Source organism: Dermacentor albipictus, unplaced genomic scaffold (assembly GCF_038994185.2).
Source record: "Dermacentor albipictus isolate Rhodes 1998 colony unplaced genomic scaffold, USDA_Dalb.pri_finalv2 scaffold_15, whole genome shotgun sequence".
Classification (NCBI taxonomy): Eukaryota; Metazoa; Arthropoda; class Arachnida; order Ixodida; family Ixodidae; genus Dermacentor; species Dermacentor albipictus.
In genome coordinates, this window is record NW_027225569.1 from 6,071,341 (window position 1) to 6,143,429 (window position 72,089).

The 72,089-nt window shown below is 47.1% G+C and overlaps 1 protein-coding gene across 1 annotated transcript; it reads left to right on the forward strand.

The window, feature by feature from the left end:
- The first annotated feature begins 15,913 nt into the window (after positions 1–15,913).
- LOC135918524 (vacuolar protein sorting-associated protein 4B-like) lies at positions 15,914–20,686 on the forward strand. The gene is made up of 2 exons (XM_065452137.1): positions 15,914–16,104; positions 19,506–20,686. Exons 1-2 carry the CDS (start codon positions 15,914–15,916, stop codon positions 20,596–20,598), a joined length of 1,284 nt encoding a protein of 427 aa, XP_065308209.1. The 3' UTR covers positions 20,599–20,686.
- The last annotated feature ends 51,403 nt before the right edge of the window (positions 20,687–72,089 follow it).

Sequence of the window (72,089 nt, forward strand, 5' to 3'; positions counted from 1 at the left end):
GCCTAACTAGCAGGCTATAAAGAAATACAATATTTCTTTTTAGACGTTTGTGAAAAGTGCGGGTTCGCTTTCGTATATATACATCTTAAGAAAGAAAGAAAAGTTTGGCAGCATGTTACACTCCTGTGTAACATGCTGCAAAAGCATGTTAGGCGAAAGCCTTCTGTAATGTGTTAGTGTATTAAGTTGCGCGATCGGAGTGGACAGACTTCTTGGAAGACATAACGAGCAGTACTGTCAAGTAAAGGTATGGTGCGGTAGGTTGACCTTCTCAATGACACATGCGAGTACTTACTGCACTACCTAACGGTTCTTTCGTTCTTTCTTTCGTTCTCTAATTCTTTCCATCTTTTTTCTTTCATTTTATTCGCTCCTTCTATATTTCTTTCTTTCTTCCATCGTTATTTCTTTCCTTCGTTCTTTTTTTCTTTCGTCTCTTCATTCATATGCAGCCACTGCATCTTTGCTTGCTTACGGGTGTATGAACCATTCTTGATGGCGATTTTTTTTTCGCTATAGACTATACACGTAGACTACGTTACGCTATGGGTACCGGCAGGAAGCGACGGACACATCGAGACAACGCTGCAAGAAGGGGTCAACGCCATCGAAGAGCAGCTGGGCGAGTCTGGACTTGTTTGCTCTCCGGCCAAGTCAGAACTGCTGATGATTCCACCGACAGGAGCGGGCAGGAAAAGAAAGAATATGGAAGTCAAGAACGAGCGTCCCAAGATCACGGTCAAGACGGTGGGAGGACGAGTAATACCGGAGGTCGAGAAGATTCGAGTGCTTGGGCTGCTCCTCCAGCGAAATCGATTCAACGGAGAAACGGTCATCAAGCTCGCGGGCAAAGCGGCCGCGGCAATGAGACTCATAAAGAGGGTGTCCAACAGAAGAGCGAGAATGAAGAAGGAGAGCCTGAGTAGGCTCGTTCAATCCTTCGCAGTTAACCCCATACCGTACGTGGCCGCCTTCCCCAACTGGAGGCCGAGCGAAGGTAACAAGATAGATGCCACCATACGCAAGGCGTATAAGGCGGCACTCGGTCTCCTCGGGAGCACGAGCACCGAAAAATTCATGGCGCTGGGAGTCCACAACACGCTGCACGAAATAGCCGAAGCAGAGAGAACGGCGCAACTCGAGCGTCTCTCTGAAACGAGAACCGGAACACAGATACTGCGGGACATTGGCCTCTAGCCGAGGGAAGGCAAGCAGCAGAAAGACGTACCTATACCGGATAGCATCAACAGAAAGCTCCGGGTTTGCCCGATCCGAGTAACGTGAACCCCGAGCACAACAAGGAGCGGAGGTTGGGGAGGGCCAGGGCTCTCGTGGACCTCCACGCCAGAGAAGAAGGCGCCGTCTACGTGGATGCGGCGGAGTATCGAGGGAGCAGCGACGCATACGCCGTGGTGGCTGTCGGGGCGTCGACGGGTGCAACGAAGACCGCGGCGAGCGTCTGGACTCGAGAGGCCCACCGGGCGGAGGAGGTGGCCATCGCCTTGGCCGTCTCCGACCCCGGATGCACTACAGTGTTGTGTGGCTCTAGAACAGCAGGGAAGAAATACGCCAAGGGTAGGGTATGTAGTGAGGCCGCGCGCATACTTCGCAGGGCCGAAGACATCGGACGCAAGAGTGCTGTGGTGATCAAGCGGTTTCCGGCCCACATGGGTAGTGACGTGTCAAAACGCGGGAACGTGAACCACAACGAGACGGCCAACTCGGCCGCGCAAGGACTAACCAACAGCGCAGCTGCAAGCACGGCCGACTCGGGGTGTTTGTCGTGGTGCAGTGCCAAGGACAAGATGACCACCTTCAACGAAATAGTGAAGTGGTACAGACTGAACAGACAGACTATGCCGCCAGCGCACCCGGGGCTCACCCGGAAGGAGGCAATGTTATACAGACAGTTATACCGGGGTGACAGTATACCACAGACAGCGTACAGACAGTATACAGACAGTATACAGTATAGAGTCTATACAGGTATACAGTCTGCACAAAGGCAGTATATAGACAGTATACCAAGGTGAGCAGGGTCCCTGCTCACCCCGGTGCTAGCTAAGCACGTGTGTCCGAGCATGTACGCGAGTGACGTGCGTAGACTGTGCGCGAAGGAGAGAGCCACCCCGGCTCACATCCTTTGGGACTGTAGCGTAGATCCGCGAGAAGCCAGCGAGAAGACGACGATTCCGCCGCAGCTAGAGGCTGCAACGAGAAGCTATGATCAAGAGACACAACTCAAGGCCGTCCAGCAGGTCTCGGCAGCTCTAGAGAGGCAACGACCACGCAAAACCGAAGAGAAGGGGGGCAGCACACCCAGGATGAGGGCGGCGGCCCTCTCGGACCCGCGGAAGTAGCGAGGAACCGAGACTACGAGGAGCACAACGCACGAGACTGACGTAGCGACGGCGTCGCGGTAAAAGCTTGTCCTCCCTGCGTGAAGGGAGCCTAACCGATTCTGCAGGCATTTTCAATAAAGTTGTTCTCTCTATTTCTCTCTATAGAGTATACGCCGCTTTTTTCGGGTATGAGTCATTCCAATGAGCCACATAAGGCTCTCCCTTTAAAAATCACTTAGCAAGTACTAATAAATAAGGTTGTCCGTTTGCAGGACCGTATACACAATTTATGGGTCCTCTAACTTCTTTAAACAATGCTTCTCTCGGCACGTTATCTTTTCCACTGCTATACGCGTGGGAAGGTGGAACTGTGAAGGAACAAGTAGACTGAACGTGATGACCAAAATTTCACCCTACAGGCTACTAGGTGCACATACATTACTCGAAGCTGCGTACGACAACGAATGTTTCTGGCTTCAAGTTCAAACCAGATAAAAACGTCAGAAGGACAGAGGGCATTGTTCTCATTTGCTGCTGACGTTGGTCCTCCTCTTATATTGTTTTACTGGCGTAGTATTGCACCTTACTCCGTGAACTTCCGCATAAATGAGGTTGACAAGCGTGTTTATTGTAATCTGACAGAACAAATACTTTTAATATTGACACGCGTACTTTTTTATCGAATGACTGCGTTTCATCGTCTAAGAAATGTTATCGCTCAACGCAGGACGCGGCAGGTTGCAACGGAAGTTTCTGCAATGTTATCGATGATTTTATCCGCTGTCTTTTATCGCCCAGCCTTGTGTCATTTGATTGCATGTAATGCTATATGTCATAATAATAATATAATATCGTTATATATATATATACCTATAAATGATCTGATTGCATGTATTGCTATAGCACTTCTGCTTTCTTCACCGTCTCTACTACGTGATAGTATTATCAGAGAATTATGAATCTGTACGGCCGAGCTCAGATATATGTCGTACTCGGATTGTGGTTTAACGTTAACTCAATCTGTCATTATTTCATGGTAAGTACTGCGAAAGTTATAGCCCGCAAAGAAACTTCACGTCTCCTCATCGAATTCTTAAGAGAGACTGTTCTGATGGACATATGGTGAAACCCTTCAGCGGTATTGTGCGAGACGCTCGGGCGAAGCAATTGCCGGCCTTGTTCGCCAGGCTAAACCCGCCTGTTCCTACAATTCACCACCACCACCACCACCACCACCACCACTGCGAAAGTTAAAAACATGCTTTTGTGCGTATCTGAGTGCTGTAATGAGAATGGTTGTTTTTATATATATCTGAAAAAACTTTCGAAATGTGCTTCTAATGTTAATACTCACCTGAACCCGTTGGAAGAAGAAGCTTTCATTTAGCTATATTCTCTCGATACTCATTTGCGAGCGTCACGCTGATGCAACCAGTGAGATGAAAGCAAGAAATTGATATTTCCGGTAAAAAGTACAATATCGCGCAGAATTCAAAGAAAACAATCGTCAGAGGGGCACTGGTAGAACAAGCGAAGCAAGAAAGATCATCCTACGCCATTCAATTATGCTCAATATGATTAGAGCAAATAATAACTTGAAATTTTAAATTAAAATACCCTGAAAATTGATATTAGGGATTAGTATTCATCTAATATAAATTTGAAATCACAAAAGTATTTTTCAGTACTATTCATTTTTTTACCAACTGCTGCGCCATTTATGGCTGATCTCCCGTGGTGGGTTGAATCATTTCCGTGGGCACAAAACCAAGCCAAATCAATATTCCACAAATTACGGAGTTCCACCCCGACGATTTCCATGACGTCCTAACCACAGCTCCTCGGAGCGGTGGTCTAGGACTCGCGTTTGACGCCAGCGCACAGGCCATGGCCGCAATGGCCTCCTGCTGCTGGGCGCCGACAGGGATGGGCGGCACCGCGCTGGGACCTTCGGGGCCCGACAACCCCTGCGGCGTCAATTTCTCGTCCGGCTCCACCTCTTTGACGCCGAAGCCGCAGCAGTGCGTAGGTCCCAATCCGGAAACCCTGACCAGGTGCGCGAACCATTGGTCGAGCTACCCACGCCAGTCCATGCGCCAACATGGGCTGAGCAGGCACATGGCGGGCTCCGTGCTCGTGAAGCCCTCCGTGGCCTCCGCGATGTCATCTAGGGAGAGCGAGGCCGCGTACCGGACGGAGTCCGAGAGGAAGTATTGCGCGATGTTGGCCCTGCACGACTTATCGGGAAGCGGGACGTAGACCCGCCGTTGGATCGACGCCTGTACGCTGGAGGTCTGGAGCCAGGGGCAGTTAGCGACGCGCGCCGCGTAGACGCCGGATCACTGTCAGAGCCGTCGAGAACATCTCGTACGTATTCGGAGAAAACCTGCAATGCAAGATTCGCTTTGTTGGCAAGGCCATAGTACCTATCGTAAACTGGCGCCGTCTAAGAGACTCTGAACCAGGTAGGGACTTTCTAAACCTTCCTAAATATGCGCAAGCACGATAATTACATGGAAACTGTAGGAGTATTGGTAAACTGCGGTCTCGGATTTACCTTAATGCGTCAGCACTAGGAGAGCGCAAGTGTAAGAATGTTTACAACTGAGAAGCCAGTCACGTCGTATAGCAGAGACGCGAGGAGAGAGCTCAAAAGAGAATGCACGTGTGTATTTCGTGGTCTCAGGATAGACACCCGCAAGCCCCAGTCCTGGCTAGCCGCGCCAAAGAGCTCGCAGCAGCGCCTCACATCACCGCTCGCGCGTCCATCTTCCTCTCCTTCCACCACATACTCGAGTCTCGATTGCCGAGTGCGTGGCCACACAGAAACTCTAGCGCGTGGCCACGCTTCCTCTCCCTCTCGTGCTACGCGACCTGCAGCACGAGCAAATCGTCTCCAAGAGCTAGTTCGCGTTCCCACGAGAAATGAGGAGGAGGAGGAAAACTTTTATTCAAGGCCTGCACTAAAACCAAGTAAAAAAGAGCACTTGCTCCGCTAAGGCCCGTGGTTGATCCGCCGAATCCGAATCAAGAAAAACACTCAAGGAAGGAGGGAGAAGATAAGGGAACAAGGAGAGTTAATGGGAGTGTTGCATGAAGACAGAATGTGTTCTGCATTTGCCCTTATCTCCAGACACTTGGCACAGTGAGCTGTACTACGCCAACCTAAGTTGTAGAGAATTAGTGGGAAATGCAGAAATTTCGCCTATTTAAGTTTTCCGAGCAGAAAAGAAAGTGTGGGACAGCTGTAAATTACCTGGTTGACTTTGCCCTTGCATGCAGCCGCATTACTCTTCCCTCGAAGAAGTTTCATCTGAAGAATCTACTGGACGGAAACTAAACGTATAAGTAAGCTGCAGCCCATGGATGAAGGAAAGCGTAAGAGAGGCGCCGACCAGCACGGACCTGTTGGAGGAAGTGTGGCGGAAGTCACGTGCTGTTTTTTGGAAAACAGCACTTGGAATGGTACCCCAAACGTAAACTTTGCCACAGCAACCGCAGTCCTGAAGTTCTCGCCGCTGCTCTAGGCCTATGAAAAGGGGGTTAAGTTCTTTCAGCCCATGTATTTCTCGCAGCACATTCTGTTCTCTAGACAAGCTGACTTCGGAGCGTTGTGTGTAAGCTTTAAAAAGTTTTGGGTTTGTGAGTTCGAGTGTAAGTCAGCAAGAGGCACATTCAAGTAACCACGGTGTGGGCCTGCGTCATCTTCTTCGACGTGCGGTGGAAAAGCATAGGAGGGCGACGAGGCGTTCCCAATCCGGCGCCGTCTGCAGGCGTCGCCTTCAATTTCGCGTCACGACAACCCGATGGCACCTACAGAGGTGCCCACTGATTCCAGTGGTGTGGGCCTCGGCAAAATCCTTGCGCAGCGCAAACACGGGTGTTCTGAATGCGTTGTGGCTTAGAAAAACCGCACGTTTGCGAAAGCCGACAGTAAGTACACGTTGACGGAAAAAGAGCGTTTGGCGATCATCTGGGCCCTTAATAAGTTCCGGCCATATTTGTATGGCCGCCTACTTGACGTCGTCACGGACCATCATGCACTTTCTTGGTTGTCGTCACTCATGGACCCTTCAGGCAGCCTTTCCCGTTCGGCACTTCACTGGCAGGGGCGCTATAACGTAAAACTATTCCAAACTTTTCTATTCCAATTTTGCAATCAGCCTTCCGTGGTTTTGACCTCCCCCACTTCGCCTGTCTGTCACGCAACACCAGGAAAACCTCGATAGCTCCCCATCCGATCTGAGGTGTACACATTGATTATGTATGATTGTACTGAACAAAAGAAAATAGTCATTTCTGATTCAACGCCTTTTCGCCATTAGCCCACTGCTATTGGTCAAATGTTTAACGCTGCACCCACTTCACCTGCCTGTCACTCGACGTCACAAAACCGCAAAAAGTTATCGTGTCAAGGTGACGTGTACGCGTTAAAGATGCATTAATATGCCGAACAAAACAGAATTTTCTTCTGACTAGCTGCAAGCTACCCCGTTCCGAAAGGAATAAAAGATGGCTGCTGCCGATCGCTCAGGCACTGGCTGGTCGCACCAGATGGAGAGCATGGGTTTATTTGCGCTCAATAAAACTTTTTGCGTGACCATGTAACATTTTCGAGCCCTTTCGGCACGTTTACGACCTCGTTCTGCCAACTCTGCTGAGAATCCGTTTTAGCGCATTCTAAACCTTGCGTTGCATGCCGCCGCGATTTTCGACCAGCCACCGCAAGCTAATTGAGGGAAAGCGGATCAACTGCAGATGCCAATCCCACTCTCTTCATCCAATTATCCATTTTCAGTTCGCTGGCTCGGCCCTATCGAAACCCTCTCCACCTGAGCGTGCTCCTCACCTCCTGGCAGCCAATTACAAACGAAAAACTTCTCAGTGTAGGTAATCTTATTCATTATGAAAGCAAAGAAGAGTGAACTCCTGTAAACTAGGAGAGCGTTTGATTGGGCTGTTCAAGCAACGCTGCGGGTCACCGCCCGACGCTTGCATCGGCGGTTACGCAAGTTTGACGTCAGGAGATTGAAATAAAAAGATGTTGGAATAGTTTCATGTTATAGGGCCCCAGGACTATATTCGCGCGCTCTACTGCAGTGACCGCCGGCACTGACTCCGACACCCTCTCGCGCTCTCCCTTGCCCGACGACAATGCCCGCTGCTCCGTTTCCTAGCTTACCGGAACTTCCATCGATGTTCGCACCATCCCTTCCGAACAGCGCAAAGACCACTGGATCGCCTCGCTGATAGACTTGCTCTCTGATCCATCGGCACAACCAACCACTCGCCCATTACATCGTCAAGCCCCCCATTTCGCCATTCGCAACTGCCTACTCCACCGACGCAATTTCACCACCAATGGCCGCCAGTGGTTGCTAGTAGAACTCCGCAGTTTACATTCTGAAAGATACGCGTCATTTCACTCTGATCTACAGTGTGCACACTCGGAAGTATTCGAAACTTACCAGCGCATCCGATAGCGGTACTACTGGCGCGGGATGTACAGCTACATTCTGAAGTTCGTTCGCTCGAGCCCTGAATGTCAGCGCCTGAAATCTTCACCGCGCCTCTCGTCAGCCGGTCCACAAACGTCACCTTGCCCTACCCGGCCGTTGAGGTGCGTCGACGTCGGTTTGCATGTGCCACTCCCCCTGAGATCTGCTGGTAACCTCTGGGCCACCGTGGCTGTTGACCACCTCACGCGATATGCCGAAAATGCCACTCTCCCAGCAGCTAGAGCTAGAGTGCCTCCTTCCTGCTTCGGCAATTCATACTGTGTCATGGCCCACCACAGGATTTGCTTGGTGATCGCGGACGTGTCTTCTTGTCGGAAGTCGTCGAAGCCATCCTCAAAGAGTGCCGCGTTGTGCACCGCACTACTACTGCTTACCATCCGTAGACAAATGGCCTCACAGAACGCATTAACCCTACGCTTCGCGACATGCTCGCAATGTACGTAACCTCCATCCACAAAAATTGGGATGCTATTCTGCCCTTCGCAACCTGCGCCTACAATACCGCCACTCAAAGCATCACTGTCTTTTCACCTTTTTTTTATGCGAAGCATATTACGAGAGCTCAACCCAGCTCCTCAAGCGCGGCGGTGTCGCCTTCAATACCACGTGACACCGTGACGTCACGACAGAGGAGAAACGGGGCTCCAACTCACGCCGTCGCTCGCGGCGTCGCGGCGGTATATAAGCAGCTGCGCTTGCCTCTGCTAGACACTCACGAGGTGAGATGCCTCCTGGAGACAGAGCTGCTCGTTGGAATGAGAAGCGAAGGTTGCGGCGTGCTACAGAGACTGATTTTCTAGGTGGCTTTGGCTCAACTCTTGCAAGATGGGCTGGGTGGGAATTGAACCAGGGTCTCCGGATTGTGAGACGGAGACGCTACCACTGAGCCACGAGTACGATGCTTCAAAGCGGTAGAAAAGCGCCTCTAGTGAATGCGGTGTTGCCTTAGAAACGAGCGGTTTCTAAGGCTCAGGCGTGCGTCGCTTGCTCAGGCGCACATTTCGTTGCCGCGCCGAACGCTGCGTTGCTCGACGCTCAGCGCGTCCAATGCGGGGCGCGTAGTCGCTGCGCCGTAGCCCATTGTCTTACACCCCTTGGCGGGTCGACGGGAACGCTGTCGCATTCCACTGTTGACGGCGAAGCAGAGTAACGCATGAGTTGTTTCTTCGTCTAGCCGAACCAAATATAGCCAAGCAACAGTAGTTCACCAGGCTAAACAGTGGTTCAACAACTAAAATAAAGGCTAGTATGCTTCGCATCCTGGGCTTAACCTTAGCTAAGCCACAGCCATTTTTTTTTCTTGATGTACGGCCGGCATCCGTCGCACACAATCGACGCAATCCTTTCGGACAAGCCGAATGCATCTGAGCGTGCTCCTATTTCTGCCACAGCCGGACATGCCGAAGAGCGCAGTGATCTTGCGCGGGTCTTTATTTCAAATGACCAAGAACGCCAGAACAGCGTTCGCTGCGACAGCACTTCTGCGTTCACGTTCCTCCCCAGAGCGCCTGTCTGGCTCTCGGTCACTTCCACTACACCTGAGCTCTCATCGAAACTTCGCATCAAGGAGGAGCTTTTAGGCGATCCTCACTCTCTTGCATGCGTAATCATGCGAACAACTAAAATTTGCAGTCGGGTACCTCGGAGCACGCACACGCTAGAAGAATTCTTCCAACAGATACTGCGTAGAAACACGATGCAATGCTTGCGGGAGTTCACGTTGCGTTTCCACAATGACACCGAGAAAGTCGCTGAAGGAGACGGGGTGTGTTGCGCTGTCTTTGTCGCTTAAGTTAACAGGATCTGGGTGTGAAACGATGGACGTGCATAGCTGGCCCTCGAAGCGTGTTCTCTCCGCCTGCTAACCATTGATCTTCGTCGTAGTAGGTGCCGATATTCAGTGTGTGGAGAAGCATCTGGAGCTGCGACTCTTGTTCCGGATGGTCGCGCGTTCAATGTCGACGGCGTCATGTTAGCAACCTATTCAATACTTATTTCAAAAACCTACGTTAACCTACGTTAGCAAAAAGAGCTAGAAGCTTTAGATTAAAGAAACTTGTTAATTTCGCACGTTTTGCTTGCGAGTCGTCCATCTTGATGATGCCGTGAGCAAGTCCCCAACCGACGCTGACAACCTGATCTCACAATGAAAGACGAAACCTGCCTCCCGGCTACGGAAATAATGATGGGTATAGCCTAAGTAAATTTATATTTACATTTCTAGACTATAGGAACTTCAACGTCATGCACCGTATTTATTCAAACATAGCCCAGCCTCGATTTTAGGCCTCAATTTCATGTCGCCTGATATTAAGAAAAAATACAGTCATTCCTAGAATTTAGGTCGAACAAAAAACCGACCCTCGACTGCGCAATGAACAAGAAATATGATGCAATCTCGGAATGGCCCCAATAGCGGATCAGGCGCAATGTGACCCCGTGCCCCCGGTACGCACTTCACTACCTAGCTAGGCTAAGTAGATATGCCTCTCAATTTGTTTCACTTGCCGCCTCGAACGCTTGTGACCGCGTTCACCTTCGTTTGTATAACGTCCATTGTTACGGATCTTCTAGAATATTACTGTCGTGAAAAAAATGCGCGACATCATTTTCCAGGTCGTGGTATCGACCTTTCTGCGTGGGCACTTTTTAGAAACTGCGGTCTAACCGCATCATGAAGTCGTAGCTGACCCTCTACATTAACACATTATTTTTTAGTCAAAATGACGTCGACCTAAATACGAGAAAATAGAGTATGCCTACACTGGTGCATGGCCTATCTGCATGCTTCTAAAAATGTGGCACCAAAAATAAGCGCTGACAATCCATGACAATCCATTAGTTGCTTGGCTGTAGTCACAGTTAGAGGAAAGTCAGCCAACGAACATTATGCACGTGGAGGGTGGAGGAATTTTCAGTTGACCGAATACCACAGCAATTCTATAGCATTAACGAGAGGGTGGCAGGTCTTGTTGTGACACTTAATAAGAGGCACAAAATGAAGATTGTACAGGTCTACGCCCCTACATCCAGTCATGATGACCAGGAAGTCGAAAGCTTCTATGAAGACGTGGAATCGGCGATGGGTAGAGTGAAAACTAAATACACTATACTAATGGGCTACTTTAATGCCAAGGTAGGCAAGAAGCAGGCTGGAGACAAGGCAGTGGGGGAATATGGCATAGGCACTAGGAATAGCATGGGAGAGTTATTAGTAGAGTTTGCGGAACAGAATAATATGAGGATAATGGATACCTTCTTCCGCAAGCGGGATAGCCGAAAGTGGACGTGGAGGATCCCGAACGGCGAGACTAGAAATGAAATAGACTTCATACTCTGCGCTAACCCTGGCATCATACAAGATGTGGACGTGCTCGGCAAGGTGCGCTGCAGTGACCACAGGATGGTAAGAACTCGAATTAGCCTAGACCTGAGGAGGGAATGGAAGAAACTGGTACATAAGAAGCCGATTAATGAGTTAGCGGTAAGAGGGAAAATAGAGGAATTCCAGATCAAGCTACAGAACAGGTATTCGGCTTTAACTCAGGAAGAGGACCTTAGTGTTGAAGCAATGAAGGACAATCTTGTGGGCATCATTAAGGAGTGTGCAATGGAAATCAGTGGTAACTCCGTTAGGCAGGATACCAGCAAACTATCGCAGGAGACGAACGATCTGATCAAGAAACGCCAATGTATGAAAGCCTCTAACCCTACAGCTAGAATAGAACTGGCAAAACTTTCGAAGTTAATCAACAAGCGTAACACAGCTGACATGAGGAAGTATAATATGGATAGAATTGAACATGCTCTCAGGAACGAAGGAAGCCTAAAAACAGTCAAGAAGAAACTAGGAATTCGCAAGAATCAGATGTATGCGTTAAGAGACAAAGCCGGCAATATCATAACTAATATGGATGAGATAGTTCAAGTGGCTGAGGAGTTCTATAGAGATTTATACAGTACCAGTGACACCCACGACGATAATGGAAGAGAAAATAGTCTAGACGAATTCGAAATCCCCAAGGTAACGCCGGAAGAAGTAAAGAAAGCCTTGGGACATATGCAAAGGGGGAAGGCAGCTGGCGAGGATCAGGTAACAGCAGATTTGTTGAAGGATGGTGGACAAATTGTTCTAGAGAAACTGGCCACCCTATATACGCAATGCCTTATGACCTCGAGCGTACCGGAATCTTGGAAGAACGCTAACATAATCCTAATCCATAAGAAAGGGGACGCCAAAGACTTGAACAATTATAGACCGATCAGCTTACTGTCCGTTGCGTACAAACTATTTACTAAGGTAATCGCAAATAGAATCAGGAGCACCTTAGACTTCTGTCAAGCAAAGGACCAGGCAGGATTCCGTAAAGGCTACTCAACAATAGATCATATTCACACTATCAATCAGGTGATAGAGAAGTGTGCGGAATATAACCAACCCTTATATATAGCTGTCATTGATTACGAGAAAGCGTTTGATTCTGTCGAAACCTCAGCAGTCATGGAGGCATTACGGAATTGGGGTGTAGACGAGCCGTATGTAAAAATACTGAAAGATATCTATAGCAGCTCCAGAGCCACCGTAGTCCTCCATAAAGCAAGCAACAAAATCCCAATAAAGAAAGGCGTCAGGCAGGGAGATACGGTATCTCCAATGCTATTCACAGCGTGTTTACAGGAGGTATTCAGAGACCTGGATTGGGAAGAATTGGGGATAAATGTTAATGAAGAATACCTTAGTAGCTTGCGATTCGCTGATGATATTGCCTTGCTTAGTAACTCAGGGGACCAATTACAATGCATGCTCACTGACCTGGAGAGGCAAAGCAGAAGAGTGGGTCTAAAAATTAATCTGCAGAAAACTAAAGTAATGTTTAACAGTCTCGGAAGAGAGCAGCAATTTACAATAGGCAGCGAGGCACTGGAAGTGGTAAGGGAATACATCTACTTAGGGCAGGTAGTGACGGCAGATCCAGAACAAGAGTCGGAAATAATCAGAAGAATAGGAATGGGCTGGGGTGCATTTGGCAGGCATTCTCAGATCATGAACAGCAGGTTGCCACTATCCCTCAAGAGAAAAGTATATAATAGTTGTGTCTTACCAGTACTCACCTACGGGGCAGAAACCTGGAGGCTTACGAAAAGGGTTCTACTCAAATTGAGGACGACGCAACGAGCTATGGAAAGAAGAATGATAGGTGTTACGTTAAGGAATAAGAAAAGAGCAGATTGGGTGAGGGAACAAACGCGAGTTAATGACATCTTAGTTGAAATCAAGAAAAAGAAATGGGCATGGGCAGGACCTGTAATGAGGAGGGAAGATAACCGATGGTCATTAAGGGTTACGGACTGGATCCCAAGGGAAGGGAAGCGTAGCAGGGGGCGGCAGAAAGTTTGGTGGGCGGATGAGATTAAGAAGTTTGCAGGCACGGCATGGCCACAATTAGTACGTGACCGGGGTTGTTGGAGAAGTATGGGAGAGGTCTTTGCCCTGCAGTGGGCGTAACCAGGCTGATGATGATGATAATGAATACCACTTATCCGCTAATTCTTGCAGCATAAGTTACATTTTTGTGTCTGTGTGTTACTGTGCAAAACATTTATTTAGGTGTTTTTTTCTGGAGATGACTCATTATTCAATCTAATTTTGCACCATCCTTGATCCATTTCCGATAGGGGGTGTAAGCCATATTTTGAGGCAACCAAACCCATATTCCAACTCATCGGATTTTAACGCCGTTAGCTCTTTCTGATGCAGCTGGCCGTTTGCTATCTGTGGGAGTATTTGTGTTCCTCGCCACGACGACTCGTTACCGTTACTTACCCGGCGACGAAGCTTCAAACGTTGTTGTCCCGTTATATTCACCTCTTTAACTTCACAAATTTTTAAATAATCACACTGCATGTAAAGGGTGGTCGAGCCGCTCTACTTCCAACTGCCATAGACACTTGCGCGACATTTCCCTCTGGTAATTTTTGTACGAAACTCTATGGAGTGTATAGTACGTACGGCTTCAAAGTATAAAAGCACGACTTGTTGAACGAGGATAAAGCCGAACATACCAGAGCATTACAAGGACAAAAACAAACTAGTACAACGACAGACCACGGCGACCATTTTTCACCCAAAGCCTTACGTAAAGGCCGCAACTATATTTTGATTTAAGCTTGGTAATGTAATGCCACTGCGGCTTCTCTGTCTTCCGACTTTCTGCTATGTACAATGGTACAACCCGTGCCCCCGACTTCACCCTGGAAAACCACCTGCATTTCTTGGTAATCCCCGCTTTCGCTGTTTCATTCGATAGGCTCTCCCCTCTCTCTGTGCAATCCTTTTCCTCTCTTATTTATGAAGCGCCAATGCCTTCAGTTCGGGAGTGCCTGGTGCAAAAGATGGCAAGTAAGTGCTATCGTTTTACATTCTTCCCAATCATGTGCGTGCCTGTTATCACAAGGCCCGATCGCAAGTCTCCAGCTTTGAGAGAATGCATGAGAAGTGCTCTCGCTATCTGCGCTCGCGCACCGGTTGCCGATGGCACGTGCTATCTAGGGAGTTCTTGACGTCTTTCTTACTCAAAAGAGGAAGATGGCTGGGGGGCTTGCAATCCTATTCTGTCCGTACACAGGAAAAAAGACAGTTGCCATGGCGTGAAATTTGTTTTCTTCGGCGGAATATACAGCTTCTGTTCGGATGTGAATTGGAGTACGCTTGGCGGATCAAAATACGGATGCCTCGGTTCTGCAGGTAATCTCTTCTTATGCTACCTCCTATATGGCCAGGTGAACATATCTTTCGGCGATCTCTTTGAAGACCTGCATGCGCACGGTACCCCGGAATCTAGAAATTCAACGCACACATTTCGCTTTGCGCAGTCGTAGCGCTTACGTGACATTCAAAGTCGTCCTTCAATGAGAGCTCGCTCTTTACGTCAAGCGGGCTCGTAAATACTACAACCGATAAGCAGAAGAAAATTTACGACGCGGCGTAGCTAACTCAAGCAACCAGGCTTGCTTTCTTGCGTCTGCGTATGAGATACTGGTGTCCATATGCGTGTATCCTTGACCATTTCTGATTCTAAGCCATGCACGAAATTCAAGGAAAAAGCAGGCAAAGTTCTCTCAGTTTTTAAATGTAAGGTATATACGACACTGATGTCGTTAATGAACTACTGAAACCCGTGTCAGAGAAGTTCATGTTGATACGGCCCTATAATAATAACAGTCTTAAAGAGGCATAATTCATCATGAGAGGAAGTGTCCGGCTTCTCTTCATAATTAAGTTTTCGTCCCGTCAGGTCTGAGAACAACAATGATGAAGTATAATTTACAGGAGGAATTTCTGCGTGACTGGCGGCACCAGGAATTATGTTATAACGCTTTCTTGGAAGAACCGCCCACACTCACGACGACGCTCTTGAAGTGAAACAGAAGCCAGAATATCTATTCAAATGACAAGTAGAATCTAATTGGGGGAACCGGCTAATACGCGGGCAACGAATAGAGGAACCCAACATATAGTCACGAATTGGCGCGTGTGTTTTTTGTACGGGAAACCCTTACGAAGGCAGAGGGCCGAGAGACTGTGAGAAAAGTGTCGTGGTATTGTAACGCTCTTCACTTCTATGTGAGAAATGAGTATTTCGGTGCCCTCGCTCTTCTGTAAGATCAGGTCACATGTGGTGAGGGCTTGAAGGAATCCGTCGTCTTCGTCCATATTATTATTGCAAGGTTGGATGGGAGTGCGCGACATCGTGTCGGCATCTTCGTGTTTGCGGGTCCATTTGTAAACGAGGGTGACATAGAACTCCTGCAGACAGAGACTGCATCGTGCCAGTCGCCCGGACGTGTCTCGTAATTTGGCCAATCAACAAGAGCAATGGTATTCTGTTACCACCTTGAAATGGCGGCCGTACAGATAAGGACGAAATTATATCATGGCCCACAATATATAAGATGTTGTAGGGTTGATTCGGCGCTTCAATGACTCTGTGCGTGTTTTAAGCCCTACAAGTTTTTCTTTGTGCTTCACTGCATTTCAAGTAGCCATTCTGAATGCTGTACTTCGTGGCTGCGCGGGAAATTCGAGTCGAGAGCAGCGGCTACCTCCAGCGCACGCACGAGTTCATCCGCTTCTTGGGGGCGCGGGCGGATGGCGATTACTCGACGGCTAGCTCGAGCCCATCGCCCACGGAACAGCAGCACCGGCGACTCAGCAGCGGAAGCAGCCTCAGCGTCTTTCCGGCGTAAGTCGCAATCGATTGTCACTGCTCTGATTGAGACGTATTCATGTTTTCCCTATTCTCGAGAGTATAGCATAATTTGTTGTCAACTGCACAATGTTAAGGATTTCGGGGACCCAGCCCAGCTGCCTCGAGCTGCCCGCGAGATTATCCGCATATTGCTGAAAATTTTCCGTGTCAACCTTAACTTTAGCTAAAGCTAACTTCCTTGGTATCATTCTGGAAAGCAAAATATTGTCTTCTTTAAAAGCTTTGGGCGAGTTAGCGTAAATTGAGCGTGAGGTCACTGGCTCAATTACCTGCCGTGGGGGCCCCATTCTGACGGGGGTGAAATGCAAATACGGCTGTGCACGTTTCTTTTGGTTCAGGTTAAATAAACCCAGGTAGCCAGAATTTAGCTGTGGAGCTATGTACTGCGGCCTCGTATGGAACTGGCGATTTCCCGGAAGTTAAACCCAGCAATTTATTTCGTTTAACTAAAGCTTTTCCTGGTGTTTGCTTAAAATCCTGCAGACATGGGCAACCTCTGCTCATGGTGAGGGGAACAATGGTATTTCTATATTCTGAAATGGAAGGTTGCAATTTGTCACATACACCGGATGAACACTGATCACGAATTACTTAAGTCGAGCCGCAAAACATTACATTGGTAAGCAATGGAGCAAAGCAGTGCGAAGCAGTGCGAAAGCACTTCATTGTTAGAAAAGGAAACTGCACTTGCAGCCCTACGCGACATATACCACCAGATTCTTTAGAGCGCATCTCTAAAGACCGATTTACGCTTGAGCCGCCCATCGCCGCAAGCCGCACCGCACGCGTGCGGTTGCGCGAAATATTGCACGTATCAAACACTTGTGCACAAATTTCGCTTTACAATGTGTAAGGTATACACTGTGCACACAGTTTAAATGGTAATTTGTGCACAAGTGCTATATACGTGCAATTTTTCGCGCGAACGCAAGCGTGCGGTGCGGCTTGCGGCGATGGGCGGCTCGAGCGTAAATCGGCCCTTTGGCTCCCGTTTCTGGGTCGAGCGTCGGTGTTCCTCGTGCAACTGCAGGGAACGCGTTTGTGCCACTGCTCGCGCGTTCATCGTGGTCTTCATCCACAGCTGGCTCCGGCGCCCTTCATCATGCCAGAGTTCTCATATTGCCCCTCCCTCTGCGAAGCCGCTGATGGCGCGGGCCTACTTTCAGTCGGAGCGGTGATTTCGGTATCAAATTTTTTGCCTCAAGATATCGCGAAATGGAAACAGGTGTTCTTCGCCTTGACCACGGAAGCTGAAATAGGAGCGCGGATAGGTCATCAGTACCTAACCCTGTTGGCCAGATAGTGTTTCGAGGGCCTTCAATGTGTGCTATGCAAGCCTTCGCACACAATTGGGGCAGTTCACGAGCAACTCCTGCCCTGTGGCGCATCACAGGGGCATATTTGTGTGGTTGCCGCAATCGTTCCTGTTACCATTGGCCTGATGAATTTGCGACCGCGACAGCACGAGCTTACATGGCGTAGGTAGGCACGTGGCGATGCCATATTGCATAATTTGGTGTCGCATAAATATAGCTGAGGCCCTGATGCTCAGTCGTTCTGGGTGGGATGAATATTATTGTGTATAACAGTTGCGGCACATCTAACACAGCAATCTAACAAAACAATAGAATAAAAATCTGGCCTCCATATAATATTCTACTCGTAGTATAGCCAATTTATGTGATCATCTTTATAACTGCGTTATCTTTTAGTTGGCATACGAATTGAAGCAAGCTGTTTTAGGCCACTTAAAAAAAGAAAAGGGGCATCAACCTTTATGGTATTCATTCTTTGTCTGCTCCTACGGGGTCTTCGAAGAGGCCAAAGGAATTCAAAGAGGCCTACGTCACTTGGGCGTGAAATCGAAATAAATATTCAAATATTTATTGAAAATTCGCTAATTATCGTCATAATTATTTTACGCTACATATATAGCAATTGACTAATTTAGCCGGTGAGTTTGCATGACGTAACCATTTGGCTTGAATCTGCAGGATCACACCAGCTTCAAAATATAATTTCGCAAAATGTGGGACCAAATACTTCGACGTTCCAGTTACTTTTGTGCTTCAATGCATAAAAGAGTATGCTTGTGAAATAGTAAATGAAACACCAGTGCATTTCTACGCCGAGTTTGATGGCGAATATCTCTATATTTGTGCCACTTTAGAAATTAATTACAAGAGCAAACGCCTCGCAAGCACACCGGCTAAAGCTCGCAAATTGCGTTATATGCCGTAAATAAATAAATTAAAAATGAGTTATTGATATTTTATTCCATTCTACATGTGTATCAAGTTTTCGTGCAAGTAATGTCTGCCTCTGACTAATCTAGCTCATGGTCTAGAATTATGCTCTCCGCAACAGGCAATTTTTAGAAATGCCGGAAAACTGAAAATTTTTCCACCGCATATCGATTCATTTGCTCATGTATTGTGTGTCTTGCTTTCTTTTGGGTAGAGATGGCTCTTGAGCCTATAGTAATATGGCGTATAGTAATGCTGTATATATCTGTGTGGGCATGTAAAAACATTCCCGCACAGATGGGAGCAGTATTGACTGCTGTCAGACGCACAATGATATTCTTGAATTAACGAAGGGCTTCGAGTTTCGTGGGCTATGCTCGCCAATGTCCCTGTTTCCGAACGTTCTTCTGCTCTATGGCCTCAAGATTGCTCAAAACATCAATATCGTTTTTTTTTCATTTACTCATCCTGGCAGCATCATTACCACATATTCAGTAAAAACATCGCATTTATTCTATATATGTGTTCTTAGATTAAAGCATCCGTGAGCAATAGGTGTACAACTGTCTCACAACTGTCTCACTTGTTGGCGTTCGTCGACAACAACGCGTACTGAAAGAAAGCGGAACCATGACTGCTGCCAACGTTGTCCAAGCTGTCTTTTAGTTTACATGGATGCTGCACGTACGTTAAACTGTTAAAGAAACATATATGAACATGGCGTACTTAAGTTGCATAATGCAGTCGATGTACTGGGGGGCTTTCGCACGAAACAACGTTTTTTTTTCGTACCCAATGCAGTGGCGCAGTGGCATTGAGCTTCTGAGGACGCGCTCGGTGATTCGATGCCGTAGCTCAACGGCCGCATTTTCTGTTGGAAGTCCAAGCACAAGAAACCCGCATATACTTAGAATCAGGGGCACGTTAAAAACCTCCGATGGCCAAGAATATTCAAGAGCCCTCTACTTCAACGTCCCTCACAGTACCAGTGGTCCTTTGGCATGTCAGAAGCCACGCATCAATTATTTCTTCAGATATGTAAAGCCTTTAAGTTTGTCTGCTTACGCTTATTGAGGACAACATGTGGCATCCAAAAGTGACACTAACGGCGCAATTATCGCTGCCCAGGCCCCACGGTCAAGAGGAGCACAAGGCGTTCCACACGGGTGGCGTGGTTGTGCTAGGCGAGGCGCAAGTGCGCTGGTCCGACGTGTTTGGCCTCGAGGTGCTCAAGCGGGCGCTCATGCTCAACGTGGTGTACCCCGTCAAGCACCCGGCGCTGTTCGAGAACGCCAAGCCACTCTCGAGCCTCATGCTGTACGGTCCCACGGGCTGCGGCAAGTCGCACATCGGTAAGGCCCTGGCCACTGAATTTAACGACTCGACCTTTTTCTACGTCATGTGCCAGCATTTCGCCTCCAAGTGCCTGGTCGGTAACGAGAACCTCACCGTGAGGACGCTGTTCGAGATGGTCCTCAACCACGCCCCGAGTGTGCTCTTCCTCGACGAGCTTGACGCGCTCAGCGGAAGCGGAGTGAGCGGCGAAAACTCGGGTTTTCTGTACAGAGTGAAGGCCGACTTCCTGAGCCTCTTGGAGGGGATACTCTTCAAGCAGAAGGTCACCGTCATCGGAGCCACCAAGTCGCCGTGGGCCGTGGACCCGGCGCTCGCGCGCGTCTTCCGGAAGTGGGTTTACGTTCCGCTACCGACAGACGACACCCGAGAACTGATGCTGCTGAGTGGACTCAAGGATGCTCGCAATCAGATGTTAGACTCAGACGTGTACTACCTCGTGCAGAAGACAGACGGGTACACGTGTGAGGATCTCACATTGCTTCAGAGGGAGGCCAAGCTGCAGGTCCGACAGAAGCTCAAGTCAGCGACTCACTTTGTCAAGGTCGAAGGGTACAGGCGGCCTGGAAGCGCGTCAAAGACCGGCGACTTTCTCACGCCATGCTCGCCGGACACTCCAGGAGCGATCAGATTGTCCTGGAAGGACATACCCAAGGAAGCCCTTTTAGAACCAGAACTGAGCTTGCAAGATTTCGAGGCGGCGTTGCAGAAGTACCATGCCTCGGTGACATCCAGCGAGCTTGAAAAACTGGACGCGTTCAGAACAAACCAGGAGTCAAATGTTCACACGGTTCTGCGGGTCGACATGAGTGCTTTTAATGTAGGCCACATGGCTAACGATGACGCTGAAGCTGTAGTGGAAAACTGACGCTAGGTTTTTGGTTTTCGTTATCGACAGCCTCAATAAAGCTCGCCCAGGAGCAAGCAACAACAAAATGGGGTGCGCCATGCTAGAACATCTGTTTGTCTTCAATTTTTCAATTTCCTATTGATTATTAGCTAGTTAATGAGGTAACGTAACTGACAAATATTTCCATGCGTGGAGTTAACAGGAAGTAGCAGAGCATACAAGTAGCCGCAAGTGGTAATTGGTCCAACGTCCTGCGACAATAATTGATCGGCTTGCTGCAGTTATATGAGAATGCACTCGATAAGCGTGTAGATTGTTACATGTCTCGCTGCGGAAACACAGGCTGAAATCCTGGACATCCTCAGCAAAACCCTCTGTTTATCGCAAGACAATCATAGGCACCAAAACGGCGTCATACGCTTGAACCATGAACTGAAATTGTCAGTCATGAATACTTTGTGCCGAACTAGCAGGCTATAAAGAAATACAATATTTCTTTTCAGACGTTTGTGAAAAGTGCGGGTCGGCTTTCGTATACATACATTTTAAGAAAGAAAAAAGTTTGGCAGCATGTTACGCTCCTGTAACACACGAAGGCGAAAGCCTGCTGCAATGTGTTAGTGCATTAAGTTGCGCGATCGGCGGGGACAGACTTCTTGCAAGACATAACGAGCAGTACTGTCAAGTAAAGGTATGGTGTGGTAGGTCGACCTTCTCAATGACACATGCGAGTACTTAGTGCACCCCCTAACGGTTCCTTCGTTCTTTCTTTTGTTCTCTATTTCTTTCCATTTTTTTCTTTAATTTTATTCGCTCCTTCTATATTTCTTTCTTTCCTTCCTCCAACGTTATTTCTTTCCTTCGTTCTTTCTTTCTTTCGTCTCTTCATTCATATGCAGCCACTGCATCTTTGCTTGCTTACGGGTGTATGAGCCGTTCCTGATGGCGATTTTTTTTTTCGCTATAAATTATATACGTAGACTACGTTACGCTATGGGTACCGGGAGGAAGCGACGGACACATCGAGACAACGCTGTAAGAAGCGGTCAACGCCATCGAGGAGCAGCTGGGCGGGTCTGGGCTCGTTTGCTCTCCGGCCAAGTCAGAACTGCTGATGATTCCACCGACAGGAGCGGGCAGGAAAAGAAAGAATAGGGAAGTCAAGAACGAGCGTCCCAAGATCACGGTCAAGACGGTGGGAGGACGAGTAATACCGGAGGTCGAGAAGATTCGAGTGCTTGGGCTGCTCCTCCAGCGAACCCGATTCAACGGAGAAACGGTCATGATGCTCGCGGGCAAAGCGACCGCGGCAATGATACTCATCAAGAGGGTGTCCAACAGAAGAGCGGGGATGAAGGAGGAGAGCCTGACTAGGCTCGTTCAATCCTTCGCAGTTAGCCACATAACGTACGTGGCCGCCTTCCACAACTGGAGGCCGAGCGAACGTAACAAGATAGACGCCACCATACACAAAGCGTAAAAGGCGGGACTCGGTCTCCTCGGGAGCATGAGCACCGAAAAATTCAAGGCGCTGGGAGTCCACAACACGCTGGACGAAATAGCCGAAGCAGAGAGGACGGCGCAACTCGAGCGTCTCTCTGAAACGAGAACCGGAAGACAGATACTGCGGGACCTTGGCCTCGAGCCGACGGAAGGCAAGCAGCAGAAAGACGTACCTATACCGGATAGCATCAACAGAAAGCTCAGGGTCTGCCCGATCCGAGTAACGTGAACCCCGAGCACAAGAAGCGGAGGTTGGCGAGGGCCAGGGCTCTCGTGGACCTCCGCGCCAGAGAGGAAGGCGCCGTCTACGTGGACGCGGCGGAGTATCGAGGGAGCAGCGACGCATACGCGGCGGTGGCTGTCGGGGCATCGACGGGTGCAACGCAGACCGCGGCGAGCGTCCGGACTCGAGAACCGCACCGCGCGAAGGAGGTGGCCATCGGCTTGGCCGTCTCCGACCCCAGATGCAATACAGTGTTGTCTGACTCTAGCACGGCAGTGAAGAACTACGCAAGGGTAGAGTATGTAGTGAGGCCGCGCGCATACTGCGCCAGGCCGAAGACATCGGACGCAAAAGTGCTGTGGTGATCATGTGGCTTCCGGCCCACATGGGCAGTGACGTGTCCAAACGCGGGAACGTGAACCACAACGAGACGGCCAACTCGGCCGCGCGAGGACTAACCAACAGCGCAGCTGCAAGCATGGCCGACTCGGAGTGTTGGTCGCGGTGCAGTGCCAAGGACAAGATGACCACCTTCAACGAAATAGTGAAGTGGTACAGACTGAACAGGCAGACTATGCCGCCACCTCACCCGGGGCTTACCCGGAAGGAGGCAGTGTTATACAGTTACAGACGGGGTCCCTACTAACCCCGGTGCTAGCTAAGCACGTGTGTCCGAGCATGTACGCGAGTGACGTGCGTAGACTGTGCGTGAAGGAGAGAGCCACCCCGGCTCACATCCTTTGGGACTTTAGCGTAAATCCGCGAGAAGCCAGCGAGAAGACGACCCCGCCGCAGCTAGAGGCTGCAACGAGAAGCTTGATCAAGAGACACAGCTCAAGGCCGTCCAGCAGGCCTCTGCAGCTCTAGAGAGGCAGCGACCGCGCAAAACCGAAGAGAATGGGGGCAGCACACCCAAGAAGGGGGCGGCGGCCTCTCGGACCCGCGGAAGTAGCGAGGAACCAAGACTTCGAGGAGCACAGCGCTCGAAACTGACATAGTGACGGCGTCGCGGTAAAAGCTTGTCCTCCCTGCGTGAAGGGAGCCTAACCGATTCTGCAGGCATATTCAATAAAGCGACCCGCCGTGGTTGCTCAGTGGCTATGGTGTTGGGCTGCTGAGCACGAGGTCACGGGATCGAATCCCGGCCACGGCGGCCGCATTTCGATGGAGGCGAAATGCGAAAACACCAGTGTACCTAGATTTAGGGGCACGTTAAAGAACCCCAGGTGGCCGAAATTTCCGGAGTCCTCCACTACGGCGTGCCTCATAATCAGAAAGTGGTTTTGGCACGTAAAACCCCATAATTTAATTTTTTTTAATTCAATAAAGCTGTTCTCTCTCTTTCTCTCTATAAAGTATACGCCGCTTTTCTCGGGTATGAGTCATTGCAATGAACCACATAAGGCTCTCCCTTTAAAGATATTTTAGCAAGTACTAATAAATAAAGCTGTCCGTTTGCAGGACCGAATACACAGTTTATGGGTCCTCTAACTACTTCAACCAATGATTCTCTCGGCATGTTATCTTTTCCTCTGCTATACGCGTGGGAAGTTGGAACTGTGAAGGAACAAGTAGACTAAATGTGATGACCAAAATTTCACCCTACAGGCAACTAGGTGCACATACATTACTCGAAATTGCGTACAACAACGAATGTTTCTGGCATCAAGTTCAAACCAGATAAAAACGTCAGAATGACAGAGGGCATTGTTCTCATTTGCTGCTGACGTTGGTCCTCCTCTTACATTGTTTTACTGGCGTAGTATTGTACCTTACTGCGTGAACTTCCCCATAAATTAGGTTGACAAACGTGTATAATGTAATCTGACAGCACAAATACTTTGAATATTGACACGTGTACTTTTTTATCGAATGACTGCGTTTCATCGTCTAAGAAATGTTATCGCTCAACGCAGGACGCGGCAGGGTGCACCGGAAGTTTCTGCAATGTTATTGATGGTTCTAACCGCTGTCTTTTATCGCCCAGCCTTGTGTCATTTGATTGCATGTATTGCTATATGTCATAATAATAATATAATATCCTTACATATACATATACCTATAAATAATCTGATTGCATGTATTGCTATAGCACTTCTGCTTTCTTCGCCGTCACTACAACGTGATAGTATTATCAGAGAATTATGAATCTGTACGGCCGAGCTCAGATATCATATGCCGTACTCAGATTCTCGTTTAACGTTAACTCAATCTGTCATTCGGCTATGGTGTTAGGCTGCTGAGTACGAGGTCGCGGGATCGAATCCCGGCCACGGCGGCCGCATTTCGATGGGGGCGAAATGCGAAAACACCCGTGTACTTAGATTTAGGTGCACGTTAATGAACCCCATGTGGTCGAAATTTCCGGAGTCCCCCACTACGGCGCGCCTCATAATCAGAAAGTGGTTTTGGCACGTAAAACCCCATATATTATTATTATTATCAATCTGTCATTCTTTCATGGTAAGTACTGCGAAAGTTAAAAACATGTTTTAATGCGTATCTGAGTGCTGTAGTGAGAATGGTTGTTTATATATATATATCTGATAAACTTTCGAAATCGGCTCTCCTAATGTTAATACTGACCTGAACATGTCAGAAGAAGAAGCTTTCATTTAGCTATATTCACTCGATTCTCATTTGCGAGCGTCACGCTGATGCAACCAGTAAGATGAAAGCAAGAAATTGATATTTACGATAAAAAGCACAATATCGCGCATAAGTCAAAGAAAACAATCGTCAGAGAGGCACTGGTATAATAAGCGAAGCAAGAAAGATAGGCCATCCTACGCCTTTCAATTATGCTCAGTATGATTAGAAAAATATTAACTTGCAATTTTAAGATAAAATACCCTGAAAATTGATATTAAGGATTAGTATTCATCTAACATAATTTTGAAATTACAAAATTCTATTTCAGTATTCTTCATTTTTTTACCAACTGCTGCGCGATTTATGGCTGATCTCCCGTGATGGGTTCAGCCATATCCGTGGGTACAAAACCAAGCCAAATCAATTATCGACAAATTACGGAGTTCCGCCCAGACTATTTCCATGACGTCCTAACCACAGCTCCTCGGAGCGGCGGTCTAGGACTCGCGTTTGACGCCAGCGCACAGGCCATGGCCGCAATTGCCTCCTGCAGATGGGTGCCGACAGGGATGGGCGGCGCCGCGCTGGGACCTTCGGGGCCCGACAACCCCTGCGGCGTCAATTTCTCGTCCGGCTCGACCTCTTTGACGCCGAAGCCGCAGCAGCGCGTAGGTCCCAAGCCGTAAACACTGTCCAGGTGCGCGAACCTTTGGTCGAGCTACCCACGCCAGTCCATGCGCCAACATGGGCTGAGCAGGCACATGGCGGGCTCCATGCTCGTGAAGCCCTCCGTGGCATCCGCGATGTCATCGAGGGAGAGCGAGGCCGCGTACCGGACGGAGTCCGAGAGGAAGTACTGCGCGATGGTGGCCCGGCACGACTTATCAGGAAGCGGGACGTAGACCCGCCGCTGGATCGACGACCGTACGCTGGACGTCTGGAGCCAGGGGCAGTTGGCGACGCGCACCGCGTAGACGCCAGATCACTGTCAGAGCCGCCGAGAACATCTCGTACGTATTCGGAGAAAACCTGCAATGCAAGAAGATTCGTTATGTTGGCAGGGCCATAGTAGCTATCGTAAACTGGCGCCGTCTAGGAGACTCTGAACCAGGCAGGGACTTTCTAAACCTTCCTAAATATGCGCAAGCACGATAATTGCATGGAAACTGTAGGAGTATTGGTAAACTGCTGTCTCTAATTTACCTTAATGCGTCAGCACTAGGAGAGCGCAAGTGTAAGAATGTTTACACGTGAGAAGCCAGTCACGTGGTATAGCAGAGACGGGATGGGAGAGCTCAGAAGAGAATGTACGTGTGTATTTCGTGGTCTTAGGATAGACGCCCGCAAGGCCCAGTCCTGGCTAGCCGCGCCAAAGAGCTCGCAGCAGCGCCTCAGATCACCGCTCGCGCGTCCATCTTCCTCTCCCTCCACCACATACTGGAGTCTAGATTGCCGAGTGCGTGGCCACACAGAAACTCTAGCGCGTGGCCGCGCTTCCTCTCCCTCTCGTGCTACGCGCCCTGCAGCACGAGCAAATCGTCTCCAAGAGCTAGTTCGCGTTCCCACGAGAAATGAGGAGGAGAAGGAAAACATTTATTTAAGGCCTGCACTAAAACCAAGTAAAAAAGAGCACTTGCTCCGCTAAGGCCCGTGGTTGAACCGCCGAATCCGAGTCAAGAAAAACACTCCAGGAAGGAGAGAATGGAATAGGGAACAAGGAGAGTTAATGGGAGTGTTCCATGAAGACAGAATGTGTTCTGCATTTGCCCTTATCTCCGGACACTTGGGACAGTGAGCTGTGCTACGCCAACCTAAGTTGTAAGGCATTACTGGGAAATGCAGAAATTTCGCCTATTTAGGTTTTCCGAGCAGAAAAGAAAGTGTGGGACAGCTGTAAATACCTGGTTGACTTTGCCCTTGCATGCAGCCGCATTAGCCTTCCCTCGAAGAAGTTTCATCTGAAGAATCTACTGGACGGAGACTAAACGTATAAGTAAGCTGCAGCCCATGGATGAAGGAAAGCGTAAGAGAGGCCCCGACCAGCACGGACCTGTCAGAGGAAGTGTGGCGGAAGTCACGTGCTGTTTTTTGGAAAACAGCACTTGGAATGGCACCCCGAACGTAAACGTTGCCACAGCAACCGCGCTCCTGAAGTTCTCGCCGCTGCTCTAGGCCTATGAAAAGGGGGTTAAGTTCTTTCAGCCCATGTCTTTCTCGCAGCACATTCTGTTCTCTAGACAAGCTGACTTCGGAGCGTGGTGTGTTAGCTTTAAGAAGTTTTGGGTTTGTGAGTTCGAGTGTCAGTCAGCAAGAGACACATTCAAGTAACCACGGTGTGGGCCTGCGTCATCTTCTTCGACGTGCGGTGGAAAAGCATAGGAGGGCGACGAGGCGTTCCCAATCTGGCGCCGTCTGCAGGCGTCACCTTCAATTTCGCGTCACTACAACCCGATGGCACCTACAGATGTGCCCACTGATTCCAGTGGTGTGGGCCTCGGCAAAATCCTTGCGCAGCGCAAACACGGGTGTTCTGAATACGTTGTGGCTTAGACAAATCGCACGTTTTCGAAAGCCGACAGTAAGTACACCTTGACGGAAAAAGAACGTTTGGCAATCATCTGGGCCCTTAATAAGTTCCGGCCATATTTGTATAGCCGCCTATTTGACGTCGTCACGGACCATCATGCACTTTCTTGGTTGTCGTCACTCATGTACCCCTCAGGCCGCCTTGCCTGTTCGGCACTTCGCATTTCGAAAATCTACGTTAGCCTACGTTAGTGAAAAGACCTAGAAGCTTTAAAGAAACTTGTTTATTCTGCACATTTTGCTTGCGAGTCGTCCATCTTGATGAGGCCGTGAGCGAGTTCCAACCGACGCTGACATCCTGATCTCACAATGAAAGACGAAACCTGCCTCCCGGCTACAGAAATAGCGGTTGGTGTAGCTTAAGTAACTTTACATTCTACACTTCTAGACTAAAGGAACTTGAACGCCATCTATCGTATTTATTCAAACATAGGCCAGCCTCAATTTTAGGCCTCAATATTATGTCGCATGACATTAAGAAAAAATATTGTCATTCCTCGAATTTAAGCCGAACAAGAACACGATGCTCGACTGCGAAATGAACAAGCAATATGATGCAATCTCGGAATGGCCCCATTACCGGATCAGGCGCAATTTGATCCGGTGCCCCCGGTACCCACTTTACTACCTGGCTAGGCAATGTAGACATGTCGAATACATCTCAAAGTAGACATGCGTCTCAACTTGTTTCAATTGCCGCTTCGAATGCTTGTGACCGCATTCACCTTCGTTTGTATAACGTCCGTTGTTACGGATCTTGTAGAATATTACTGTCGTGAAAAAATCCGCGACATCATTTTCCAGGTCGTGGTATCGACCTTTCTGCGTGGGCACTTTTTAGAAACTGCGGTCTAACCGCATCATGAAATCGTAGCTGACCCTCTACATTAACACATTATTTTTTAGTCAAAATCACGTCGACCTAAATACGAGAAAATAGAGTATGCCAACACTGGTGCGCGGCCTCTCTGCATGCTTCTAAAAATGTGGCACCAAAAATAAGCGCTGACAATCCATGACAATCCATTAGTTGCTTGGCTGTAGTCACAGTTAGAGGAAAGCCAGCCAACGAACATTATGCACGTGGACGGTGGAGCAATTTTCAGTTGACCGAATACCACTTATCCGCTAATTCTTGCAGCATAGGTTGCATTTTTGGGTCTGTTTGTTACTGTGCAAAACATTTATTTAGGTTTTTTTTCTGGAGATGACTCATTATTCATTCTAATTTTGCGCCATCCTTGATCCATTTCCGATAGAGGGCGTAAGCCATATTTTGAGGCAATCAAACACATCTTCCAACTCATCGGATTTTAGCGCCATTAGCTCTTTCTGATGCAGCTGGCCGTTTGCTATCTGTGGGAGTAATTTGTGTTCCTCGCCACGACGACTCGTTACCGTTACTTACTCGGCGACGAAGCTTCAAACGTTTTTGTACCGTTTTATTCACCTCTTTAACTTCACAAATTTTTAAATAATCACACTGCATGTAAAGGGTGGTCGAGCCGCTCTACTTCCAACTGCCATAGACACTTGCGCGACATCTCCCTCTGGTAATTTTTGTATGAAACTCTATGGGGTGTATAGTACGTACGGCTTCAAAGTATAAAAGCACGACTTGTTGAACGAGGATAAAGCCGAACATACAAGAGCATTACAAGGACAAAAACAAACTAGTACAACGACAGACCACGGCGACCATTTTTCACCCAAAGCCTTACGTAAAGGCCGCAACTGTATTTTGATTTAAGCTTGGTAATGTAATGCCACTGCGGCTTCTCTGTCTTCCGACTTTCTGCTATGTACAATGGTACAACCCGTGCCCTCGACTTCACCCTGGAAAACCACCTGCATTTCTTGGTAATCCCAACTTTTGCTCTTTCATTCGATAGGCTCTCCCCTCTCTCTGTGCAGTCCTTTTCCTCTCTTATTTATGAAGCGCCAATGCCTTCAACTCGGGAGTACCTCGTGCAAAAGATGGCAGGTAAGTACCATCGTTTTACATTCTTCCCAATCATGTGCGTGCCTGTTATCACAAGGCCCGATCGCAAGTCTCCAGCTTTGAGAGAATGCATGAGAAGTGCTCTCGCTATCTGCACTCGCGCACCGGTTGTCGAAGGCACGTGCCATCTAGGGGGTTCTCGCCGTCTTTCTTACTCAAAAGAGGAAGATGGCTGGCGGGCTTGCAAACCTATTCTTTCCGTACACAGGAAAAAAAGACAGTTTGCACGGCGTGAAATTTGTGTTTTCTTCGGTGCAATATACAGCTTCTGTTCGGATGTGAATTGGAGTACGCTTGGCGAATCAAAATACGGATGCCTCGGTTCTGCAGGTAATCTCTTCTTATGCTACCTCTTATATGGCCAGGTGAACATATCTTTCAGCGATCTCTGCGAAGACCTGCACGCGAACGGTACCCTCCGGCATCTAGAAATTCAACGCACACATTTCGCTGTGCGCACGGGCAGCACTTACATGACATTCAAAGTCGACCTTCAGAGAGAGCTCGCTCTTTACCTTAAGCGGGCTCGTAAATGCTACAACCGATAAGCAGGAGAAAATTTACGACGCGGCGTAGCTATCTCAAGCAACCAGGCTTGCTTTCTTGCGTCTGTGTATGAGATACTGGTGTCCATATGCGTGCATCCTTGACAATTTCTAATTTCGAAGCTATGCACCAAATTCAAGGGAAAAGCAGGCGAAGTTCTCTCAGTTCTTAAATGTAAGGTATATACGACACTGATGTCATTAATGAACTACTGAAACCTGTGTCAGAGAAGTTCATGTTGATACGGCCCTATAATAATAACAGTCTTAAAGAGGCATAATTCATTATGAGAGGAAGTGTCAGGCTTCTCTTCATAATTAAGTTTTCGTCCCGTCAGGTCTTAGAACAACAATGATGAACTATAATTTACAGAAAGAATTTCTACATGACTGGCGGCACCAGGAATTATGTTATAACGCTTTCTTGGAAGAACCGCCCACACTCACGACGACGCTCTTGAAGTGAAACAGAAGCCAGAATATCTATTGAAATTACAGGTAGAATCTAATTAGGGGAACCGGCTAATACGGGGGCAATGAATAGAGGAACCCCATATATAGTCACCAATTGGCTCTTGTGTTTATTGTACGGGAAACCCTTACGATGACAGAGGGCCGAGAGGCTGTGAGAAAAGTGTCGTGGTATTGTAACAGTCTTCACTTCTATGTGATAAATGAGTATTTCGGTGCCCTCACTCTTCTGTAAGATCAGGTCACATGCGGTGAGGGCTTGAAGGAATCCGTCGTCTTCGTCCATGTCATTATTGCAAGGTTCGATGGGAGCGCGCGACATGGTATCGGCATCTTCGTGTTTGCGGGTCCATTTGTAAACGAGGGTGACATAGAACTCCTGCAGACACAGACTGCATCGTGCCAGTCGCCCGGACGTGTCTCGTAATTTGGCCAATCAATAAGAGCAATGGTGGCCTGTTACCACCTTGACATGGCGAGCCTACAGATAAGGAAGAAATTAAATCATGGCCCACAATATATAAGATGTTGCAGCGGTGATTCGGCGCTTCAATGACTCTGTGCGTGTTTTAAGACCTACAAGTTTTTCTTTGTGCTTCACTGCATTTCAAGTAGCCATTCTGATGCTTTTGTGTACATAGCTATCTGCAGCAGAATATACAAACAGCGCTGGGCACTGCAGTTAGTTGTAAATTGCTATTTCATATGCTATTCTAGGAATTGTAATTTGAGTGGTATAAAAAAGCTACTAGAAAAATAACGTGGATAACTTTTGCAAGTTGAATAATCATGCTGATTCAGACAGGTAAGAGTCGGTTCAATAATAACTCTTACACGGGATAAAACGTGAGACATGAGACGCAAGAGAGGGATGAACTCCCACTGGCTGGCCAAGAGAGATAACTATATTTTCTGCTCCAAAAGGCGTCGGCGCAGCTCAGAGCCCTGCGTCACAAACTCTGCTACGGCCCTTCGTTGGAAACAAAGGTGATGCAGGAGACGCTCGTGTGGTGCGTGTGGGAGTGTTAAAGTGTCCAACACATTAAGCACAGGGCGGCGGATCAGAACCGGAACCTTTCGAATCATAGGAATACCGTCTTTCGGCCCGCAGGTGTAAATTTATAAGACAGACAACTACTACGCCACAGCAAGCATTTGTGGATAGACAAAGACAGTGGCATAAAGATACCCTGGCTAATGAAACTTTCCAGATAAAACGGTGTCTTCACTCCGTGAAGTTTGTAGACAGTGCTGAATTTCCCCAACGCAGCACATGAAGCACACTTTCTTTCTTTATTTATTTCTTTTGCAAGTGTAGGCTGCGTGCGCTCGACCCACCGCAGTTGCTTAGTGCAGTGTTTTTAGACCTAAAAACGTTGGCTTGGCGTTGGACTGCTGAGCACGATGTCGCCGAATTCAATCACAGCCACGGCCACCATACTTTGATGGGAGCGTAAACACCCGTTAACTTTTATTTCACGTTCAAGAACTTCAGCTGGTTAAAATTATTCCGGAGTATCACACAACGGCGTGAACCATAAGCAGATCTTTTTGGCACCTAAAACACCGTAATTTAACGTTTCTTTCTTCGCCTAGTTCTCTAGCAACCGTGATTTTTATGCTTTTCCAATGATTGCGTCTTGAAAACGCGGCTAATGCACACATTTTACGCATTTTAATGCCGGGTGTACAACGTTATTGACGTTTACATTTACAGGACTCAAAGCACGGACTCGTTATCCGACTCCTGCCGAGCTATTCGATATGAATTTCCAAGATTGTTTAATTAGCCAGCACTGAAGCAGCCCTCGAGCAGACAGATTTCCACAAGGAGCTATGTTCTCCATCGAGGCGCTTCTTTAACCGCTCTTCAGAGCGGCAGCGAAAGTCATGAACCGGATACATTGTTAAGCTACTCAGTGCCCTAAATACGTGTAGAACTTTCCAGCCATGCTCGCTTTTTCTATTTGACAAGGCTATGCCCCTGCTTTCAGAAAACGGGCTTGAACGAGCGGTTTTTACAAAAACTGCGACAAAAGGCGGAAAACGAGTTTGTGAACTGACAAAAACATCACAGTCTATGATCAATGAGAAATAGGTGGTTTGGCTTTTCGAACCGGTTTCCACAAGTTGGACACCGCTGCTTTTATTGACGCCCAATAGGCAGTTCTCACACTGCTCCTGCGTCAGCTAACGGAATGGCATGGGCCAGTGGTGGCTTTCAGCGACAGTATGGAATTCCCGCCAGTAAGCGAAGCATTGCGCACTGGTGCACCGACCGTGAAAGCCGTGGAACCAGCAATGTCCTAGACGTCAAGGAAGCCTTCTAGGATCCCGAAGGTTCCAAAACCTGGCCGCCTACTTGACGAAATTGGGTTCTGACGAGGTGGTGGTGTCTCCAATTTGCCGATAGGGAAGACAGATAAAATTTTAATGTTGGCAAATCAAAGAGGTCGGCCTGAGGCACATTCCTCTAGCCAGCTACTTTGCGCCACTGGAAGGGGAAGAGCGAAGGAAAGAGTAGCATGACCAGTGACAGTATGACAGGAGGAGGATGTGAGACATTTAACATGTAATTAGGTATACACAAAGCCAAAAGTCCACACCCGTAACCTTTAAAATGTCATCATCATCAGCAGCAGCAGCCTCACTACGCCCAAAGGCCTCTCCCATACCTCTGCAACTATCCCGGTCATGTGCTAATTGTGGCCATGTTGTACCTGCGAACTTCTTAATCTCATACACCCACCTACCTCTCTGCCGCCTCCTGCTACGCTTCCTTTCTCTTGGACTCCAGTCCATCCAGTCAGTCCGTCTTAAAATGTCGAGTAAGGCGTATATGGCCTGAAAACTAGATTCCACGTTTTGCTAAGAGTCTAAAATGACGCCCTACAACAACGGCAAGCTGTCGACGCGCATATTCCTTTACTCAACTTTTGTCGCGCGTCCACGTACTGAGGGCAGTCACACAGCCCATGGCCTGGAGTCTTATCCACATTGTGCAGCTCACAGTCACGAAACCCAGTGTGTCGGCACCCCCACCTTAAGCCTCTGCTGAAGAGTGGCACGCCGACGCTGAATTATTGGTGGAAGCCTAAATTTAATGTTTGTGCCGGATCTACGGAGTCGTCTGTGGCGATTTTCCGGATTGTCCCAGTGTTTTTCTGGCACTATTCTATTGACACTTGAGAGAAGGTACTTGGCGTCCGCTCTTGAAAAGGGAATTGCAAGCAGTGGCTCGGATTCTTTGAGTGTCTTCTTTGCTCCGGCATCGGCCAGTTCATTGTTTGGTACACCCTAGTGGCTGGGAATCCACTGAAAGGTAATATGGTGGTCGTTCTCTTCTACTAGAATGTATAGCTTGGCAGTCTGAAGAGCCAACACTCTGTAGGAGCTATTTCTCTTTGTAACTTTAAGTAGATGCAACGAAAATTTTGTGTTAGTGTTGACTGCCAATACTTAAGGAGGCTGTCACAAAATACAGGTGACTGCTTGTGTGATTGCCACTCGTTCCGTGGCCGTCGGTGTTGTTGCGCAGACGACAACATCGAATGACTTGATGCGCAGACACAACGAAAGCCGCAGATGACGCATACAACGTGACCGATCCGTCTGTGTAAACATTCACCGAGGAGCCATATTCTGTCGACATATTGTCGCGTAGCAGTGACGGTGAAGGAAGCAGCGAAACTGGGAATGACGAAACTAGCGTTTTATTGGGCGAACTTCTGGCCTCGAAAAGAGGCTACACTGAAAGAACGGCAACAGCAGCGAACACAGTCGGCGATCGTCAAAATATGATCAGTGGGTCAAGCGCATCAGCTTGTATAGATGAGCTATCCAACGTTTCAGAGTAATCGTTGCTGCCTACGTAGGCAGCAACGATTACTCTGAAACGTTGGACACATGTCTTTCAGAAAGTTCTGCACAATTTGCGTCGCATATGCAATCAGATTACACCCGCTTTGGGGAGAACAGACAGCAGATAGCGCAAGCGATAACATTCGAGAAATATGAGATACATGCGGGCGCGCCCCGCGCTGAGCAATAATATTTGTTAGACGGTGAAAGGCGGTCACCCGGAAAAGGTATACAACTACATGTGTCAATATATTCAAGTGTTAGATGTCTCAAGTTCGTGGCAGGCACACGCATTTTTTTAAAACACCAGGAATAGAGAGACGTACTCGTATTTTGGACATTACCATTGGGGCATATTTAGAAGGTCAGCAGGAGCAAAATATGGCATACGGTCATACTTCTCATTTATTGTTTTCGCAATAGTGGAGTCCGGCCTCATGTGGGAAAGTGTCAATAAGGGGTGCCGTCAGCGACGGCATAGCATCCGCAGGGATACTCAAAGAAGTTGGCATCGTAGAAGGACAGGTACAAGGGTGACGCGAGCTTCCTCAATCGTACCATAAGTAATGGTGCAACGCGAAACGCCTACACATGTTCTCAGCATCTGTGCCCGGGGTACCCAAAGATGACGGGGTCATACTTGATAAAACTGGGAGGCTGCACCAAATGTAGCCAACGTAAATAGCCTGGTACAGCAGCAGTGGGCTGTAAAATAATTTACAGCCTGAAAAGTGAAAAAGGGTGTAAAGGTGTCTATAACTCACACCCTTGGGGTGTCGGTTATATAAATCACACCCTAAGGGTGTGAGTTATAAACACCTTCACACCCTTTTTCACTTTTCAGGGTGTAAATTATTTTATAGTGATAGCAAATGCTAAGACGAGCGCCACCTAATACGAGAAACTTGAGCAAGTCCAAGTAATAAACTTAAGTCCTTTCCGGACTCACATCCAGTCTCCCTCCCGACCTCATTCTGAAGAGCGCAAGAAAAAGGTAGCCAGAAGGGGCAATTGCACAGCCACCCCGGGTACGCTGGTAACGCAAGGGCAACTCATCAAGCGATAGGGTCACTACGATGCCGATACATCGCCGCCGCGTTGCCAACCACTTCTCCAGTTTCCCGATATTCAACCTCGACATCGCAACAACTCGGAGCGCAGCTTAACAGGTGTTCCCCAGAACTCTTCATATTGTGTCGCCGAGGGACCCAGCTGCTCCTCTATCTGGTGTCGAAGCCATCACGTCTACGACTTAATACGCGCCAGCGATTCCCTTCTCCCAATGGCGGCGGTCGGAGTGGCAGCAGCACGTTGGAGGTGACGTCCGTGAATCCTGCGACAAACCTGATGATGGGGACGGAAGAGAAGCAGGCAGAAGGAAGCGCTCATCGTCGCGAGCCAGAAATGGCATTCGCACGCATGGGCAAGAGTCGCTACCCGCTGAGGAGCGGCCTCCCTCGTCATCGTGGTTCGTTCCGGAACGGAGCAAGACCGCGATGCTCCCCTGCCATGTCTACTCTCGACAAAGGTATAAGGAGTGTCCGTGCTCCAGCCTGGCCACGTCGGGCGCCGTCATCGGCGAGGTGATTACCAACGATCCCACAATGTGCAGGCAGCCACTGAAAGATTGTATCATGCCCTCGTTCAGAACTGCAATGGCAAATTTGGTTGATCTGGGACACCAGCTGGTAGGAATCACCATGTCGTAAACCTCGCAAGCTCTGAAGGACTGCTTTCGAATCACAAAGTATTGCCTATTTGCTAGGCGGTTCATTTTCACTGTATTCGACAGCAGGGCGAAGAGCGGCCAGTTCGGAACCTGTAGATGTCGTTACATTTGAAGTCTTAAATTTGATGATGACCGATTAGGACGGTATAACAATGGCTCCCATCGAAGTTTCCCAGACAGAACTGTATGTGTAAACATGGATGCGGTTAGCGTACACACACCGCAAAAGTCCCATTGCGATCTGCTTGAGAGCCTCGGCGGTCAGGCTAGCCTCCTTCGCAATTCCTGGAACCGGCCGGTACACAGGAGGCGTTTCAAGCACCACAAAGGGGATGACGTTCTTGTTGTGGGCAAGTGGCTCAATGACAAAGAGTGCTGGTTAGCCGCAACTGACCTTTAAGATGCTCATCATTGAAAAGTATCTATATAGCGCAACAAAGCAAAGATCCAAGATGAAACGAAGAAGAAGACAAGCAATAACTATCAACAACTAACGCTTTGTTGCGCTATGCAGATACCTTTCAATGATGACCGACCAACAAGCCCATATTGCCACCTTTGTCGGTTTAAAACGCTGCCAGTCGCGTGGCAATTTCGCGTGCATATTTGGGCTTTTTTCACGCTGTGAAAAAGCACGTATTGCACGAAGCAGCACGTATTGAGCAACAGAAAGCTGCATAGGGAGTTTTTCAATGTCGCTCTACAACTTTCTAATTGACGCTTTTCACCTATTTATAATGCTTGAGAACTAATAAATTATTAAGACTAATTGTCTAATTAGGCGGAATGAAAAAAACTCATTTCAGTATCGCCCAGCGACTGCAAACTACATTGCCTTGACTGTATCCATCTACGTTGATTTGGCATACCTTTAAACTTTCGTTAAAGTTAGCTGGGACACCCTGTATATATCTCACAGGCGTCGTGGCAATTCAACTTTCATAAATCTCGTGTCTCGTAAGCTTATTTGGCTGACTCTACGCAAGGAGACAGAAAAAAATGGTCCGAAATGTACCCGCGCAAACTCAACGCACAGTTGGAGAAATGATAATATAAAACACATAAAAGAATGGACAAATAAACATTGTTATTAATGCTTACAGATGGTTCCGTAGTGTATGGAACGCGCCTCAGCTGGTAATCAATTCTAATGAGCAGTGGTTGTCAGCTGAATTAAGTGAACAGCTGCAACGAGGTTCATTTAACTTCATATCATGGGCTAAAAATGCCGTCGTTTCTTTAGCCAGTATGAAACACCCTGAGGTGTTATTTTTTTTTCGTGCCGTTCAATATCCTTCTTCACGGTTCTGATTTCTGTACTTGATTATCTATTCATGTTCTGTCGTTTCTGTATATCCTTGGGTGGCTCCATTTATTTATGTTCATAGTGCTTAGGGGCCGAATTCACAAAGGTTTTCGCCTGCAAGTGCTGTTTTTCATTGCCTGATTGCCTTCGGTAATAATAGCCCCACATCAGTATTGGCCCGCACGAACGCTTTTAGCGTAAGAACTTTTTGTGAATACGGGCCCAGGTTCTTAATTCTTTATTTGTCTATAATGACGTAATGTAGTATACGCTGACCATGAAACGTATGGTTGTAGTCCAAAACAGTTTATCTGAACAAGTAAAGCATCGGGCAATAAGGCTGTGGGAGTAAGCTGTAGTTATATTGCAAACAGTGTGGTTGGTATGCATTCGAGCCTACCGTAGTCTCGATTCGAATCCTACAACTTGTATTATTGCAACAGTAAGGATGAAGTTTACATCATTTATTATTTTCTTCTGGCTTATCATGCAATTTACGTTAAATCGTCATTGTTTACCACTTGTGACACGTCCTTATTCTCTAAATGAATTACTGCCTATCTTTGTAGTTACTTTGCCTGACACCTAGGGGATCTTTTATCACTTGTTTCATAATCACTATTTTCGTGAAGCGATGCCTGCAGGGAGATCAAAGCATTTTGGCTGTCCTCCTTCCCGAACTCGCTTCTGTACTCAGAACCTCTGAGCTGACAGCAGTGCCCGTCGTGGAACTCGCTAGGAGATGGTGCTGACCCCCCTACCGCAGCCAGTTTTCTCAATGAAGCCACCGATGCTCTTCGCTCAAAAGTCAGCGACTCTTTCCAAGCGTCCTATTCTTTTGTCACCCGGCACTGGAGACTGCGGTCGCACAGTCGGGCTCATCTCAAAGCTTGTAACACGCGCTTTTTCCAATTCCCTCTCAATCGGCCACAATGCCTCAGGCAATGACTTTACGAAGAAACCTTTAAATATCATTTTCAAAAGAACCTCAAAACAAGTATGAACCTTCGTTAGAAGGGAAATGCGGAAATTGATACCCGCGGCACCACCCACCGCTGCCGCTGAGAGGGGACGTACAAAGGTGTGCTAGCTTAGCGCAAGGTACCCAGTGGACACTGTACGCGCGACAAAGCTCTCTCTCCCGCTTAGTTCGCCTTTTGCAAACGCTGCGACAAGTTGCACAAAAACGGAGGAGGAGCGCCGTGGAGCTGCGAGAAAAGGCGGCGCCCGGATAATCCGCTTCGTGTACGCGAAGGATCTCCCCGCGGCGACGGGATTAGCAGAGCGGCGAAAACCGCGAAAAGAACCGGAACGCGCGTTCTAGAGACTTTAAATCCGCGGTGACAAATTGCGCCAGCACGCTTTCCTTTTGCCTCAAAAGCGAACGGGCAGGAACCCAGAGAGGGCGGGGTCGAGTCCCCCTCCGGCAGCACCGAGAGAGGCGGCTAATCCAGTTGGCTCGAGGGAGGAGAAGGGCATTGTCGCTGGGCTGCTCGTGCACAGCGGGCCGCGACAGAGCGAGCCAGCACGATGCAGACGACGAAGCGCGTACTGTTTGAGGTCGCCAAAGCGGCGCGAATGAATGTGTAGGCATAGTGGGTTACTGCTTATATATATATGTTCTGTTTATATAGCTTCAAAATATTTGCCAAGCTCCCCGCTCGGCTGTAACGGACAAAGCGTTTCCTTGTCTGTCGAGCTGTCCGCAACTGAAACTCCGCGTGGCGCGCGGGAGATGTCGCAACGTTTTGGCCGTGCGATGGCTTCTTCTGGGCGTCGTCTGCTTATTTTTTTTTTCAGTCTTCCTGCCGAGCCTCTCTACTGGCTCTCGCCTGGACATAGCGCGCCTTTGTTGTTGTCAACGTGCGGGCATTCTCAACGACACGCTGACAAGGAATCGCGACAAACTTCACATCAGTTCGGAGAGCGCTCTTTCGTGTTCTATCGCCGAGAAATCCAGACGGCGTTAAACCTGATGAAATGCAGCCTATGGAGCGTATTTCATAAGGCCAGTAGGAGGAACGCGTGTTCACCTAAACTGCATTAGTACATTACGCTTGTTCTACAGCAAAACAACCACTGTTAGCGAGAGTGGAAACGTTTTTAGCCGGCAAAGACGGAAAAATGAAAAACTGCTGATGACGTCGCCCCTAACCATACCGCAAAGGTTCCCCCTTCCCCCTTATGAATGTTGAAGTCTGCTCGGGTGAAGTTGAGCGTTTTCAGTACACTAAAGTTTTAAATGCAGGTGCTCGAAATATTTTACTCTGCCAATGTTGGCAGAATAAAGAATACCGCGAAGTCATTTCCATTGTTCAGTATGTTTGTCCTGTCATTTTTCTCAATGAAGAAAGAAATTGCTCTCGTTCTTCGTACTGTCCGATGTTCCGGTCCCAAAACAGGTTTATCTACCCATAACCAACCAAATTAAATATCCATTTTTTGGCAGCGACAAACATTCAGCCAAAACAAAAAAGCGAAATTTTGCTTTTTGTTTGTTCAGTTTTATGAGTGACAAGTTTTTACTTAGTGAAAGAAACCATGAGTTTCAAGGTTTACTTTTAGTCTAAACTGGCCTAATGTTCCCTTTGTATCGCGTTAAGGAGATTAACTTTGAAACCAGACTCAGTGAGCAAGCCATATGGCGAGACACTGCTCGCATTAAGACACACACTTAGGTTTATTTTATATTGCAATTTTAATGCGGCCCTTAGTCTTCGCAGAACTAAAAGAATATGCGAAATAAAATTTGCGGTCATCATACAGTGAGATTCGTTCACCAGAATCGGTCAATTTGTGCTCTTACGTGCAACGTCTGTTGTAAAACCAAGGCTCTTCCACCCTCTTAGATAGACTTCAGGAAGACGCGGCTATTACTTGCATGAGAAATCGCGATGCCGTGGTTAATAGATAAAACAAATTTATTCAGCAGTTCTGTTAATTATGGGGATAGGGGTTAGTAGTGAAACCCTCTTTCGTGTTTTTGTGCACTTCTCTGTAGCTCGACGGTCCCCGCTCGATGAGTTTTCCGGCTCCACAAAGCGCGAATCACGCCTTTCTCTACGCTCGACTAATTTATGCCGGCTTCAATTGTTCGTAATGCGAAGACGTGGGATTGTTCCTCACCTGCGGCAAGTAATTTTTTCATCCACTTTCATTGCCATTTATTTATCATTTCTTTAATTCAATTAGTAAGGAGAAGTAATTTCGCCTATGTTTTTCTTGGTATCTTTGTTCGTTGGCTTCTCATGATATTCTTTAAATTTATGTTTCCTACTGCTTCACTTCTTGCGCCCTGTTCAGCTTGTCGGTTCGGGCACCTACGCAGTCGCACGTGTCAATTGAAGGGGAGATGCCAAGAATGTTCGGATGCCCAGCTCCACAAACCGAATGCACCGAGTTGTTTAACTAGGCACACACCAAGCGGCACATGCCCAATGGGAATTATTCAGTGGCCCCAGTTTTGTATTCTTGCGCGTACCCAAGCTACGAAATTGTCTATTCCCAAATTGAACAGGCCCAGTTTCGCTTCTGCTTCACGCAATTTTTCCCTAATTCTTCCACCTGAGAAAGACACATCGACTATGTGGATTTGTGGTGCTCCTCCTTGAGATTTTATCTCCCAATGATGCATTGGGCGTGAGGCGCCCGAGCGACAACGGCTATATGGACAGTCAATTTCGCGCGTGACATAGTCGCCTTGACTCTGCACATTAGTGCTTGTATTAAAGTTTTCTGATGCGTTGACCACAGTACTCTTGCCTATCTCTTCGCTGCTCCTGCAATCCACGCAGCTTCCGGAATGTATTAGTGGCCTGGCCATATTTTAGAGTCCACTCGTCTGTAAATTTGTTTGTTTTGTGATTCTGTGAAATATACGTCACGTGTGAGTGATATGCACTTGCCAAACTTGGCAAATTGCCTTTTCTATAGCATCAACGCTCAGCAAAATAATTGTTGTTCTAAACCAAATTTAAAGAGACAACCTGACATCGGAGCTGTAAGAAATATCATTATCGGGGACTCCGTATTAATATTTAGTACAAGGAGCTCTTTAAACCGGCCCCCAGCGCTCGATACGCGAGTGTTTTCACATTCCACAACCTTGGGAATTCGGTGGCCACGGACACGCGTAGAATTAGCGATCTCTCGCTCAAGATCAGCGATAGCGTAGCTACTGAACGACCTCAGTGGGTCCTTTCTTGCAATATTTTGCTCTTTGCAGCCTTAGCTTGCAAAAACGTCTTAGTGAAATTTACGAGTCACTAAAATGGGCTTGTGGAGATGGGGACTTGACCTGTTAAATATCCCTGTCGCAAGCACATAAAGAGGTATCAGGCAAATATAACACCATCAATTTCCGGTCACCGATAATTAAGACATTCCCTAGTGCGCCTTGTCACAAACAGTTTCTGCTTCAACTTGGTCCAGTGTTCATTTAAAGAAAGAAGGACTACCCACGATGCTGTTCTCCATTTGCTTGCCCATCGGGGATCTTCATTGTTAAAGCAATTAGAGCCTCGTCGTTCAGTTGAGAAACACTTCCTTCAATTGCCCCGTGCCTCTGTAGGCATTCAGAGAAAATTGCTTGTTTTACATAACACAGGCAACATGTTCATTGCTATTAAACGAAAGCCCAAACCCTTCGCATCTTTGCATCAAGATGTAAACACGTTAATGAGCTTTTTCTACACACTGGCTTCACTTGAGCAAACTTCTCTTTTATACGATGAGCTCTTTTTCTCAACTCTATCTAATACTTACTCAATCCACGATGCCAAGATGACAAGTTCTGTATACTTTACGCCGCACAATCCAATGCATTAGTTCCCACGCCCTGTTTCCTTTCTCTTAGCACCCATTGATTAGAATTTTTAAACTGATTACCCGTTGAGCATGTTATATTCGCTGACTAGCTTCTTTTTCTTGTTTTAACCGTCAGTAAAATACACCCCCCCCCTCCCTCATTTTCAGCTTGTCTCTAATACAATCGTCTTTCTGCTCGCTAATGGTATAGCATTCATCGCTCGATTCGGCCCTTGTTACACTTTCAAAAAGTGTTGTATTATTCTTGTTCTCCCACTTTCCTACCCGTAGCTTGGTAATTACCAAATCCAAAGATAAACAGCATTTCACTCCAGTAATATTGGTCATGAGCCGTCCATAACTTGAGAGCGCCAGCTAGAAGCGCCACCGCCCATTTTTAATCGTATGCACAATCCTGGTATGCCGACGCTACTTTTAAGCTATACACTCTGTGACAGCATATGAATTCCACGCGAGCTCCGCCCCCCCCCCCCTTCCCCCAAACTACCTTGCACTTTTCCTCTGTGCCTCCACACTGCCATCGGTGGTGCCCAAGGCAGCACCTTTCCTTACAGTAATACAACCAGATCTGGAAGACGATCCTTGTGCAAATTTGATATTCATGAAGGAGTTGCAGATCCAAAAATATGTCATAGTCGCCATGTTTTGGATGCACTTTTACAAAAACAAGTCTATTCTAAAATTGTAGAAAAAAAAAGTCGCTCTAATAACACTGTTTTTTCATGTTCTGACTAGCAGGGAAGGTCACATTTAAGGTTTCAATTTTTCAAAACAACACCTTCATCTGTTACAGGCATGAGTTGTAAAAATAAGAACTTCACATTCGCCTTCTGCTAAGCCCCTCGCAAACACTTAAGTTTCAAACAAGAAGACTATGCCATTTCCGTTGTCTGGTATACGACAAAGCAAGCAATACCGCACATTAAACTTTGGATTGCAATCTCAAAAGCAGGGCAAAAATATTGCCAAAATGATACACATTTGTCGAACTGGATCATAAAACGCTGTCGTGCTGCGAAATTTTAGCAAGAACAGGGGAAGCGTGAGTGCAAAACCTAATGTCTACGATTTTGAGAGAAAACGCAAGTTTTCGAGCATCGTTCCCTAGGAATGCGGATTTTTGAGACAAGTTATTTCGCCTCCTCCGCAACGTCAAAGAAGTAAGAGAACGCAATCGGCTAGATCTAGTACACAAATTCCCTTTAAGTTAGACCGCTGTGTACCTGCCTCCTCATTTGCAGCAACGTATATCTTTGCTGTTTAGAGAGGCTTAATAATAAGCACAAATTCTTGTTTCGCCACTACGTTCAACTAGTATGCTATACTGCAGGATAGTGCTTGCAGAAGTTGAGTTCTTTTAGATTAGTAAAACTTGTGCTGTGCAAAAAGAGCAAATCGTTGTATTATTGACTTATTTAAATAGAGCCGGTGGTAAGAACTTTGAAAACACGCACTTAATATGAGAGGCTTGTTTTTGTTAGGCACATTTTTATGGTGCTGCGCATAATATTCGCGAAATATATACTTCTCAGGTTCGTTCAAGTGCTGATCAGGACGTAATATCCATCTTCCTTAGTAGGGCAATATCTTTTGTAAAGTGAAGGCTGTTAAGATATTGTCTTACTCGTTTCCCCCAGTGCTTCCACCACAAGCGGAGATGGTTACGATTTCTTACACTTCCTCTTAGAGACTTCTTACACGAAGGACTTGCTATGGGATTTACAAGAACTTACACGCACGCATACTATGTTGCCGAAAAGTTGAGAGAGAGAGAAAAAAAGCGGTGAGAGGGGCGAGGAGATTAACCAAAGCGGCACCCTGTTGGTTACTCTACACATCGGAGAAAGGTCAGAAAGAAATCTGTGAATCCAGAGGGCCCTGGGAATCGCTTTAAGCGACGCTTTCATGGGTGTTCTTGAAGAACGGTGTTGCTGGCGCGCGATCTTTTGCAAATAAAGATTGCATCGCACAAATGGATCTTTCCAGTAGGAACCACCTCGCTCAACATGCGCTCAATCAATGCTCTCAATCACGCACATGGCAAGCGTGACAATGAAGGAATGACAACGATAGAATGATCGCGATGGCCTGAGGAGCATGGTATGACTGCGGTGCAACCACGGCGATGAGATAATGACGAAGGCATGACGATAACGGCACGCCGACAATAAAATATTGCGGCAAGACCCATTTCACGCCGACTGTCGACGGTAACGCGTTAGTATTGAATCAATATAGCGGCACAAGCTGTTGCCAACGTCGAAACAAGTTCGGTACGAGGCGTGTACTGCAGCGGGACTGCTCCTTTGTGCTTCCCTCAGAACACTCGGCGCCATCTAGCGCCGCCGTCGCGTAGCCTGCGAGTGGCCTCCGAGATGCAGGGCGCGCCGCTGCCTGCGAACGCTGAGAAACGAGGCAAGCGGCTATTGCTCTTCTCTCTTGGGCTTCTTTCTGGACTTGATGCGCCACCTTGCGGCACCGCCGAGAATTCCGCGCGTGGCCTACAAGGGGAAAAGTGTGACGCGCTCGGGTCGGCGAACGCTAAGAATTGATGCCGCGCTTCCCGCACACTTTGTGGCGCACATACTCAGTGACGCAAATGACGAGAGGTTCATTGAAAAGCGCTAGACACCAAGAGCATCCACGGTGCCCCTCGCTAAAGCATTAATTGCCGTGAATTATCTGAATAGCGGCAGATACCCAGTTCATTTGCGGCGCAAACTGCAAAAGCATCTGCCTGCTGTCCTTGAGACGACTTTGTGATGTGAGTTCGATTCCGCTAAGCATCAGATAAATGGACGGACTCTTTTTCATCACTGTAGAGCGGGACATTCCCAGCGGGACATACACATTAAACCATTTAACTTCGTTGGGTGGAAAAAGGGTGTTTTCTCACTTTATACGTTTTTGAGTACCATGAGGAGAGGTGGAAATAAGTGACAAAGTTTATTGTCACACCCACTCGTTTCTTTTTCTTGGTTCTTTTTTTTTCTGGCTTCAGAATGTCTTGGGTGCCTTGTAGAATTGTCCTGCTGCAACAAAATAGTGCGATGTACGTTGAAAGTTGTTAGTAGCGCTTGTGCCACCCATCTCGCCTTACTTTTTCATGTCTACCGCACTTCACTGTATTCAAACATGCGTCACCAACTGGACCAAAACTTTATTCTCTTGACGTTCACATTACCCACTTTATTGAACCGATTTCCCATCCGTTTATTGAAAACACTCTGTAGTAATGGTGAAACAAAAAGAAAAAAACTTAACACCTTATGGGAAAGGTGCTCGCATGTTTGCCAGCGCGTTGAAAACTGTCTTTGCAGCTATAGTAATGTTAGGTTTCAAGCTCAACGAAAGCATTTCCTTTGATGAAAGATGTGAATTTGTGGAATGTTTCTCATGAAAAGAAGCAGTTGGAGATTCTCGACAGTTGATACACATAGACTCTTCTCGCGGAGCAGTTTGCTCTGTGGGAATGAGATGGGGCTATCGGCGACCCGCCACACCTTGTTTCATTGAAAGCAAACTGATACGAAATCATTACCGTTTTTGTCCTGCTACTGCGCGATCAGCTGTCACAAATACAACTGGATGTTCGCTGACGGAGGGTGTTCTATTCAGGCTGCAAAATTTGGAACCATAAGTGTGAAGACGTGTGCAGTGGTTGGCTACAGAAATAGTGAGTGGCATTTAAAGAAAGTAATGAATCGGTGTGTCCATGTTTATGGACCACTGCTACCAAAATACTGACGGATGGGCGGCTTCCGATCATGTAGCGATGAGCGGCTTTCCTCGATAAAAAAAAGGAATGATCCGTCTGCGTTGTATCGCTCCCACCTAAAAGAAGGAGTTCAACCCCACAACGCCACCCAGAATGAGTACTGCTGCTTACAAGATGGCAATGGAATATAGCCTTTTCCTGGCACGGTAAGGTTCTCGCACGTTTTCTACACACATCAGCCGCAACTCACACGGAAGCCTAAGCCTACTCTAACCCCAACGTATCGAGAATATAAAAATGTGTGCACTCTTGGATTAACGTGCCGGAGCATCCGTGGGTGACGGCGGCTGCAGCGACATCAGACGAATGTTCGAAGGCGAACGTTGCGCGACGGTCTACAAATTTAGCGAGCAACTAAGTGATGATATGTCTTCGCTACAAGCCATTAAAAAGTACCCAAAATCTACGTTCCAAACCTTGTGCTCCGCAAGGGCAAATCCATCGCATCTGAGCACGCTTGCCAGTGATGAGGGAGAAAATAGACGCTCTTATAGTGGCCGTACCGAGGGACGTTACACAGTCAGTAACGTGAAATGCCGCTGGTTCAAAATGATTTGGAAATAAGACGCACTGTTCCTGATTTCTTTCACGAGCGGAAAGTTTGGACAGCTGGTAATACACTTCAAGGCCCACTTTTATTACCAGCACCGACCCTGCTAGCACTGTTTGAACAAGACGTAATGAGCTCCAATAGCGGTTACACACCCTTCGAAGGTGTGCTCAAAGCTTTGTGTCGTCCACCCAGTCAGCATCTGCGATGTGCGCCGCAACACAGCTTTGCCTAGCCGCTCCGGCGTCATGCAGATCGACCAAAAACACCAACGCAACGGAATGGACGCATCATCACGTTGTCAAACATGGCGGTGTACGCAGGCTCGGCGTGAACAACGTCTATAAATACCAATATTTGAAAACCTGAAACATATCTCTTATGGGGTGCAATGGTTATGGTGTCTGGTTTCCACGTTAAGTTCGGGAGTTCGTGTCAACTTCCATGCATTCCTTTCTTAACCTATTTAGTGATGAATTAAATAGGCTGCAGTCTTTGACTTTGGGACCCTCGTTTATATTTTTTTCTCTTACCCATTCATTGTACTAAAAGAATAAAAAACTGAATTGCTTGTCCTTTGCTGCCGTTTGTGTATTAATGCTAATAAGCAGCGTGTAATCAGTGAAAAGTATAGTGAGGTGAGGGTGCCATCTTTCTTTCATTTCGCTTTTGCTTCTGCCAAACGCACTTGCTTACGGGTGCCAATTAAATAAGGGTACTTGTATTAGTATCCTAAGCTTTCCAAGATCAGCTGACTGGCCCAACTTTGAAAATTTTCTGTGTTTTCCCAAGTGCACTGCAATGACCATCATCGTTAATGGCCATGCAAGCTTATGCGATAATGTTTTTTTTTTTCAAAGAAGGCATTAAACTATAATAAAAATTGAGTTGCAGTTTCCGGTAAATGAGTGATAATGCCTTAGCATTACGTGACTCCTTTTTGAGGTCCCGGATGCATGATTTAAACCGCATTCATCACAATTGATTCATTTATCTACTTATATGCCCTATAAAGGACCCACAAGGGGCATTACATAGGAGGGGAACAAGAAGTAGAACATAATTTTCACAAACGAAGGAGCATTGCAGATGGTTAATACAGCCCTAAATATACAGCATGTCGTACAATATAGGAACAAGGTAAATATTCTTAAAGAAATGTACAATCAACACAGAACGAACACAGTATTAGATCCGAAAAAGTACTCTGGGAGAGAAAATTCTGTTGCTAAAAGTGCTAGGATTCTAGATACGTTAGCTATGCTAAATGATATAAAGAAGACTCTGTTATGTTGGCAAAGAGTTGCACAAGAGCTTTTTCGACTCACGTCGTGTCTCCTCAAGGAGAAAAGGGCAAATGACGGTGGTTTGGAGCAGACTGCAGTCAGTAACACTATAGACAGGGTGTTTCAGCGAACACATTAAATAACCTTGAAAGGCTGCCTCTGGCAGATATCACAATTCTAGCTCATGACCTGGTCTACTCGAAGCGGCGGACAATACTTGCAAAAAAAACAGAGATGCAAAATCGACTTATTCATAAAAATTCACAAATTAACTTTCTAACTTATTACAACATGGCCCGTATTGTACTTTTCTAATTACAGCCATGGAGTTCGCAAGGCGGTTCCACTTACAATGAATTCTCAAGACGACACCAGCTTCGAGATATAAATTCCCGAACTTTGCGGAGAAATGCATTGGCGTTCGAGTTAATTTGTCAAAAAAACGTCGTTTCATGCACTGAAGCACACAAGTAACTGCAACACCAATGCATTTCACCGCAAAGCTCGGGAATTTTTATCTCGAAACTGGTTTCGTCCCGAGAATTCGTTCCAAGTGGAACCGCCTTGCGAAGTCCACTGCGAGAATTTTTAAATTGCAATATGGGTCATAAGATAATTAGCTAAAACGCTAATTAGTTAATGCTTGATTAGGCGGTTTAGCATTTGAATTTTTTGTGCAAGTAGCGTCCGCCGCTTCGAGTAGACCGGCTCATCAACTAGAAGTGAGCTATTTCCCACAGGCAACCTTTCAATATTTTTGAAAATGTTCGCTCAAGCACCCTGTATATGTATCAATACAAGCTCTCCTAAACTCTCCCTTGCCCCCTGTACTTATTTATACCACTTGACCCGCTTCCCATATTTAATAGACTTTTTCAAATGTGACACTCCTAATGCTTGCAGTTTGAAATTATCATTGCTTGCGGTGAGCCATGAGCGCCATGCTCGGTACAGGACTGCTTTACTATTGCTCATGGACACAATTTCTTGTTATTCTCGGCTTCTTATTTTCCTGATAGACATACTTTTCTAGTTGATTTTGTGTTATTCTTTCCTTACTGAAAGTTAACTGTCGCGCGAGTGTGGTGTACGAGAGCGCTGCGCTATTGTACAAATTTATAATCCGTGGCAATTTAGCGTTGAACACCATAAAAGATGCGCCAGCATTAGGTCGCACGACTGTACCGGAGGTGCGTTCAAGAATCAAGCCGAAAGACTGCTAGGCGCCGGTTATCCTCAGTACCTCCTCATTTCGGTTGCAGAGGGCCTTCTAGAAAACATGTACACAAAGTTGCAAACGTGTGAACCTCGCCCACAACCTAGGCAGAAGGTAAGTCTTATACCTTGCATTCACATGCTATCGCACAATCTAAAAAAAGTGGCCCAGCGTTACGACGTGAAAGTCGTGTTCTCTACCCCCCCAACAACTGTCAAAGCTTTGCAGCTTGACGAACCCGGCGGCAACCCAGCAAAGTGAATGTGGCACAAAGCAAACATGGTCTTGTGTTGAATGCGCAGCAGTTGTTGTCTATCAAATTCCTTTCACGTGCGGAAAAGAGTACATTGGCCAAACTGGGGTATGTGTTAACGCTAGGTTAAGTTATCACGCAAACAACTTAATAATGCAAATGGAGGAAAGAATTTTGAAGCCGCTGTTTGACTTGCAAGGACTGTTCGCCCGACCTTGAAAGCACTTCCGCTATCAAGGAGAGTAAAACACGTGTGACACGGGAAATCGCAGGATCTGAGCGGATCTCTAGACGTGGAAAGGGATGTGTCAGCATGCCCTACATCACGCTTTCAGAATAAGGGGTGACATATTTATGCATGCGCAGATAATAATCCATGGCTCGGACAGCACCTATGCATTCGTGAACCGTTCACAATAACGTTGTTGGAAGTTCAGCGCTCGTCCTTGTCACCTTGTCTCCGTCCTTGTCTTTTTTGCGCTGCCGCCCTCTCAGATATGTACCAACAAACTCAATTCGCCACATTGACGTTGCAATTTTTTTTACATTGCCAGGTTTCGGCTGTATAATTATACCCAGGAATACCGTGGTGCTTTCTCCGTGGCAAGTTTGTCAATAATGCACTATTGATGTCACGGCTTGTGCTCGCAGTACACCGCATGGTCAAACGTTTTTTAAATTATGGGGTTTTACGTGCCAAAACAACTCTCTGATTATGAGGCACGCCGTAGTGAAGGACTCCGGAAATTTTTACCACCTGAGGTTCTTTAACGTGCACCTAAATCTAAGTACCACAGATGTTTTCGCGTTTCGCCGCCATCGAAATGCAGCCGCCGTGGCCGGGATTCGATCCCCCGACCCCGTGCTCAGCAGCGCAGCACCATAGCCAATGAGCAACCACGGTGAGTGACACGGCCAAAAATAAAAATTTAAGAAATCAAAAAGCACACACATAGAGAAACGAACATGCAACATGTACTAACCGGCCCAAATTCGCAATTTAAAAACACGTGACAGCAGGGATATTTTAACACGGAAACACTAGTTACACAACGCACAGACGTGACGTCACAGGACCTCGTCCGATTCACAGCGGACACATGAGGCCGGGCATGCGTGTAACAATGCTGAAACCCCCCAAAAAACGCCATGGACAACAAAGGATATCGCTCCAAAATCAAAACAGAAATAAATGCGAAGATCAAGTAGGTAAACGTAAATGAAAGAACACCCAAAAGCCATATAGGTTGCTGAAAACTGAAGGCGGTATTTGTCGCACCGTTTTGCATACGGCGACGGGAGCGGATTTAAGATATGGCATGGCACACACACAGTCCCGGGACGGAGATCATGTAATACTTAAGGCAGTTATACGCACATTCAAAGATGCAGATCCGACTGAAGCGAACATTCAGACAGAGCGTGGTGAATGCTGAGGGTGACAACTATTATAGAACGTGTTTTGAGGTTACATTTCCGCTGCCCTGTCGCCTCCGATCCTGTTTCCTCTCTTGGAATTCAACCGGGCGAGTCCATAATATAACGGTTTGTGCCCCACCGGGTACAGCGAACTGGCGCTGCTGTGCGCTTTTCAATCGTCGCCGACTTTTTCTTCATTGTCGACTTCCGAAGGGGAGCTGGGAAACGAACGGGGCTGTTTCCATACATTCGCGCCCATTGTTGTGCTCACTTCGCCGTGCACGCGGTATTGAATGTCACTACGCATCCTGCGACGAACGCGAGAATATAGAGTGCGAATCTTATGAACCGTCTCGAACGTGCGACTATAGAGTGCTCCTCGCGTGGTCTGCGTTGTGTGTTTGTGCGAACAGTTCTTTCTAGCAGCAACATTGCGCCGGCCGCAGGCATACGTTCGGTGGCTACGGCACTACCTTGTTTTTCCACGTGTGCGACATTCACACTTGTGAACCGACAATATCTTTTTTTTTTTGGGGGGGGGGGAGGTGGGAGGGGATTGTTTGACACCCGATCGCTGTATATATAGAGCTCTGAGATCGAGACTTTACGCCACGCCTAGTACTGAGCAGCGAAAACACCGAAGCCGTCCCGGATCTTGGATGTAATGTGCAAAGCAAATGTGCCGCGCCATTGGGGGCCACTTATTGTGGAAAAGAAGCCACTCCATGATATTTTAAAAACCACCCTTATGATTACAGCTTTTTTCAGCGCAGTCCTAAACATAAGGTTTACGATATAGCAATTGAGTTCTGCGCAATTCCGCAAGGTGAAGCAAGGTTCAGCAAAGGAAAAGTGGTAATTCACCTGCATCTAGCACGAAGCCACTACAAAGGAAACACGCAAGGATTTCCCAGAAACAGAGTTTCGTAGTTGAAGGACTAATTTTTTGTTCAACTACGAAGCTTTGTTTCTGAGAAACCCTTCTAGGTTTCCTTTGTAACTTCGTGCTACATAATGGTAGATATCAATTTTTCCTTTCTTGAACATTTACGATGCGTGAGAATGCATCACTCATTGAAAACACTGTAAACCTTATGGTGGCAGAATAAAACCAGTCGAGATGAGGGCTTGCATTTTATTGCGATAGCATGTATATGGATACTCCGGGCGCACTTATGCCGTCGACGTCGGAGTGGGTGTCGGTATCACTGTCACCGTCGCCATGAGGCTCCGTATAATGTCTAAGGGCGTACGTCATAGCGTTTAACAAGTGTGTGCTCATTCCATGTCATGCGTTCCTTAAAAAAAACTTCAAGCGTTTTAACACAGCGAACTATCTCGAGAGATGAGTTTTCATATTATAACCCTATCTGACCACCAAGTTTGTAGTTTTTATGTCTGAAGAACACAGCTTTTACTTTAATGGCGTTCACTTTAAGGGAATTGTCACTACTCGGTAATGATAGCATCCGTAATACGTGGTTGGCATCATTTATTGCGTCATCAGCATTACGGGCGTCATTACGGGCATCAGCATCCAGACACGACACAATGGTACATTACCGATTGTGGCTTGGCGGCGCATTTACGAAGCAGTTTGCTTTTCGTATTCAATGAGAGGATAGTACTGCGTGTGACTATTGCGGCGACGAGGAAATTATCAAGCACTAGCTTTGTCATTGTCCCCGATAGAGCACACACAGGCAGTTACTCGCGACGGCGCTGGCGCGCCTTTACGACCTGGCGTTCTTCGAGCAGGCACTCCTGGAACACCGTCCTATGCCGTCGTCACACCGCAAGACAATGAAGGCACTCTTGAAATTTTTACGTACAAGTGGCCGATTGGAGAGACTGTAATTTTCATGGACGTGAACGACCTTCCCTACATTTTTATTTTCGTTTCCTTCCTTTTTCTCTCCGCCTGTTTTTTCCCATCTTTCATTTCCCCTTACCCTTCACTCACTACAGGGTAGCAAACCAGAATCTCATGGCGTTATCTCTCTATAGCATTATAAATATGTTATTACCAATTGCGCATACATCACAGCAACAATTGCTAATCACATTAACATTGCCAATAATCTCCACAGGATAGATGTACTGCCATTTTCTTAGAGTGCAGGTTGTTCTGAGATAAGCATGATTCTGCCGCTGCCACGGTTAGCAGATAAGACAACCTAGCCAAAAATTTATCCTATAACCGAGAGCGCGATGGCCTAGAATGTCCCGGTGAAGACCAAAGGAGCATCTCGGTTTACACCGGGACGCGACGAAGTACGACGATGGGCCATAAATCACCGCAGCGCTCGAGTCAGCGAGCTAAGAAAGCGAGCAGGAGAGGACAGGCGGCATGGTGCGTGAGGAGGGGTCCGCCGCAGAGATGCCGCGATTCACTGCATTGAGACCTTTCGGGTGCCAGAATAGGCTCCTGCGAACAGTAGCGGCCTCTGGCAACGAGCAAAGCCCGAGGAGCCATTTTCTTGCCGGGCTGTTCGCGTCATTTCCGATTTCACACGCCTTCGAGAAGCGAGCGTGTCGTCGAGGGGAATGAGAAATCGGAGTGTGACGGCGTTCGCAGCGTGAAACGAGGCACACGGGCTCGAGGTAAAACGAACTTGAGCAAGGCGGAACGTAGGCAGGCAATTTCCTTGAGCAGTGAGAGTGCGCGGAAACGACAAGAGCGTGATAAGTGACCCGAGTCAAGCAGAATCCGTGAAGAGCAGAGGTGCTTTTAAAGGGATACTAAAGGCAAGTACTAAGCCGACGCGGACTGTTCAAATACCATTCCAGAAACCTCGCAGCACTTCTTTCATGGCAAAAAAAAAGACGTTATCTACCTTCAATCGTCCGCCCCTGAGTGGGGAGTGTTGACGTTACATATGCCTTCACCACCCTTTACAGCCGTGGGTGAGTTAAATGGTGCCCGACCAAAGGCGCTGCGGATTACTGTGCAACAGACCAACGCGTGGCCATGCAGAAAGCGAGCCAAGTCAGAGCGTTGGATTCACCGCTGCAGCTGCTCTTGGTCGTGCGAATGGCGCGGACCGTTCGGAAATGCTTGCGACATCACGTGGGCGTGGCATTTTCTGGCACTTGCAATTTGGGCGAGTTTCGCGAGCCAGCCAAACCAGCGCAGCACTACGCGATAGCGAAACTACTAAAACGCGAAAACGCAGGCGGGGCAGAGTGGAGAAAACGAAACCTCTCGACTTCTATGAATTTCGCCTTTCATACTTCATGAGAGGAACAGAACGCCGATATTGCCTCACTGTCTGCGAGTTCACTGCCAATCACATCACAATGACCAAGCATGAATTGAAATTGATCAAGCGGCCACCTCGCTGGCCACTTTGATGAAGTTCAGCGATTTCCAAGAGGTGCAGGTAATGTGATCCTTTCTTTCAAAATCATTTTAGCGCCTGCTACACTGATGTGGCATCGCCGGTAAGCATTAGGGCAGAAATCATTCACAAAAACAAAAGGGTCCCTGGACACTTGTTAAACGCCAGTCTGGTTCTGGAAGGAGGTCCAGATTGCAAACTATCTATGCTGTGAAAGAAAGAAAGATTCGATGCAAGCACATTCAAAGATATTGGACTGGCTCCAACTTACAGGTAACTTGATTTCAACCACTCATTCCATTATTCTTTTTAGACATCCTACCGATGTTTGGGGCACGGACAAAAGGTCTGAGAAGGTTCGACTGCGTCTGTGTCTCAGAAACATGGCATACAATGGTAGCAAGCTTACAGAGTGCAAGGAGAAAACAAACATTGCAATGCAGTAAAAATGCGTATTTACTTTTCAGAGAAACAGACATCCCTATCACATGCCATGTGTTTACATTGACGGCATTTGAATAAAATGAAATTAGTTGCAAGTTACAATGGCTGCTACATCAGAAAGTTTGGTGTGATAAGACAGCTCCTGTCAAGTGAAACCTTAGTCGCCTTGTTCACGCTTTTATTAGGACTGGTTTGAGAGGCAAAAACAACGGCTTAAAAGATACGGTAAGAGCACGAAAATGTACGTTTACTTACCCATTTGTGTATGCACCGGGAACGTACTACTTCAGGTCAAGGCTACTTGACTTTTCATTAGTGTTTTGCTTAACGGGCTGCAAGCGATGGAACACTACCTGCTGACTATTCAGTGACAGCAAAATTGAACCGTGAAAGAAATTACCATGCATTATGTTAAATAGCGGTTTTAAGGTACCAAAGCAACACATGGTGGCACGTCATAGTGACGAGCTCCGGAATAACTCATTCTATCTGGGCTTCTTTAAACTACGCGCAAAGCACGGTTGATGAAAGTTTCGGCACTCCGCTGCCACCAACATTCTGCGGCCGCGACCGATAAGGAAACGCACGACGCTGCACTCGTGCAGCAAGCAGTCATAACAGCTGAGCTGCCAGGGAGATTAAGATTGCCGGGTGGGTGGCTGCCTTGAACTTATTCAAACGAGCGTGGACCTAGTACGTGCCATTCCTGTGCACCAGCAGCTTGAAATGGGATGCATGGTAATAGGGTTGTTACAGAGTTAGAGATAGAGAGTTATTCAGCATATCAAAGTAGCAGTCAACAAATCAGGATCAATGACTCAGCGTTCGCAGATTTGCTCATATCCTGTGCGGAGTATTCTACGAATTCGTAAGCCGCCAATATAAACAATGCTCTACCAATGCTAGGTAAAAGAAAAGTATCTATTCTTTAAGTGCAAGGATACTTGTGACGTCATGGCTAGATCACAGGTTTAGAGCGTCATAGGGAGACATAAGCAATGGGAGCTGAACAACCCAGGCCCGCCTCACGAAGAACTCCCTCTACGTGTCAATCGATTCTGTATCGCGGTGCTTGCATCAATTTTGATTGGCTACGGAGCTGAAACACTCAATTAACGGGCCAGCTTCGAAGATCAAGAGATACGCTTGTGTGTATAAAGCATCCATTATTCTGGCAGGTTTATTCGCAGCACTATGTTGGCCTCATTGACATTGCGTATTATCTCTGCACGCCATCAAAAGGGCTTAAAATGTCTTAATCACCGCTTCCCAGCCATGGTAACACGGCTGAACGAATGCGATAAGATCACCAATTGCTTCGCGCTGCCCAATTTCCGTCTCCTATGAATTGCTGACCCCAAATTACAGTGAGAATGCATAACGCAACCGGAATGTGCAGCCCGGCCTGAGTCCTGAATATATCCATTGAATCGACTAATGATGCGAATGGCCCTTTACAGAACAGCACGTGCCGGCTATTGAACGAATATTTCACATTTTATATTAGTTGCCTCGAAAGAGAGATGTGTTTGTCTGCCCGAATCACTCAGTATGATGGTATCTATCGTGCGTTAAAAGGTGAAAAAAGTGAGTTATTGGTGATCCTTAAAAAATGTCATTGACCCAGTTTCTGAACCCCTGCGTGGTTGAGTTCTTTATAGGATACTTGATGCTTATTACCGAATTAACAGGAACGACATATGCAAGACGACTACAACGTCACTGTTTTGTCCTCCTTATCATTCATTTTCTATCGGTGCTCTAACTTGCGTCAGGCTCTTCAGCAATGCTAAAGTCAACTGAAGAAAACGAATGAGTTAATGAATGATAAAATTGAGCATCTTCGATCTTTGTACGTCAGGGCTAGTTAAGTACCTTTTCGTTTCGACCTGCAATTGCTTAGCGTATTTCATACATTTTATTCTACCTTTCCTCTTTGTTATAAGGCATTTCTGCAAACTAGCGAGTGCGTTATTTTTGAAACTTACGATAAGACAAATGGGGTAGCCTTTATAAACAAAGACAAAATAAAGTACTTCGATTTCTGCATTGCCACTCCGGTTTTCTGCAACTCTCAGCGTAAGTGGTAGACCTGAATAACTATTTGTCGAAAGAACAGGAACGGTGATGCACATTTGTTTACAGCACTTCAGATTGAAATCTAAGTATGTAAATCTAAGTAAGTACAGGAACTAGATGCTTAGACCACCATGCCTGCGCGCATGCAGGCAACAGCGGCTGTCCTATACGATTCTCTCCCGGCTTCACTGTGAGAAACTGATCGCGTATACTACCACGCGCACAGTTCCGTCACTGTCATTAGGGACCATTACCGGTGCGCTCGATACAAATCAATGAGCACGTTGTCAACGCCCTGTGGACAACCCTGTGTTTACCGACTTGGGAGACCATCATGCCATTCTGGTGTCTTTCCGGCACCGTGAGATATCGAACCTCAAGCAGGGTGAACATAGCATCGAAAACAATGAACGTTCGCAGGAAAGCTCTTAAATTTGCTAGCATCCTGCAAAGTAAGAGACGTGATTAACGACAGTTGCATGGAAATGTTCCCCGGACTTGCTCCTTGTTTTTGTTGATTTTCTTTGTAGCTCGGTCGCACAACCTACGGAGCTTGCCTCTGGAGCAAAACACAACACGTGACAGTGAACTCCCGATGTCTCAGCCTGCAGTTCGCAATTACGCTTTTTCAAAATTTCACGTCGGAAGGCGCGATCTGCGACGAGCTCAGAGTGCGCATGTAGTGACGTATTCCGGAACGCCGTGTCCAGATAGAGCCAGAGAAGGCGCGCGAAAGTGCCGGTAAATAGCGTCAGGGGGCGTTCCTTTCGACAGAGACCACCCGCCGAGTTTAGTGGTGATTAATGGAGCTTGCTCCCGCGTGGTCGCAGTGGAAAGAGCAAAACAAATTCAGAAGCAAAGCAAGTAAGCACAATAAACCCAACTGTATGAGGAATCCAATCGACAAGTGCACGGCGCCGCCAAGTCTCTCCGGCTCCCTGAATAAGTTTAACCGTGGATTGAAATTCGAAGCTGCACCTCGACGCAGTGATCCGTGTAGCCCTTTGGATGCGTTTAAGGGGAAGTCAATTTGCGTTGCGCCGAAGGCAATGACGCTTGCTTTTTGTATGCGAACCTCGGTACAGGAAAATTGCCGGCGTGTTCCGTTTATGACATTGATTAAGAGACCGCTCCTAGACAAGCGTGTTTGGACATGACTGCGAAACGTTTGGAAGAGTCGTACCTATGGGTCAGTGGAAAAAATTTAGACTTTCTCTGGAAATTGGGTTAGGTGGGGCGCGAAGGCGGATAACAGCAAGTGGTATACCGTACAAATTCGCGCTAAACTATGGGGTGGGGTGCGCATTTTGTGTGCTTCCCTTCTTTTTATGCCAGTGCACGTTTGGTGAGCTTTTGGTGAGCCCAGGTAGCGAGCGGTGAATTGCCGAAGCGGGCGTAGTGAACCCCGTATTTCGGCGGAGTAGGAGGGGTGCACCAGGGCCACGCCTCCCTACGGCCTGCTTCGTACACTTAATTAATGCGTTTTCTGTCAGGATCGGCTCATTTCCCGATCAAGCGTGTTTATCAGACGTAGAGCGTGAGGCCACCGCAATACATTTCTGCACGTTTTCTCAAGCGGCTTCTATGCTTAAGCATTTCTGAAGTGCTTGTCAGTCACTGAACGGGTAAAATGTAGAGATGGCAGTGCGAGTCCGACGAAAGAAGACGTGGCTGGACAATTTTTGCCACGAGTTCTGGAGCGGATGTGTCACCAAATAAAGAAATAAACTCGGCAAACATCAAACCTGCGTAGGAAATGAAGAAACCAGAGTAATGCAAAACTTTCAAGGGCTAGGGCATGTGTCGGCTTCTGTAACTCTTTCAAGCACTCTTTTGGCAATTAGAACACCATCCCCACTTTCGAATATGCGTATGCTTCGACACAATGGGCAGTGACTGCAGGAGTATTATATGAGGGTGAATCAGAAAGCCTTTGCCATTTTTTTCTTGCCATGTTACGGCTGTAAATGCAAAGTCAACATATCCATTCCCCGCGGTGGACCTTTCTTGGACCGGCCCAGCCTTATGTGCCGGTATATCTCCATGGCACGGTGCTACTGTCAGTTGTTGAAGATGCGCTTCACACGTCCACGGCCTACGAGCAATGATGTGTATTTGTTTTCTAAATCCACTGAGAAATGCAGTGCATATTTGAGGAAAGGTTTCACGCTTTGAGAATTGTGGTGTGGTGCTGGTGTGAGTTCGCAAAAGGCAGCGAAGATTCGCATGAAAATGAGCGTTCGGGGACGCCACGTGCGTCGCTCACTGACAACATAGCGCAGGGGCATTTGAAGTTTACTGCTCCGATAGGATACATGTCTGAACCGTTGAAGGGACTATGGTGAAGAATAGTGTAAGGCACGTAGGGTAGTACGTGTACATGGAATTACCTGTGTGTACCCTGCATTGGCTATTGAAAAATAGGGGTAAGGACCTTCTGAATGGCGCTCGTATATCAGCAATGTGCTTTATTCGTCCCAATAAGTTATGGAATCGATCCCAGAAAAAAAAATTCGACGAAAAAGTTGCCTAAAGTTATCTGAGGCCCAGAAAACAGATACAGGCATATATTGCCCAGGTTCAGCGCGCAGACACAATTTATGCCACAAGGCAATGAGGAAATAACTTATCGAAAAGGACAGAAGGTGTAATATGAAATATTAGATAGTGCAAGATCTGCAACCATCTCGAACTCCAGAAAAATGCAAACAAATAAATATTGGAAGGCAGTATTACTTGATAATTTTAATAAAATACAGCTTAATGCAAGCGGATGCCAGAGTACAGTAATGATGGGAGGCATTACGCTTATTTAACCTTGTAGGTAATAAATATTGAAGGCTTTGTTCACCACAGTCTATTCTTATACGTCGAAATGAACCATTTTCTTCCCGCGGAAATGCATTGTGTATGCGTGGGATTGTAAAGAACGCCTTAAAATGTTCAGGCACACTTACGAAAGAAAATCTGAGAGAACATAATAATCTGTATTCAAAAAAAGTATATCCACGCGAAGATGATCTTATTTAAGAAAAAGGTTATATGTGCGATTTTATAGCTGGAGATAATTGTAACTGGCTCTGACTACCATTGCAGATGCTGCTTCAGCTACTACGATTCGAGTGTTATCGCTCTTTTTTTTTTTGCAGAACTACAAGCACATTATTTTAGACGAGGTTGCCCATACCAGATGAGACGAGTACTGATGACAATGAAATGCTGCATCATAGATCATGCGTTTAAGCTCAGGTTGAAACTCGTAGCGACAGTTTGACAAGAAGTCCAGAGCGCGTGACAGCTTTGATGCAATGTGCCTGACATGATCAGTCCACCTCATTTAGTCCACAAACCTCACACGAAGATATTGAAGCCACTTACAACTTCAAGAACTGAATTATTTTACATCAGTGTCTGATTTAACAACACCTTTTTGCCGATAAGCATATGAGAATGAGCACTCAGTTTTAAATCGAGAGCTTAGATGTGATGATAAATAAAAAAGAACATTTCAACTACCCGAACTACTCTACGTCTTGCAATTGTGCAAAAACAACGCGTGCAAAGCTCTCGTACATAATGTCATTTTCCGAAGTGCCCAAACAAGACATCGCAATTATAATTTCGTTATTCTACGTCTTCTCATTTCATCTTATGGACGCTGCGGAGAAGGATGGAGGGGGGCAGATTAGTACATAAGGAGTGGGTCACAGAACAATGTCCAAAAATGTCTCAAAGATTTAACGTGAAAAATGATTGTTCACGTTGGTTGTTAAGGTTGAAGGGCAGGTAATCAGAGTAATGTCGTTGGAAAGGCCATTCAAGTGTTTGGCAGCTCTCGGAAAAAAAAGAAGCAGAGAATGTTTGAGCGCGGGCCTGTAGACAATCTATATGTTATGTGTGGCTAGTGTGATATGTCAGCATGCAAGCAAACATTCAGTGTGAACGAGCCAGATGCGTTAACCTATATGCCTGATAGCGGTATTCACCCTCACTTACACCGAGCATCCCCTTTATTAATTCTTGCATTGCAAATCTATTTATAAATTGAAATAATAAATTTGGTAATCGCATGGGGCCTACTGAATTCACTGTGGTAAGTCGCCATTGCTGTTGCCACCAAAGTTAGGTATTCTCGTGCCTAATGAACGCCACTTACGGTGAATATTACGGTACGGTTCATCGGAAGGTTACACTTCTGTGACGTTGAAAACGCTGGTTTTACGAAATGCGTTGACATTGCATGTCAAGAAGGAATATGAAAAAAAGAAGGAAAAGGAAACACAGGATGCCTGTGTTAAATACTGCGCTGAGCAGCACCAGTATAACGCATACTCTGACATGGTCAAAACCTCCAGCAATGCAGCATAACTAATGTTTACATGTACAATGCTCAAGATCGGTGTCCACTTGAACGCTACTCTTCACGGCTCAAGAAATGTCGTCACTGTGTGCTCCTACAGCCTGGAAAATTCTTCTTAAGAGACGGTCCCGGTTATCGGTGACGTGGTTAAATTTACAGTCCACCGTTCAGTCAGATGCATAAGTGACGATGAACACTTCCATAAAGGAGCGCGCGCAGGAGGTGTTGCGAGGTCCGCAGACTTTCCTGCGAACTTTCCTGTGAACAGAGCCACACAACGTGGGCACGCGACAGCCACACGGCAGTTCGGAGGTGAGCCATTAAGGCCATCTGTATCCCGGAGTCATGAATATGGGATGTCATTGTGTAGGCTTGTACTCTTCTGCACTCCGTTTGATGATGGAGCATTTTCTATTATTGCGATAGCAATCATAGGGGCCCTCTATAGTCACATTTATGCCGTCGCAGTCGCCGTGAGGTTCCATATGAGTCAAAGCGTGTGAGGGTGATCCGACGAACGCGGTTCCATCCCGCGTGTGCGAGTGAGGAACTCCGCCCAGATGCGTGGCCTCTCCTGTGGGCCTCATCTTCAAAGCGATCTGCGCTGTTTGCAGAGTGCGTGTAGTGCCGGTAGCTTCGTATGCGCTGTGCTTTCGACGTTTGGTTCGCGTTGAAGTGACAGATGCACGGAGGTGGATTGGCTCGCGGCTGCAGCCGCGATTCCTAACTCCAGCATATTCACAGTCAGTGTTCGCTGTCATCGAGCGAGATGTTTTCGTTTACCTGTGCAAGCCTCACACCATGCCGGCTAATTTAGTTAAAACTCATTGAGGGGCAGTTTGAATCGATGATATAATGTGTAAGCGCGACTGAACAAGGACTTAGAATGAAGCAGACACACAAAGGTAGCGCTGTGTTTGTCTGTCTATTCTACGTCCTCGTTGAGTCACGCTTACATATTCTATCATTGGTAATTTAGTCAGTAAGCGAATGTTCACAAGTTTATAGGGCTGAGAAATCAACTATCCTTACTTCGTACAGCTATCTCCTAAATAGCTGTCGCAATCGATGCTTCGCCTTTTTAGGCGGAACTGCGAAATTTTTTTTTTATTCCAAAGTTCGTGCTGCGGCACAAAACATTCGGTGCGTGCAAGTTACATATAGCTCCATAAAACGTGCTGTTGCGTGAGTTTCTTCATAATGCTTATGAAATGAGGCTGCGCTAAAGAGAGACAAGGGCAAGAGGGTACATCGTACATGAAGAAGCGCAAGCTCTCAATTAAATTTTGTTTACGTCAGAGGCTTCAATATAAGGAGCTGACCGCACAGAACAATGAAGCAGCAAAATGCCCAGTGATATATGAGTGATCTTTACGGCATCGCCACATGCCACGCCGGAACTTTTCCTCGTTCTTAAACAAATAAACAGAAGTTTCACTAACGCATGCGTCCCTTCTCGAGATAATGCCTTTTTATCATGTTGTATTTCGGCACGAGAAAGCGCAGATATTTTTTTAACGTTATCACAGCGCAACGCTCTTTCTTGTCAATGACAACGCGGGAAGCGGGGGGGGGGGGGCATACCGGGTTCCAGCAAATAAATGTGCCGTGAAAAGCGACGATCAATTTAGGCCATCGCATGTCGAGCTATGAAAAGGTTTCCAATATAATGAGCAAATTGAAGCAGGATTGAATTTCATGTCTTGCGGGCCTTTCTTAATTCACCGCATGTACCTCCCGCTCAAGCGATTCCGAAACTCGAATATTTGGATGGCAGACTTCTACGAGGGGAGCCCTGTCGGTCGTTTTATGTGCCCCTGCTTACTTTACAGTTAAATATAATGAAATGACCGAATTTCATATTATTGCACTACTTTATTGCAACCTTTTAACAGATTTTGTTGAGCGAAGTATTGTTATGTACAATCGCTTTTAGCGAATGGAGCGAAGAAAGAGTTGCTAGCGCGGTTAGCACTTGGCTACGTATTTTGGTCAATTATTTTCGCCACAGAAAGACGTTCTCTATATTGAAACGGTGTCTTTATTTCAGCATGGTAGACAATTTTGCAGTCTCGGCGAATAAGGCTATAACCAAGGTTTCATCGCCGGAACTTGTAAGGAGTCTCTTCCACAAATCGTTGCACAACACTAATGGGAATGAACGATAGCAATGTCTCCAATGTATGGGGCCAGCGAAGAGAACCAAAGATCACTTATCGTACCACATCTGTCGATTTCATTTACGAAGAGTGTTACTCTTCAGCGCATTTGGATGAATGGATGATCGGCCGCTTTCCGTGCAGGTGATTGTGGAATACCCTCCGCATAACTGACTGGTCCACCAGGCAATGAATGCGCTACTGAGTTTATTAAGAGCGACTGGCCTATGCTAGCGGCATTAGCGGACGTCCAAGCGTTTACTGCAAGTTGCTTTCTCTATTTTTTTTTATTTCCTTATTTATCTTTATAAGTTTCTGCTGTGCTTTCCTCCCTCTCTGTGTTCAAATTGTTTCCTTCCCCCAGTGTAGGGTAGCCAACCAGACGCGTTTGCGCTGTTCCCATTTCGATTTTTTTCCATAAACATTTGTAGATGTTATCATTAGGGTACGCATTAGCGATTATTGGGGTTTCTTGCCCATGCGGTGCTGACTTCGAAAGTGCATTCAACTACATTCTAAAGGCAGCCTCTAGGGCGTATGGGATGCCATAGCTACACCCGTATAAATATGAACCCTCGCATCAAGCGTTCGTCTACCTTATCGGACATGCACACCAAAACGCTTGAGAGACATTCTCTGTTTCTATATTTTTTATTCCCTTTTATTAGCCTCCGTGGCGCTTCCAGTAGTCCCAGATAAGCACGCTCTCCATCATTTAAAGCAGCTATCTCACCTCCCACAGGAATCTGCATCGGTCACCCCAACACCTTTCCTTCTGATTACGTGCTGCATTCTACATTAAAAAAGGCGCCAAGACACTGAACTGGTTGCGGAGTCCGCTCACCGAAGTGTGACAAATGCTTCCACTTTTCGGAATGTCTGCAAAGGAAGCACTTAATGGTGCTTCTCACCTACCCACCAGCAACTGCACGAAGTCAGAGAGTCGGAAATAACAAGAAAATGCCAAGGTTCTGACACTCTCCATTATGCACTCCCAGTCGTCCCTTCACTTTAATGGTCCGATCAAAATAAAAGGCGTGCAGTGCGTGTCAGCATCATAATGGCACCCCTTTTGCTCTTCTTTCAAGCGCAAACATTTAGTTTATTAAGAGTCCCTACGCCAAAACACATGAGATACAAGGCGAAATTTCGCTTGCCAGTTGGTTTTATTCAAATGTGGTCGCAACATGTAAGCAGTTCCCGCTACCACAGTTGCATTTTGTTGCCAGTTATAAAAGAACTCCCACGGATGGCTCTACCTTAAAGAAGGTCTGCTGCTACATCGACGTCTCCCCTTCTCAGCAATCTCACATATAGCGAGCAGTAATTGGTGTGTTTGCGGGATATGGTGCGATGACCACAAGTTCGTACTGTTGTCATCACTAGGTCAAAGTGCAGAGGTTGCGGAAATTAAGTGATTCGCCGTGTGTTAACATTGGGCCCAGGAATAATAGCCTACCATTGCAGTTTGCGCAGCAGAGGTCACTGTCGTGCCTACGGTTTGTACAGGATGTCTTCGCGAAGTTCGGCGACTCACGGAACGTGTTCGGAGTCATCCCGGCCGAGATTCCACGAGAAAGATTGAGAGAGAAAACAGTCGAGCAAATATCGATAGAATCTGTGGCGTCCATCAAAAGACGCAAGAGTAAAGTAGCGTAACCAAGGCACAAACAAATCCGGAGACCCCTCAGCCCATTGCGATAAATACGGAGATGTCTGTTCAGCCGTGGCGAACATTTACTTTGCTTAAGAGCAGTAGTTAACAAGCTCAACAATGTGTATGCGCAAGAGACGCTAAGAGTAATGACGCAACAGCAACAGAAAAATGGTGGAGACAGGATTGCCACACGCATAGGTAACTTTGCGATATCAAGGAAACATGGACAGTGTGCGAAGTTAAAATACAGTAACGCCTAATTATCTCGCAGTGCCTATGTGACTTCTTACCGCCACTCCTATTCAATGGAGATGTCATCATATATTACAATCATCATAAACCATCCCCATCTAGTGGAAAGGCTATAAAGAGGAGACTTACGGCCGTGGGAAAAAATGGGCATAATACTGTCGCGAAAAGAGTATAGCGCGGGCCTCTTTGCTTGCTTTCCGAGAATTTTGTGGGCTCCTCGACGCGGGAGGAGACCTTTGTACCCCAAATAACGCGGCGGCGCCGGAGCGCGTCTTCGTCCCACGCTCCGCTGTCAAAAGCTGATTAGTTATGGTCAGAGTGTTTTTGTGTACGGAGTGTTGACGCGACCATTTCTTGACCCCTTGAACTCTGACGCTCCTTGGATGATGTCGGCTTGCCTGATTGCTCGGAGTAACGAAGTAGCCCATTGGTGGCGAAAAGTGTCTCTTGGATGCTGTGTAAACTTATTTAAGGGATAGTTCGAGTAGTTTTTGGGAGTGAGCAAGTAGACAGCAGCAGACGGCGCAACTTCACCAGGGGAGACCAAGCAGGTCAGGCAGGCCGACGACGACGGGTATGGCATCGTTCTGTTTGTAAATATTTTTGTACAGTGTTAACTTAGAGTAAAATATCAAGTAAATAAACCTAGCTGTTGAAATGCTACTTCTCGTCGTCGTACCTGTGGATTTGGACTTGCCCCAGCCAGAGCTCATCCCCATTCATCTCCGTCTCCCTGGTGAGCTGATGCGTCAGATATCTCACGGCTGCGTCACTCCGCTACAATACGAGCGTGCCAAGTTACTTGAAAAGCCCTGACAAACACGTTCGAAAGAAGGTGAAAACTTGAATTTATCAGCAGTAGTCAAACAAGAAACATCGTCCTAAGCCAATGTTTCCACAAGGGGACTTGTTTTCGTCAGGGCGGCAATTGCTTTCCTTAGCATCGTTTTTTATGTACGTGTTGCTAGCTCTGCCCCACCCCCAACGGGGCATGAGGAGGAGTATAGCCCGGGGCATGGGGTGCCGTAGTTAACGTCAGGCTTAGCTCCACCACACATGTTCCGGCCTATTCTCCGGCTCCTCTCCCGTTGAGGATGGGGGAGAGCGAACAACACGTACATAAAAAACGATGCGACACTCACGAAGATAAGTTCCCTTGCAGAAACATCGGCTTAGGACGAAGTTCCTTGTTCGGCTACTGCTAGTAATTCCCCGAAAACCACCTGTTAGGTTTGGATTGTGGGATATCGTGATGAGGTAGACGTGAAGACCTTGCAACTGCATCAAGACCGAAAGTTGGGTCAGTTGGTTAGGAGTCATTGTGAGGTTCGTAACGCAAGACACGGACAATAGGAAGCACCGTGTTGTCGTTTCTTAGCTTCATTTTGTCTGTGTTTTGTGTTGCGATTTTACGAACCTTAGAATGACCTCGCAACTGTTGGGCCAGCTGTATGCGCAGGTACGACCATTTTCGGTTGGTGGTACAGCCGGAGGAGGCGTCACAGATCACTTTCAAGACACACGAGTGCCGGCAACGCGTCCCTACGGCGTATGCCAGAGGCGTCTACAACGGCGTCCGCGATTCGCGTGGCCAACGTCGTAGGAGACGCCACAGTTTTCTCCACTCTGCACGGAGTGGCGGGCGAGGAGGAAATCGAAACACCGTAGCAGCCGCCGGAGAAAAACGCCCCTCCTCCCTTGCTCAGTGGTGATGTTGCTTTCTTGCTGAGAATGAGCACACGGGTTGGATTGCCTGCCAAGGTGGCTACCATTCGGCGAGGACGATTTACAAAAGAAAAAAAGAAAGCAAGCAAACGCTTCTCTAGATAAAATTAAGCGCACGTTAAGAAGCACGGGTGGCCGAAATTATCCCAGGATCCCCATTGCGGCGGGCTACAACGTAGTTTTGCGACGCTAATCCTCGATTAGGTTTCATTACTGTACGGTGCGCTATCTAAATTTCTGTGCTAGTATACAAATTTATTTTGTCAACAACAGCCTCCCGTTGAGTTTTCCAACGCGCGAGTCACCGATATGAGCCGGCCCAACCAGTAGTACCAATTTTTTTTTTCTTATATATAATGCTATCGCTTTATTCGAAATGTTGATTTACTTCTGGTGCCTACTACACTACGTGGGTCTGAGTTGGTAGATATTGTATTGCGGTAATGGTATGCATTTGAGCAAATACAAAATTAGTAGCAGGATAGCGTGAACGAAACTCATCAGCTGTCAGCGGACACCTTTATAAATGATATGTACGGTTAAACTCTAACTTTGAGCAGCGATTTCATTAGGGCTAGTTCAGAATGCTTGTAACTTGTTACTACTAGTAGATTTGCAAAATTCACGCTAACAGCTGAAAACCTCTCGGGCGAGAAGACTAAACCTGCTTGGGCTACAGGCCAGAAGGCGACCATGAACCAACTTCGCGCGCTGCCATTAAACACGCCTTGCTTATCGTATCTGATAAAAAGCACGGCTTACGAAGGGAAACGACCGCGAGGAGAGGTTCTTGTTTTTGCTTCTGCGCGTTTTCTTCCGCGCCAGCACTTAGCATTCTCGAGGACTTCATTCCAATCCGCTGCGGCTAATAGCCGCGCAAGCAGTGATCCAGCCAGAAAAGCAGGCACGCATACGTAAAACCGAAGCAGCAAAACCGGGTTCGCCTAAGCGCGTCCCTGTCTCTTCGTCGCGCGGAACACAGTTGCTGCTCCCGATCGACGCAGGTGTCCGCTGAATTTCCAGGCATGAAAGCATGAAACAAGTCCAATAAAGATGCAAAACTAATGAAAAAAACAAGAACGGAGGGGGGATTAAGACCGCAGTCGCCATCCATTTTTCACCAACCTTGGTGGGTCGTGCCCCGTTGCCTACAATGTAGCAAACGCGAACGCCGTAGCGCGCACGCCGTGCTTTGCTCTCGAGCACGTCGACATGCAGTATCGCACCGGTTTTGGCCATTTGTCAGCTCTCGGGCACAAAAACACCGCCTCCGAAACGGCTTGCTTTCTCGACGCCCTGTCGCTACACCGTGCCGCATCCAGCAACCCTTGGGGCTGTGAACGACGGTGGGGGGGCCAGTTCAGGAAAAACGTCGATATCGGTTGTTTATTAAAATATACCTTTGAAAGGTGTAGATGGAGATAACGGTTATATAAAGTGCCCTCAGGAGTGCACTGCCGTGGAAAGCTACACCGTAGCTGAATGAATGGGTGAGAGGGCAAGAGGAAATAATGCAGCTAGGATGCCACAAGCATACGGAATCGGCGGCAGAAATAAACGCATTGGCCTCTTGAGGACTTCTAGCTCAGTATTGCGCTGTTTTCGAAGCAACGTACGAACATGTTTGCATGAATACAAGACAATCACATGCATCCTAGGAATAAAGTTCATTCAACGGACAATATGAACTACGCTGCAAAAAGTCAAAAAGTGCTAATTCTTTCTATCACACGCTTTTCATATCGCATGCTATGAAATAGTAGAAATGACAAAAACCTGCCTGACGATCTTTTCAATGGCCACTAAATGAATGTAATATTGTAAACATTAAAACGTGCTCATTGCTCCTGGAGACATGGCAAACCTCCGTGTGTCACCACTTGCTTATTGCTGCTGCACCTGTAATCATCCGTTCTGCGTCGCTCGCAAAAATTGCCCGTGAAGCTGGACTTTGGAACCACCTTCATAGTGGGTTGCAACTGATCGCTGTAAAAAAACGCATAGAGAGATAGAAAAACATTTAATGAATCATAAAATAGAATTCTCGCGGATCGAGGTCTTCTCTTCTTCACGCTGTCTTCTCGTCGAAGGGAAGCCTCTTCAGCACGGGTGGTCCCTCAGTCCAGGGCTCTACTGAGTTTGGCCGCGTCCCTAGCGTGCTCCACCATCCTTCTTTGGACGGCGAGCTCGCAAATGACGAGCCGGCTCTCCCAATGCTCCGCACTCGGGGGTTTATGATCGCGGAATGCGTCGTTTCGTTCGCATTCCCAAGTTATGTGATAGAGTGTGGGTGTAGCCCCGCACCAGAGGCAGGTGTCCCTATACTGCGTTGGGAACATCTTGTTGAATATGAAAAGGTTGGGGAAGGTGTTTGCCTGGAGCCTACGCCAGCCCGTTGCTTCCTCCTTCGTCAGCGCTTTATGGCGCGGTGGGTCCGATAGCAGAGGTGGCGTAGAGGTAGAACACCCGCCTCGCGTGCAAGAGGTCCGTGGTTCGAATCCCGGTGCCGGCAATTTTCCACCGGATTTAAAAAAAAAAGAAAAATCCGCGTGTTGATAAAATTGCACAAACAGGCCTGGAGTGTGGCCTGATCCCGGTGACCAGAACCGGTAACGCACTCCCTCACCAGAGCAGGATTGGCCACCCTGGTGCAGTACTTGGCCACAACCTCCTATGAACAGAACAATCAAACCCCGGCCCTCAGTCCCCAGCAGCTGCAAAGCAACTGACCACGGCGGCGGTCAGACCTGCGACGCAGCAGAGGGTGCTAAGAATCACTGACTCCGGACAGGCCGCCAATGGAATATGAACCTGGAAACGTTTAACGCTAGAACGTTATCTAGTGAGGCGAGTCTAGCAGTGATATTGGAGGAATTAGAGGGCACTAAATGGGATATAATAGGGCTCAGTGAAGTTAGGAGGCCAAAAGAAGCATATACAGTGCTAAATAGCGGGCACGTCCTGTGCTACCGGGGCTTAGCGGAGAGAAGAGAACTGGGAGTCGGATTCCTGGTTAATAAGAATATAGCTGGTAACATACAGGAATTCTATAGCATTAACGAGAGGCTGGCAGGTATTGTTGTGAAACTTAATAAGAGGTACAAAATGAAGATTGTACAGGTCTACGCCCCTACATCCAATCATGATGACCAGGAAGTCGAAAGCTTCTATGAAGACGTGGAATCGGCGATGGGTAGAGTGAAAACTAAATACACTATACTAATGGGCGACTTTAATGCCAAGGTAGGCAAGAAGCAGGCTGGAGACAAGGCAGTGGGCGAATATCGCATAGGCACTAGGAATAGCAGGGGAGAGTTATTAGTAGAGTTTGCGGAACAGAATAATATGAGGCTAATATGAGGCTTGCGATTCACCTTCTTCCGCAAGCGGGATAGCCGAAAGTGGACGTGGAGGAGCCTGAACGGCGAGACTAGAAGTGAAATAGACTTCATACTCTGCGCTAACCCTGGTATCATACAAGATGTGGACGTACTCGGCAAGGTGCGCTGCAGTGACCACAGGATGGTAAGAACTCGAATTAGCCTAGACCTCAGGAGGGAACGGAAGAAACTGGTACATAAGAAGCCGATTAATGAGTTAGCGGTAAGAGGGAAAATAGAGGAATTCCAGATCAAGCTACAGAACAGGTATTCAGCTTTAACTCAGGAAGAGGACCTTAGTGTTGAAGCAATGAACGACAATCTTGTGGACATCATTAAGGAGTGTGCAATAGAAGTCGGTGGTAACTCCGTTAGGCAAGGTACCAGCAAACTATCGCAGGAGACGAAAGATCTGATCAAGAAACGCCAATGTATGAAAGCATCTAACCCTACAGCTAGAATAAAACTGGCAGAACTTTCGAAGTTAATCAACAAGCGTAAGACAGCTGACATAAGGAAGTATAACATGGATAGAATTGAACATGCTCTCAGGAACGGAGGAAGCCTAAAAACAGTGAAGAAGAAACTAGGAATTGGCAAGAATCAGATGTATGCGTTAAGAGACAAAGCCGGCAATATCATTACTAATATGGATGAGATAGTTCAAGTGGCTGAGGAGTTCTATAGAGATTTATACAGTACCAGTGGCACCCACGACGATAATGGAAGAGAAAATTGTCTTGAGGAATTCGAAATCCCGAAGGTAACGCCGGAAGAAGTAAAGAAAGCCTTAGGAGATATGCAAAGGGGGAAGGCAGCTGGGGAGGATCAGGTAACAGCAGATTTGTTGAAGGATGGTGGACAGATTGTTCTAGAGAAACTGGCCACCCTGTATACGCAATGCCTCATGACCTCAAGCGTACCGGAATCTTGGAAGAGCGCTAACATAATCCTAATCCATAAGAAAGGGGACGCCAAAGACTTGAAAAATTATAGACCGATCAGCTTCCTGTCCGTTGCCTACAAAGTATTTACTAAGGTAATTGCAAATAGAATCAGGAACACCTTAGACTTCTGTCAACCAAAGGACCAGGCAGGATTCCGTAAAGGCTACTCAACAATAGACCATATTCACACTATCAATCAAGTGATAGAGAAATGTGCAGAATATAACCAACCCTTATATATAGCTTTCATTGATTACGAGAAAGCGTTTGATTCAGTCAAAACCTCAGCAGTCATGGAGGCATTACGGAATCAGGGTGTAGATGAGCCATATGTAAAAATACTGGAAGATATCTATAGCGGCTCCACAGCCACCGTAGTCCTCCATAAAGCAAGCAACAAAATCCCAATAAAGAAAGGCGTCAGGCAGGGAGATACGATATCTCCAATGCTATTCACAGCGTGTTTACAGGAGGTATTCAGAGACCTGGATTGGGAAGAATTGGGGATGAAAGTTAATAGAGAATACCTTAGTAACTTGCGATTCGCTGATGATATTGCCTTGCTTAGTAACTCAGGGGACCAATTGCAATGCATGCTCACTGACCTGGAGAGGCAAAGCAGAAGAGTGGGTCTAAAAATTAATCTGCAGAAAACTAAATTAATGCTTAACAGTCTCGGGAGAAAACAGCAATTTACAATAGGCAGCGAGGCACTGGAAGTCGTAAGGGAATACATCCACTTAGGGCAGCTAGTGACGGCGGATCCGGATCTTGAGACGGAAATAATCAGAAGAATAAGAATGGGCTGGGGTGCGTTTGGCAGGCATTCCCAAATCATGAACAGCAGGTTGCCATTATCCCTCAAGAGAAAAGTATATAATAGCTGTGTCTTACCAGTACTCGCCTACGGGGCAGAAACCTGGAGGCTTACGAAAAGGGTTCTACTCAAATTGAGGACGACACAACGAGCTATGGAAAGAAGAATGATAGGTGTAACGTTAAGGGATAAGAAAAGAGC

Bases quoted from the DNA above. Each gene is read 5' to 3' on its own strand.
- LOC135918524 (XM_065452137.1), top strand. From the start codon at position 15,914: ATGCTGTACTTCGTGGCTGCGCGGGAAATTCGAGTCGAGAGCAGCGGC. The intron at 16,105-19,505 runs GTAAGTCGCAAT...ATCGCTGCCCAG, and splicing joins AGCCTCAGCGTCTTTCCGGC to GCCCCACGGTCAAGAGGAGC.